The following is a 72089-nucleotide window of genomic DNA, read 5'->3' as shown; positions in this document are numbered from 1 at the left end:
GGTCCCGGAACAGTTGCATGAATGGCTCCCACGTTCTGTGGAAGCCGTCGTCCGACCCTCGGATGGCGAATTTGATTTTCCCATTTGGAGAGATTCCGAGAGGTCGGACAGCCAGTCTGCAGCTCTGGGCGGTGCTGCTGACCGCCAGCCAAACAGGATTCTACGGCGGGCGATCAGAGAGGCAAAGGCAAGGGCGTCCGCCCGCCTCCCCAGGAATAGATCTGGCTGGTCTGAAACCCCGAAGACCGCCACTATCGGGCATGGCTCCACCCTCACCCCCACCACTTTGGACATAGCCTCGAAGAAGGCTGTCCAGTACTCCACAAGTCTGGGGCAAGACCAGAACATGTGGGCGTGGTTGGCCGGGCCTCTTTGGCACCGTTCACATCTGTCCTCCACCTCCGGGAAGAACCTATTCATACGGTTTCTCGTTAAGTGGGCTCTATGTACCACTTTTAGTTGCGTCAGGCTGAGCCTTGCGCACGTGGAGGTGGAGTTGACCCTATGCAGTGCTTCGCTCCAGAGTCCCCACCCTATCTCCATCCCCAAGTCGTCCTCCCATTTCCTTCTTGTTGCGTCCAGTACGGTGTCGTCCCTTTCTACCAGTCGGTCATACATGTCGCTACAGTTCCCTTTCTCTAGGATACTTGCGTCCAGTAGGTCTTCCAGTAGTGTCTGTCGTGGCGGTTGTGGGTACGTCCTTGTCTCCTTTCGTAGGAAGTTTTTGAGCTGCAGGTACCGTAGCTCGTTCCCCCCAGCTAGCCGAAATTTCTCTGTCAGTTCGTCCAGTGTTGCGATCCTGTCGTCCGTGTATAGGTCCCTGACTGTCAGTGTCCCCCCGTCCTGCCTCCACCTTTTGAAGGTGGCGTCAGTCAGTGCTGGTTTGAACCTATGGTTGTTGCAGATGGGAGCCTTGTCCGACATTTTGTTCAGGCCAAATTGCTGCCGCAGTTGGTTCCAGGATTGGAGGGTGGCTGTCACCACTGGGCTGCTGGAGTGTTTTTTGGGTGGGGATGGGAGTGCTGCCGTGGCGAGGGCCCGGAGGGAGGTCCCCATGCAGGAGGCCTCCTCCGCAAGCACCCACTCGGCTTCTGGCTCCTGGATCCATCCCCTTACTCGCTCGGCTGTTGCCGCCCAGTGGTAGAATTGTAGATTCGGGAGGGCTAGCCCCCCCCTGGATTTTGTTTTCTGTAGGACCTTCTTTGGGATCCTAGCATTTTTACCCCCCCCCATACGAACGCCATGATAAGTTTGTCCAGCGCTTTGAAGAAGGCCTTGGGGATGTAGATCGGAATGGATCTAAACAGGAAGAGGAACCTGGGCAATACGTTCATTTTGATCGTCTGGACTCTCCCCGCGAGGGAGAGTGGGAGTGTGTTCCATCTTTGCAGGTCCTTTTTTACTTCCTCCGCCAGGCTGGTGAGGTTCCATTTGTGGATCCCTTTCCAGTCATGGGCTATTTGAATCTCCAGGTAGCGGAATTTATGTCGGGCTTGTTTGAACGGCAGCCCCTTTAGTGCTGCCCCACCCCCCCCACCCCCCCCCTTGCTGGTGTACTGGGAAGATCTCGCTTTTGCTCATGTTGAGTTTGTAGCCCGAGAAGGCTCCAAACTCTTTCAGGAGCGCAATGATTCCGTCCATGCTGCTCTGTGCGTCCAAGATGTAGAGGAGCAGATCATCTGCATAGAGTGAGACTCTGTGCTCTCTGCCTCCCCTTCGGATCCCCCTCCAATTTTTTGCTGCCCTGAGCGCAATTGCTAGCGGTTCGATTGCTAGTGCGAACAGCAGCGGGGACAGTGGGCATCCTTGTCTGGTGCCCCTGTGCAGCTGGAAGTATTGGGAGTTGGTATTGTTGGTCCGTACACTCGCCATGGGAGCGTTGTATAGGAGCTTTACCCAAGCGGTTAACCCTGTTCCAAGCACGAACCGCTCCAGTACCTCTATGAGGTATTTCCATTCGACTCTGTCGAAGGCCTTTTCTGCGTCCAGGGAGACGATCACCTCTTGTGTTCTCTCCCCGGAGGGGGTCATTATCACGTTCAGCAGGCGCCTGATGTTCGAGGTGAGCTGTCTACCTTTGACAAAGCCCGTCTGGTCCTCTGCGACCACTTCGGGTGCACAGTCTTCTAGCCTTTTTGCTAGGGTTTTGGCCAGTATTTTGGCGTCTGCGTTCAGCAGAGATATGGGTATGCATGACCCACATTCCGTTGGGTCTTTGTCTTTCTTAGGTATCAGCGAGATTGAGGCCTGTGCTAACGTGGGTGGCAGTGTGCCCCTAGCTAGCGAGTCTGTGAACATCTCCCGCAGGTGCGGGGCCAGCGCTGTCGCAAATTTTTTGTAGAAGTCCGCTGGGAATCCGTCCGGTCCCGGCGCCTTCCCCGTCTGCATGGAGCTGATACTGTCCATGATCTCTCCCAGTGCTAGTGGTGCTTCCAGGTCCCGTTTCCTGCCCTCTCCCACGACTGGTATGTCCAGTCCATCAAGGAACCGGTTCATCCCAGCCTTCCCCGTTGGGGTCACTGAGGTGTACAGCTCTTGGTAGAAGGCCTTGAAGGTTTTGTTAATCCTCTCTGGTTCTGTTTCCAACATGCCTCTGGTACCCCTGATTTGCGCAATTTTCAGTCGCCGCACTTGATGTTCAATCTAATTAGCCACAATGAATATACCACAACCTTTAAAAAAAATGATAAAATGTCCAATACTGGAAGTGGTTGACTTCAGTTTAGGTTTATTCACTGACTCGGATTAATAGTTACTGTACTGAGCTTGTAAATTGCCAAACTCTAATAACTATGTGTCAATGATGAACATAGGGCGAGATTCTCCGCACTCCCGACGGTGCGGAGAATAGCGTGGCTCGTAAAATTTTACGGCCACGCTGTTCTGACGCCCTCCCGCTATTCTCCCCCCCCCCCACGCCCAACTCCCGACACGAATCGCTGCCGCCGTTTTTTTATGGCCGGCAGCGATTCACAGCTGATAGATGGGCCGAGTTCCCAGCCCTTTACGGCTGTTTTTACGAACGGCAAACACACCTGGTCTGGCCGTTCGTAAAAACGGCCGCGAACACTCGCATTTTATAACCATGGCACAGATTGGCACGGCAGTACCACGGCCGTGCCAAGGGTGGCATGGGCCCGCGATCGGTGGGCACCGATCGCGGGCAGCGGGCCCGATGCCCGTGCACTATTTGTCCTTCCGCCGCCCCGCAGTATCCATTCGCGGGGCGGCTGAGGGGCATCCCGGCCCGCGCATGCGCGGGTTTCGCGCAAATACGCGATGACGTCATCCGCGCATGCGCGGGTTGGAGTCTTCCAATCCGCGCATGCGCGGCTGACGTCATATGACGTGTCAGCCGGCGCTAACTCCGGCAAGCGGGCTTAACGAAATTCGTTAAGCCCGTGATGCCGGAGCTTACGGCGTCGGGCTGCTAGCCCCGACCAGGGACCAGAATCGGTTCCCGGTCGGGAAGGGGGGGGCTGGCATCAAACCCGCCCGGGTTTGACGCCAGCCTTACGATTTCTCCCGGTTTGGGAGAATCGCGCCCATAAGATTTAGAATGGGATCATTCTTCCATCTTGTTTGCAGCGGTTAAGATCAATTAATAGCAGGGAACTTACAAAAATCATCACTGTTTTTTAATATGGGTGTAGAATAATTGTCATCTACAGTACGCTAATGACATACAAATATTAACACAACAGCTGATGAGTGGCTGTGAGGAGGTAATTTCATAGAGCATTAGGGCAAAGATCCTATTCAACATCTAGTGATACTTCTTATATTTTTAGTGTTAATTGTTTTTACTCCTGACAATTTCCTTGAAACCTCTCTATTTACATCCAGAGCTCTGGCAGAAGATGGACGGGAACCGTTTTAATGTGCATACTTAATGTGAAGTTGTTCATTAATTGAATTATTTATTAATACGGTCTCTGGACTTCTTGCCATTCCAGATTAACCTGGGCAAAAACATACCTGGGTCAACAAGGTTGGATTAAGAAATTAAATTTGGGAGCAATTAAAACTGCAAAATTATGTCCATGTTCCTTTATGGTCTGAGGACCTGTGCCTCAGAGGTTCAAATTGGGCTCAGCTAATTTGAAAGCTAACAAGGGTGATCAGATTAGAAAATTATGCAGAGTTCCATTATGCCTGATTTTTCCACCATTATTTTCAACAACTGCAAAAAGCTTCCATTCATTTTTGACAGCTGCAAGTTAATGATGCAAAATGATTTTATTATATCATAAGCCCAATTTTTCATCAGCTCCAGCTAATTTTCTCTAGTTTCTCTTAACTTTCTAGAAACCTTGTGACAATTTTATGTTAGTTTCTAGGAGATAACAGTCATAGAACATAGAACAGTACAGCACAGAACAGGCCCTTCGGCCCTCGATGTTGTGCCGAGCAATGATCACCCTACTTAAACCCACGTAACCTGTATCCCAACAATCCCCCCATTAACCTTACACTACGGGCAATTTAGCATGGCCAATCCACCTAACCCGCACATCTTTGGACTGTGGGAGGAAACCGGAGCACCCGGAGGAAACCCACGCACACACAGGGAGGACGTGCAGACTCCACACAGACGGTGACCCAGCCGGGAATCGAACCTGGGACCCTGGAGCTGTGAAGCATTGATGCTAACCACCATGCTACCGTGAGGCCCATCATCTGCTGTTATGACTAAAGGGACCCCTGTGTGGCAGCTCAGGCCATGAACTCAGCATTAGTCCAAACAAACACACCAATGGCATGTTGCAGATACACTCCATTTGGTGGCACCTTGCAACATAGATTGGCTCGGATCTCAATGATGTTGCCATTTAACAGCCTATAGCCCAGTGTTGCAGAGATCTCACTATGTGGGGCCTGAGTGGAAGTGGGGGGATTTGGGAGCAAAAGAAAAAGCCTCAAGTATGCGGGTCAGCTAATGTTTAATTTGAAATGAATCCTTTCTTTTCCATTTGGTATCTTGTATATATTTAGTGTCTTTTAAAATATGCTTCCTTTCAAAACTGGAATCCGAACTTTGTAAACCTTTACTTATAACATGACACGAGTAATCAACATCATGATACTACTTCTATCTACTGCTTTTATGCTTATATGATTTGAATTGATTGCATTACTCAAGATGCAACCTGACCAGAACACAGTATAGCTTCAGCATAATGTCCTAATGTTCCCGTACCAGCCTCCCCGGACTGGCGCCGGAATGTGGCGACTAGGGGCTTTTCACAGTAACTTCATTGAAGCCTACTCGTGACAATAAGCGATTTTCATTTCATTTCAATTTAACTTGCCATTCTGTTCAAGAAAGCTACATATTAGGCAACAATGTTTTCTAAAACAAGGATAGTTCTGTGTGCTAGATTTTCTTTACGCTAAGAAAGGCAAGGATTGTTGGTGTTAGGTAATGGAATACTTGTTTTACATTTTGTATGTGTGTCAACATCAAATCCAACAAAGTCAAATATAGATCATCATTTTCAGTGGCCTGCCTGAGGCAAGTTCTGGCTCAATTCTTCCTTCTTCAGACTACTCTGCCGTGTGCTTCTCTTTTCAATTTTCCACATGTTCTCTCATTCTTGATCATTCTCCTTTCATCCACCTTTCTAACATTTGTTTCAAGATTCCATCCACTCTCAATGCATGTACAATCCAATTAATTTGCCTTTTTCTGATCACATCAATCAAACTACTTTTTCTTGTGTCATTATCACCACCTCCACATTACTTTTCTTGTCTATCCACTATATTTTCTCTGTGTGTCTTCAAAACCACATCTCAACATTCGTATTCACATTTGCAGACAGGTTTGAGCATACTTTACTCCAGCAGCTGATTAGTACATTTGGAAGTAAGTTGTGACAGAAGACCCAATGGAACAAATACATATGAAGGCAAACTATTTCTTGTGGACTGGTTTCTTCCTGGCCTCTTCCTGTGCAAGTTTAAGAAAATGTTGGATAGTTGTTTCTGACAGTGGAGGGAATAATAGTCGAACCTAAACCAGCTCTCAACCAAGCATACTTTGCAGCAGAGGACACACAACTATAATCTATATTTGGATCCCTGACCGATTATTCCTCTCTATAACCATGAAATTACCAAAGGACAATTGTGGCACCCAAGATAACACTCCAGCTCACTCAGAAGGCATTTAAGATCAAGTCTGGTACTTTACAGGTCTGTTTGGATAATTATGCACCATGCACTAAAATAATCAATTATTATATCCAAACTACCAAAACATGTTGGGTCCAAAATTCATACCCGATTAGCATCCTCTGCGTTCATGTTGTGCATCCACCCACTTCTAATACATTTAATGCGGATGTTACCATCAAGCCAAAAACATGTTCTGCCCACCACACAAATTAATAATGTAGTGTATGAATTTTAGTGCCAGTGTGATGGCAGGTATGTAGGTGATATGTCTCAACAACTTGTGGATCGTATCAAACAGCATGTCCCTTCATCTGTTCACAACCGTCAAAGTACTGACTGTACCCAGTTAGCTATACCTGCAAAACTCAGAACATAATGTCCAAAATTAGATGTGGTGCCATGATTATACAATCCTTACTGTGCAATCCTGATTGTGTTAAGAATTACACTGACAACTGATTTAAGATTATCAGTCAGGTTCATAGTGTGGCTCACTTATTTGTGCTAGAAGTCACATATATTCACACACAAGGCCCTGTCCTTTGCAAATAGAAAGAACATGCTCATGGTTTTCGCCTTTTTGAACGAAACAAAAAATTCAAGGACAGCCATTCCCTAGTTCATTCCCCATGGCAAAGCCTTAATCAATTAGAGTCTGGCTTGAATTTAAACAAAAGCCTGCCAGTTAACTGTTCCCTGGTATTTTCCCCATTGCAATACATCTACCAATCAGAATCCACTTAGCACCCTCTTCTCATGTACTATAAATTGTTGCTCCATTTAAAATTTGGAAGTCTTGCAAATCTGGCCTGAGGAATGCAAGACAATTAGCTTCAATGGCATGTCTCTTTTTCAGCAATACTCAAGTTCTGTACTACCAAGCGTATATATTTATTTGTAGTAGAAAGGTTTGCCTTCATTAGAAGACAGGATGTGCAGAAGGGTGATAAGATTCAAGCCCATCCTTTCACCTCCTTTAAATTACTGTGTTGAGGATTAGCAGCAGGGAAATTATGACCGGGATTTCCCAGACATTTCCGCAGCCAATGGTGCCCCCGACCCCCCCCCCCCCCCCCCCCCATCCCGTGGGTTCACTGGTGCTGGAGGGTGAGAAAAATGGGAAATTCGTTGACAGCAGAAGGACATAAAATCCCGAGAGTGCAGAAGGAGGCCATTCGCCCATCGAGTCTTCACCAACCCTCCGAAAGAGCACTCTGACTAGGTCCACTCCCCTGTCCACCCCGCCTTATCCACATAACCCTATAACCTAACCTGCACAAATCTGGACACTAAGGGGCCATTAAGCTTGGCCAAAATCCACCTAGCCTGCACATCTTTGGACTGTGGGAGGAAACCGGAACACCTGGAGAAAACCCAAGCAGACATGTGGAGAACAGACAAACTGCACACAGGCAAGGCTGGAATCGAATCTGTGTCCCTGGCGCTGTGAGGCAGCAGTGCTAACCATTGTGTCACCATGCTACTCAGAAGATCTCACCATTAACTTATGGCTGGCTGCCTCCACGGCTTCTAAACATGCCATGTGGGGAGTGGAAAATCCGCCGGCTGAACTTTTAGAGAGGAATGTACTTCAAGTTTGTCTGATCATCATAATTACAATTATCTTTCTTAAGATGTGGAGGAATGACAATTGTTTGGAGAAATGCCTTTGTGCATGTAAATATTGTGAAGTACAGCATGGAAAAGAAAAGCAAGTACATCCAGCATGAGGAAAGCAGTGTTCTAACTAGAAGAAGCTGAATCACTTTGTAGGCAAGTGTTTTGTTGGAAGGAAGAAAAGCAAGCCTCTTACGATGAATCATTCTACACCCTAGTTCAGTTTGGCACCATCCAGTCCAAAAAAGTGATTTGTGACTGTTGCACTGATGACCGCAGCAGGAGAGCATCAAGTTAATGTGAAATGTCAGATTCATATAATGTGCAACATCATGAGCTTCTGAAAATTGTGTGAAGTTGCTGAAGATGGTGGCCAAAAAGTGAAGCCATTGAAGGTAAATTTGAGGCTATACGATGGAACAGTGCCCACCCCAAGAAGACAAACTAAGTTGAGAGCTCAATATAAGGCGAAGAGATCTATAGTTCCAGATAGAAGACACTCATCTCACCTCAGCTGAAACAAGTCTAAAGCTTGGATTGGAGATCTCCATTGTACCAGAAGAGGTTTGAAGTGCTTTGCACAGCACCAAGCCATTGACTGTTAAATAATCCTGACAAATGACAAATATGTTTCCTGGTGAATATAATCTTAAAATAGATGATAGTATGAGTCCAACTCTGCATCTTCTGAGGAAAGTTTCAGCTTCCCACAGGTCCAGCCTGAAAGACAAGATACAGGAGCTTGAAAAGGTGGGAGTAATCAGGAAAGTGACAACTCCGACATATTGGATGAGCAGGATGGTAGCAGTGAAAAAAACCCGGAAAGCTGAATGAATAGATCCAAATTAGCTCAGTAAACCTTTAAAGAGATTTCACTATCCCATGCTAACCATTGAAGACATTGTGCTGCAGTTGGCCGAGGCAAAGGTCTCTATCCCACTGCAAATACGAAGGATAAGTGAATTTGGATGAATGCAGCAGTTTTATAATTATGTTCTGGATGACATTTGGAAGGGTCAGATGGCTATGCATGCTGTTTGACATTGTTACTGCTCCAGACGATAATTAACAAAGACAACATGAGATAGTCAATGATTTTCAAAGAGTGGGAGCGATCCTGAGTGATCGACTATGGATGTGGAGATGGAAGAAGCTATCTTTGACCACGATCAGAATCTAGAAAGACTACTGGAGAGAACTCACCAGTTGACCGTAAAGTTGAATAATAAGAAATTGTAACTGAAGATTATTAATGTCAAGTATAGAAGGTTGTGTGATGCAGTGGTAATGTCCTACTTCTGGGCCAGAAGCACTGGGTTCAGGCCTCACTTCAAGACTTGATGGCCATGGAAGGTGCACGCACAATGTAGTCAAATGGTTTGATCATCAGCCTGTAAATCCTTTCAATACTCCTGATGGTGGGGATGTTTCCTGGTTAGCGATATTGCAGAAGGCAATAGCAAATCATTGCAGTACTTTGTCAAGCATAATCATGGACCAGTCCAATGAAGGCCCATGGTCGTCAATGTCCTCTTCGGAGAAAACACTGAGAGAGAAAGTAATTCGCCCTTATCCTGATAAGCTGAAAGCTGTAGCAAAGATGCAGCAAACAATAGATGTGAAGAAGCTGTAACAATTCTTTGGAATTGTTGAACCATCTAACAAAGCTCTTGCCCAATTTATCATCAGAGTGTGGACCTCTACACAAATTCACTGCAAAGGATATTCAATGGTATTGGGTCACAGAAACAAAAAGCTTCCGCTTGCAGCAAACAGCTTGAAACTGCGAGACTTTAGTGTCCACATGCATTAGTCACTGAAAGTAAGCACACAGGTACAGTCAGGAAAGAAGGTATGTTGGCCCTCATAGCGAGAGGATTTGACTATAAGAATAGAGATGTTTTACTGAAATTGTATAGGGCATTGGTGAGGTCATACCTGGTGTATTGTGTGCAGTTTTGGTGTTCTTATCTGAGGAAGGATGTTCTTGCTATGGAGGGAGTGCAGCGAAGGTTTACAAGGCTGATTCCTGGGATGGTGGGACTGTCACATTTAGGAGAGACTAAGTCGGTTAGGATTATATTCATTGGGGTTCAGAAGAGTGAGAGGAGATCAAAGAAATTTATAAAATTCAAACAGGATTAGGGAGGGAAGTTTCAGAAAGAATGTTCCCGATGGTGGGGAGTCCAGAACTAGGGGTCATAGTTTGAGGATAAGGGGTAAACCTTTTAGGACTGGGGTGAGGAGAAATTTCTTCGCCCAGATGGTGGTGAATCTGTGGAATTCACTACCACAGAAAGTAGTTGAGGCCAAAACTTTGTGTAATTTCAAGAAGGAATTAGATATAGCTCTTGGCGCTAAAGGGATCAAGGGATATGGGGGAAAGGTGGGATCAGGATATTGAACTTGATAATCAGCCATGATCAAAATGAGTGTCAGAGCAGGATCGAGGGGCAGAATGGCCTCTTCCTGCTTCTATTTTCTATGTTTCTATGTTTCTAGTGATGACAATGCCAGTGCTGGGGTATTATGATGTTAATAACAAAGTCATCTGCAGTATGATACCAGCGAAACTTGGAGCAACCTTCATGCAGCAAGGCCAACCAGTTGTGTTTGCATCCAGAATAATACAAATGTCACTGTGCACAAATTGAGAAAGTGTGTCTGGCTATTGTTTTTGCTTCTGAGATTTTAATCTGTAATTATTTGGGAGAGAGAAAGTGATGACTGTCAGGTTGGGCGTAGTTCAGTAAGTCTTATTAAAATACTTGTCGTCTTAGGTAGCTCAACAGTAAGTATTTGTTAACTAATAGAAACTATGTGCATAGGCACAGTAAAAGTACAAGCTTGGATCTGTTTCCATCTTTTTTTCTACACACGGCTCTGCCCTACACAACACTGACCCCTATGTGCAGGTCATGTGTTCTCTTACATCACTGTCTGTGGTACTGTACTCAGTCCCACATATGTCAAACACTTCAAAGCCTGTTTCTAAAATCACGTCTTTCTGTTCCAAATAATCTACAAAGAATGTTACTTCATTTGCCGAGGTATCATTTGGAAGTGAAGTAAAAGCACGAAAAGCAGATGTGCATCACCAACATTCTGTTGAGAGTCGCATTCACTTTGAAGGAAGTTGATGACGCTAGTACAGAGTGTGAAAACTTCCAGATTCAACAAGAAGCAACAGCACACCATGTTCTGGAAATCATCAACCCAGCAGAGACATCGAATCTGACAGGCAAGTGTATTGCTTAGATTAAGCAAACTACCCAACAAGATGCAACTCTTCAAATATTACAGGAAACTGTGCTAAAAGGATGGCCAAAAACCATCAAATCCACACCTGTTGCTACAAGAGAGTATTGAGCATACAGAGATGAAGTGATTGCCGAAGATGGCATCTTGTACAAAGAACTCGAGTCATCATCCCTAAGGAGATGAAAAAAGAGATGCTGAAGTGCATCCATCCAAGCCATCAAAGTCCAGTGTCATGGGTTCAAGAATGAGAACCTCAACTTGTTTCCAACTTTTTACTTTGGAAAACTGAGGAAATGTTACTCACCACAGGAGTGATAACACTGACGAGCAGACATCTTTTATGGTAAAACAAACTTTAATTTAAATACAGTTTTAAACAAATTAACAACAAAGAAATAGATTTACATTTAACAATTATAACATCTTACTTGCTTTCATACCATGACTCTATATATATTTATTTCTCCAATTAAGCAAACCAGCATATCATGAATACCACTCATGAATAATGTTAATAACAAGGATATCCACTTGCATATATTGGCACAAAGCCTTTGAGAGCGATTCCTTAAAGGGAAAACTGAACCATGGGCAGAATTCTCTGACCACTTGGATTCTCTTTTCATGATGGCAACCTACTCCTGCTTGTGCATCTCCCAGTGACGTGGGGTGGCTTTAATGGGAAATCTATTGACAAGCGGCGGGAAGAGAGAATCCTTCCCCCAGCGAATGGATCTCGCTGAGAAATACGTGGCTGGGGGAACCGGATTATTACCACCTTCAAGCCAAAAGCACACCACCTTCTTGGTGGCTGCATCAATCATTTCCTCCCTTTGTAATCAGAGCAAAAATACTAAATACAAACTTTAAAATGTGAACATTTCTCACAATCGTTATACTAGCCTGAGGAAGGTAAGAGAAGTTCTGTGCTGGCTAAACATGAGCGATGAGATGACAAGTGGCAGGAGTAGAGAATCATGCTGGCAGCAAATGGTGCGCCACGGAGAAACATGCGGCTGGAAGAACGGAGAATCCAGCCCGATATCTGATTGGGAAATTCTGCACAACGTATCATCTCCACGCTATCCCCAGTGGTTAGAATTGCTGGCTACGGCGCTGAGGACCCGAGTTCGATCCTGGCCCCGGGTCACTGTCTGTGTGGAGTTTGCACATTCTCGCCATGTCTGTGTGGGTCTCACCCCCACAACCCAAAGATGTACAGGATAGGTGGATTGGCCATGCTTAATTGCCTGTTAATTGAAACGAAAAAATAATTAGGTACTCTAAATTTATTTTTTTTAATCTCCACGCTATCCCCAGTCAAATGGTAAGGCTAAGGTAGTGGTGAAAATTGGCAAAGAGATTGTTAAAAAATCAAGTAGGTCAAGCACAAGGCATTGAAAATAGCCCAATCCAGCTACTAATATCACGTTACACCCAAACCACTCTTCCAATAGGTAAGAAACTACTGAAGCCAGAGGTAATAAGAGTGAGTGACAAAATCCAAGTCCAATGGCAGAAAGCCAAATTCCACTTTGCCAAATCATTGCCAAAGCTAAAGGTTGGAGAGCCGATCAGAGTGAAAACATTCAACATATTCAACAAAAGTCAGCCCACGTGGCAAATTGAACCTGTGTAAATCAGTCATTACTTTGATCGTACATGGAGAAAGTGAACAACCAAATATATTGTCGCATCCACAGGCATACACATGTAATCAGAGAACCTGCTCCTTCAAGGCAGACATCTGATGAGGAAGAGTTGATTTCTCCAACTGAACAAGAAATGAAACAACAATCAGTGGCAGAGATTAACTGCTCCTCAATGGATGTAATGGATCAGCAGTACACTCGTCAGGGCAACAACATTGCCTAAAGAGGCAACATCACCCGAGGAACTAGTAGGCACCAAACAAACAACAAAAAATGTTGTTAATATATGCAGACAATTAGCAGACCTGAATGTTTTAATGATTATCTTTGCAATGCCTATGTAGAGACAAATAAAAACAAGATTAAATGAATAGTTTTCTGTTAACGCTGGACGACTTTATTGATAGAACATGGGAGCGAATCTCCCGTTTCAACCCGAGTGGTTCCCACTGGTGCTAGGAGTGTCGCTAGGAGGTGGAATTCCCCCAACTTTAGTGTGCTAAAATATTCATAGTGGGTAACTTGCTGGCCTGTCTGTACTTAGCGATTTTGGGAAGCAGCCCCCAACCCCTCAGCCAGGACGTACACCCTCTCCCCACCATGAAAATAATAGGTCACCTCCACCCCCTGCCACATCACACAGGCATGAGGGTGACCCAACTACGCCCCCCTACTCAGCCCCTCCCTCCCCTCAGCCATTCCCCCACCCAACCCAACCTCAGCTCCCCTCAGGCCTTGCCCCTTGATATTTCCAATTGTGCACTGCTCTGGCACCTGAGCACTGACCTAGCAATGACACTTGGCCTGGTGCACTGGGCCTCGATGGGGGTCAAGGTGGTAAATCCATTGCCCATGTGCCCCTCTGCCACTATCAGGCTGCAGAACGATGTTCCACCTGGGGGCTAGGTGGGCTTGGGCTGAGGTTAAAGGGTTGACCTTTCAGTAGACTTTTGGCAAAGTCCCGCATGAGAGATAGTGTGTAAAATTAAAGTGCATGAGATTAGGGATATTGTATTGAGTTGGATAGAAAACTTGTTCGTTGACAGAAAGGAAATAAAGAGTAGGAATTAAAGGGTCTTTTTCAAATTGGCAGGCAGTGATTGGTGGGGTACCACAGGGATTGTTTGTAGGACCCCAGCTATTCACAATATATATTAATGATTTAGATGAAGGAACAAATATAATGGGCTGGATTCTCCGATTCTCAGGCTATGTCCTGACGGCGGCGTGCGAACGGTGGTCTTTTACGACCAATATTTTGGCATAAAACAGCCATCGATCCTCCACTTGGCTGAGGGCTAGCAGGAAGGCAGTGTAGAGCACCTGGCTCTAGCTGAGTGAGTGGGCAAATGAATGGCAGATGCAGTATAATTTGGAGACACGTGAGGCTATCCACTTTGGCAGCAAAAATGGCAAGGCAGACTATTATCTGAATGGCCATAAATTAAAAGAGGGGAGTGTGCAATGAGACCTGAGTGTTCTCATACATGAGCCACTGAAGGTAAGCATGGAGGTACAAATAGTGGTCAAGAAGGCAAATGGTATGTTGGCCTTCATAACGAGAGGATTCGAGTACAGGAGCAGGGATGTCTTGCTGCAATTATACAGGGACTTGGTGAGGCCACACCTAGAATATCGTGTGCAGTTTTGGCCTCCTTCTCTGAGGAAAGATGTTCTTGATCTGGAGGAAGTGCAGCAAAGGTTTACCAGACTGAATCCTGGGACCGATGGACTGACGTATGAGGAGAGATTGAATCGGTTAGGATTGTATGCACTGGAGTTCAGCAGAAGGAGGGTGGATCAAACAGAGACCTATAAAATTCTAACAGGACTGGACAACATAGATTCAGGAAGGATGTTCCAGATGGTGGGTGTCTCTATTAGCAGGGGTCACAGTCTGAGGACACAGGGTAGACCATTTAGGACAGAGATGAGAATAAATTTATTTACCTGGAGAGTGATCAGCCTGTGGAATTCATTTCACAGGAAGTAGTTGAGGCCAACATTTTCAAGACGCAGTTTTTTTTAAATTCATTTACGGGATTTGGGTGTCACTGGTTAGGCCAGCATTTATTATCCATCCCCAGTCAAGACCATAAGACATAGGAACAGAATTAAGCCATTGAGCCAATCGGGTCTGCTCAGCCATTCAAGCATGGCTAATATGTTTCTTACCCCATTCTCCTTCCTTCTCCTCATAACCCCTGATATCCATATTTATCATAAGAAGTCTTACAACACCAGGTTAAAGTCCAACAGGTTTGTTTCAAACACGAGCTTTCGGACCACTGCTCCTTCCTCATTCACCTGAGGATAGAACAGTGCTCCGAAAGCTCATGTTTGAAACAAACCTGTTGAACTTTAACCTGGTGGTGTAAGACTTCTTACTGTACCCACCCCAGTCCAACGCCGGCATCTGCACATCATGGCTTCCGTATTTATCAAGAACCTACCTATATCTGTCTTAAAGACATTCAGTGATTTGGCCTCCACAGTCCTCTGCGGCAAAGAGTTCCACAGATCCACCACCCTCTGGCTGAAGAAATTCCTCCTCATCTCTGTGGGGCTGGTTTAGCACAGTGGGCTAAACAGATGGCTTGTAATGCAGAACAAGGCAGCAGCGCAGGTTCAATTCCCGTATCGGCCTCCCGGAACAGGTGCCGGAATGTGGGGACTAGGGGCTTTTCACAGTAACTTCACTGAAGCCTACTTGTGACAGTAATTGATTATTATTATTATTTTAAAGGATCGTCCCTTCAGTCTGGCCCTCGGGTTCTAGTTTCTCCTACTGGTAGAAACATTCTCTCCACGTTCACTCTAACTAGGCCCCTCAGTATTCTGTAAGTTTCAGTGACATCCCCCCTCATCCTTCTGAACTCCATCGAGTACAGACCCAGAGTCCTCAACCGTTCCTCATATGACAAGCTGTTCATTCCAGGGATCATTCTTGTGAACCTCCTCTGGACCCTTCCCAAGGTCAGCACATCGTTCCTTAGATACGGGGCCCAAAACTGCTCACAATACTCCAAATGGGGGTCTGACCAGAGCCTTATACAACCTCAGAAGTACATCCCTGATCTTGTATTCTAGCCCTCTCGACATGAATGCTAACATTGCATTTGCCTTCCTAACTGCTAACTGAATCTGCATGTTAACATTAAGAGAATCCTGAACCAGGACTCCTAAGTCCCTTTGTGCTTCTCATTTCTAAAGCATTTTCCTATTCAGAAAATGGTCTGCGCCTCTATTCTTCCGATAAAAGTGCACAACCTCACACTTTTCCACATTGACCTTCCGAAGGTGGTAGTGAGCTGCCGCCTTGAATGCGGCAGTCTGTGAGGTGTAGGTACACCCACAGTGCTGTTAGGGAAGGAGTTCCAGGATTTTACCCCAGTGATAATGAAGGAACAACAATACATTTCCAAGTCGGGATAGTGAGTGACTTGGAGGGGAACATTCAGGTGGTGGTGTTCCCAGGTAATTGCTGCTCTTGTCCTTCTAGATGGTAGTGGTCGTGGATTTGGAAAATGCTGTCGAAGGAACCTTGGCGAGTTACTGCAGTACATCTTGTAGATTGTACACAAGGCTGCCACTGTTTGTTGGTGGTGGAGGGTTTGAATGTTTGTGGAAGGTAAGCAATCAAGCGGGCTGCTTTGTCGTGGATGGTGCTGAACCTTTTGAGTGTGGTTGGAGCTTCACTCATCCAGGCAAGTGGAGAGTATTCCATTACACTCCTGATTTATGCCTTGTAGATGGTAGACAGGCTTTGGGAGGTCAGGAGGTGAGTTACTCGCTGTAGGATTCATTGCCTTTGACCTGCTTTGGTAGCCACGGTATTAATATGGCTGGTCTAGTTCAGTTTCCGATCAATGGTAACGCCTATGATGATGGTTGTCATGGATTCAGTGTCAAGGGGAGATGGTTAGATCCTCTCTCGGAGGAGATGGCCATTATCTGGCACTTGTGGAATTGGACATGGACTGCTTCATTATCTGAGGAGTCATGACCTTATGACCTTATGATGGAAGTGAGGTCATTGATGAAGCAGCTGAACGTGGCTGCCCTCGGACACTATCCTGAGGAACTCCTGAAGTGATGTCCTGAAGCTGAGATGATTGATCTCCAACCACCATAACCATCTCATTTTGAGCCAGGTATGAGTCCAACGAGTGGAGAGCTTTCCCCCTGATTCCCACTGACTCCAGTTTAGCTAGGGCTCCTTGATGCCATGCTCAGTCAAATGCTGCCTTAATATCACTTCATCTCTGGCATTCAGCTCTTTGGTTCATGTTTGAACCAAGCCTGTAATGAGGTCAGGAGCTCAGTGACCCTGGCAGAACCCAAATTATGTGTCCATGCGCAGGTTATTGCTGAGTAAGTGCTGCTTGATAGCACTGTTGATGTCTCCTTTCATCACTTTGCTGATGATTGAGAGTAGACTGATCGGGCGGTAATTGGTTGGGTTGGACTTGTCCTGTTTCTTGTGTACAGGACAAACCTGGGCAATTTTCTTCATTGCTGGGTAGATGCCAGTGTTGTAGCTGTACTGGAACAGCTTGGCAAGGAGTGCGACAAGTTCTGGAGCACAAGCCGTCAGTACTATTGCTGGAATATTGTCAGGGCCTATATCCTTCGCAGCATCCAGTGCCTCCAGCCATTTCTTGATATCATGTGGAGTGAATTGGCTGAAAAGTGACATCTGTGATCATAGAATCATAGAATTTACAGTGCAGAAGGAGGCCATTCAGCCCATCAAGCCTGCACCGGCTCTTGGAAAGAGCACCCTACCCAAGGTCAACAACTCCACCCTATCCCCATAACCCAGTAACCCCACCCAACACTAAGGGCAATTTTGGACTCTAAGGGCAATTTATCATGGCCAATCCATCTAACCTGCACATCTTTGGACTGTGGGAGGAAACCAGAGCACCCGGAGGAAACCCACGCAGACATGGGGAGAACGTGCAGACTCCGCACAGACAGTGACCCAAGTAGGAATCGAACCTGGGACCATGCTGGGGACCTCTGGAGGAGACCCAGATGGATCATCCACTTGGCATTTCTGGCTGAAGATTGTTGCAAATGCCTTTGCCTTGTCTTTTGCACATATGTGCTGGGCCCCTCCATCATTGAGGATGGGGATATTTGTAGAGCCTCCTCCTCCAGTGAGTTGTTTAATTGTCCCCCACCATTCACAGCTGGTTGTGACAGGACTGCAGAGCTGAGATCTGATGCGTTTGTTGTGGAATCGCTTAATTCCATCTATTATTTTCTGCTTATGCTATTTGACATGCAAGTATCCCTGTGTTGTAGCTACACCAGGTTAACACCTCATTTTTTGGTATGACTGGTGTTGCTCCTGGCATGCTCTCCTGCACTCTTCATTGAACCAGGGTTGATCCCCTGGCTTGGTGGTAATGGTAGAGTTGGGGATATGCCGGGCCATGAGGTTGTAGATTGTTGTAGACTGCAATTCTGCTGCTGCTGATGGCCCACAGCACCTCATGGATGCACATTCTTGAGTTGCTTAATCTGTTTGAAGTCTAACCCATTTAGCACAGTGGTAGTGCTAGTTAAATAAAGCAGTTAGAGTGAAGGGTATCAAAGGATATGGGGGAAAGCGGGATTAGCCTTAATAAATGGCCAAGCAGGCTCAAGGGGCTGATGGTCCTATTTTCTATGTTTCTACCTCAGGACTTGCCCTGGGATGGGATCCCATGGCTGGACTGCCACTTTTAGCCCTGAGAAACCCGAAGATCTATTTTGGCATGGTAATTTCAGGCACGTCTCTGATCAAAATCTTTATCCTTGTCTGTACAATGTGAAAACTTGGAAGTGGCCTGCTCACTTTGAGCTGCTCTGGTTGATTGCTGATGACTAGGCCAAACTGTTAACTGTAGATACAAACCAGTAAGTCTCAAATACTTTCCCTTACTCCATAGCTGCTCACAAAGCTCCATTCCTTTAACACTGTAATTTTTGAAGCCTCTGAAACTGAGCCTTCCTAGAATGCTCACAACCTTTGAAAAGCTTTTTTGAAAAGCGGCACAGTAGCACGGTGGTTAGCACTGTTGCTTCACAGCTCCAGGGTCCCAGGTTTGATTCCTGGCTTGGGTCACTGTCTGTGCGGAGTCTGCACGTTCACCCTGTGTCTACATGAGTTTCATCCGGGTGCTCCGGTTTTCCCCCACAGTCCAAAGATATGCAGGTTAGGTGGAGTGGCCATGATAAATTGCCCCTTGGTGTCCAAAAGTTAGGTAGGGTTTAGCGGGATTGGGTGGATGTATGGGCTTAAGCGTCATCACCATTTTAAGTCAAGAGACATATACTCCAATGAGTTTAGTGAAAGATAAAGCGAAGAACATAGTGAACAACTTTCAGCAGGTGTGGAAGGGACAGAGTTGGTGATTGTCAAACAGTTGGCTGCAGCAGGGTGAACACAAGCAGACCGCAGATTCGAGTACTGCATTGTTCCAAAATCATGGGACCGACTATGAAACTGTGGATGATACATGACAGCAAATGCTTGCAACAGTTCCTTGTCTCCTTAGAAACCATGCTGACACCTGGTTTGCTGCAGTAAAAGTTTATCTGAATTAGTTATGCACTGTCATGAAACAAGAGCTGACTGGTTTTCAGCATTGCTAGCAAGAGTTGGGAAACCTCAGACATGCCTGCAGCAGGCACAGTTGGACTACTCCTCAAAAAAACTCTCATTTACAATGACTAGGTGTTGACTTCCACAAACTGCGGCATAATAACAGCCATCTTTAATGTCCTTGGATACAAGTATCTGGAGATCTATGAGAGAACACTATACCGAGGCTCGATAATGAAAAATTTATCTTATTCTCAGATCAACTGTTGTATATATGTAAATTAATCTCCTTGTCCTAATTAAACTTTTATATTACAACGTGGGAGATTAAAATAGTAAAGTGAGCACCTTGGGATGTTTTATTTTATTAAAGGAACTATATAAATTATATTTATTATTTTTGAAGGTGGATCCACACATGTTGAATTGTGCCAAAGGCACCTGAGCTCCAAAATCCTTGGGATTCACACCTGTCACAAGTGCAATCAAGCAGAACCCCACGACTTGTGATCGCATGCTTGAGACCCCACCTCAAATTCTCGGGATAAAGGGCACGATTCAGTGGAAACATTTCCAAGTGTCATTTTGGGTGCGTCTGGCGAGATCGTGGCCCGTATTCAACTATTGCTGACAATGAGCCATCATGAGCTTCTCATCATTACTGCCTGTCTTGCTGTATGATTCGCCAGACTTGTACCTCAACAGCTCACCGTTAACAAGGGGGGGCTGCTTATAAATGATCCCTCACCACTCACTCCCAGTCAACATAAAAGCATGGCAGTGCACAGAACTGTTCCCCGCTTAGCGGATACAGACCTGGACAGTCTTCTCAATGCTGTGAATGAGAAGCAGGATTGTGCGTTCTTCATTCCTGAGGCTAAATGCCGATGCCAACAGAGTATCTTTGACATTTCATGACGGGAAAATTGGTGCAAAACCCTCACCGATTCCAGTACTGGTGTAGGGCTTGCACCGACGTCCTGTGAAATACCTGTGGAACGTGCAGAAAACAGTTGAGGAATCGCTGGGTCCCATGCTGCACATGTGCAGGGCTGACAAGCTGCAGCCGCGCACACACCTACACCCCCCACACATACAGCGAGTGCGCCGGCAAAGATGGCGGCAGCTGTGCTGGACCACGTACCCGCCCTCTTCGACCCCACAGTCCACCTCCTAGCTACCCCCCCCCCCCCCCCTCACTCCCCTCAGCCCTGGCTAGCGGCACGAATCTCGGCCGAGTATGGCGGTGCTGGACACTGTCCACACGCCCTCTCTCTCTCCCTACAGCTGGCACACAAGGCTCCCAACCGCTGAGACCACACATGGCCCACCCATCAGGAACCTGGCCCATCGGAGGCGGAGCATCACAGGTGGGCCGGCCAAAGATATTCCAACGGGCAACTGCGTGTGGCGCACGGCCTGGTGATGCTGATTTGGAGGGGGCAGAGCATCACGACCCAACGACAAACCAGCACCTGCCAGATTCCGGCGTCGGGAGAAATTCTCTGCCCTATCACCGTTCCCAATTTCGACGTTGGGCAATGGCGAATCCCGTCCAGGCCTTCCTGCTCCCTGGAGGGAGCTGGAGAATGAGCAGCAGGGTCACCACTGCTACCTGGGAACCAGCGGCAGTCAGTGCAGGCAGGATGACCAGGAGGAACACCATCCAACATTGGAAGAAGACCAACGACCTCCACTGAGCTGCAAGGGTAGGTTACCACCTCTCTCCTGGCATCAATACCGCCTGCCACCCCTATAAATCCCAAATCTCCCCCTGCTCCATACATCACTGGCTGACACCTCGCACCCTCCCCACATCCGATCTTCATGCTTATTCCTCAGAACCCTCAACACCCACCAGCACAACCCCTTCATCTCCAGGTGAGGTGCACAGACATTTCGCCTGCTGGAGACCCCCCCCCCACCCCCCTCCCCGCCCCCCCCAACCCATCCCATATGCAGCTTACAATGCCCTCTCTTTGTTGCCGCAGGACAAGAAAGTCCATAATAAGCGGGAAAGGGCCGAGAGGAGAGGGTGGGATGCCAGAGATCCAAGTCCTCACCCCGATGTGGAATGGGCACAGGAGATCGCGGGGATGCCCGAGGAGAGATCAGTCACTGACAATGAGGTTGGCCAGTGCTGCAGAAATGAGGATCCACTGCCTCTCCACCCAGATGACCCAGATGTTCATGTCAGACAAAACTGACCACATAGCCAATCTCTTGCAGAATCTCCATCTGAAGAGGCCGGGGCACCGGGAGTCGTTCCCCCCTGCCACCCAAGAGACCACCTCAAAGGAAAGCCTGGAGGAGACCACAGAATCACAGCTGTCATCCCCACCTTCCACCAGTGCAGAGACACGCACCTCGGTGGGCGACATTAGTGGACAAACTTCTGGGGCGCAATCTGGTGAGCATCACACAGTTGCTGATGCACATCAGGTGGAGGTAGGAATATCCCGAAGTAAGTCAGCAGTTGGAGATCTGCTGGATCCCAGGACTAACTTTGGTCCCAGCCAGTTGCTGAGCCTCTGGACAAGATTCTCCCAGATCAGATGCAGATGCGAGGACATGGCCAAGAGATTCAGGAGGGGATGTCAGCCCATTCCAGTGACTGCAAGGCCGATTGGAGTTCTATTGCTGTATGAGAAACAGGCCCAGGGGATCAGGGGATTGTCTGAGGAGAGAGCAGTCACTGACTAATCATAGAAACCCGACAATGCAGAAGGAGGTCATCCGACTCATGGAGTCTGCATTGACCCTCCAAAATAACCCCACCCTACCCCCAAAAACCCAGTAACATCACCTAATCTTTTGGACACTAAGGGCCAATTTATTCTGGCCAATCTACCTAACTTGCACATCTTTGGACTGTGGGAGGAAATTGGTGCCCCTGGAGGAAACCCACTCAGACATGGGGAGAATGTACAAACTCCCCAAAGAGTATGACCCAAGGCTGGAATTGAACCCAGGTCCATGCCGCTGTGAGACAGCAATGCTAACTTCTGTGCCGCCATGCCCTCCCAAAGGTACAGGAGATGGTGCTGTCAATGTGTGGCACCGAGGCCAACACTGCTAGGGTGGTGACCACAATGGGAAGCCTGGAAGAACAGTCTGGGTCTTGAGTGGTGGTGCCCAAGGCTCAGTCGCTGAGGGACATGTCCCAGATGCAGGTGGACATTGCAGAGGCACTGAAGAACATGGCCCAGTGACTGATGACGATTGGTGAGGGCATTGACACCATGGTGTAGACAATGGGGAACCACCAGGACTGACAGAGCTAGATGACTCAGAGGCCTCTGAACCTCACTCCAGCTGCCCCTCCATCCCAGAGAGTCTCCCAGGGCTCCATGGGCACCATCAAGGGGGAGGAAATGTTGGACCCTACCATCCTCCAAATTCCCCCCTCCTGACATTGGCGCATCACAAGGGCAGCAGGCAAAACAGGGTGGCACTGTGATGCCTGTGACGCCAGTGAGTCAGCCGAGGCCCTTCCGCTTCAGACTCTCCAGAGGATGAGGACATCTACCAAGAGCATCAAAGGCCACAGGTTGCGGAAAACAGCAGTCTGTCTCCACCACTGATGTGCATCCTGGGGACACACCAAGATGTAACAGTAGACCATGAAAGATCAAGAAGAGTGAGGAGCACTGTGTGTGCACTGGGGAGATCATAAGCACAGCTAGGGGGAATGCAAATGTTATATGTTCACTATTAAAACATGTTGCACCTGAAGCATGTGAAGCCTTTGTTAGGTTAACCATCACAGCGAGCCTGCCTGCACCCCCACCACTTGTTGTCCTCTGCTCCCCCCAACCCCTCCAGCCCCCAGGCTTGGTGGTCCAAGATCGAATTGCCACAAGTAAGAAGCATTACAACACTAGGTTAAAGTCCAACAGGTTTGTTTGGCATCACTATCTTTCGGAGCGTAGCTCCTTCATCAGGTAACATGTGGGTATCCCTTGTCCCCCAACAGTCATCATTCACCTAATGAAGGAGCTGCGCTCTGAAAGCAAATAATAATAATAATCGTTATTGTCACAGTAGGTTTACATTAACACTGCAATTAAGTTACTGTGAAAAGCTCCTAGTCGCCACATTCCGGCACCTGTTCGGGTACACTGAGGGAGAATACAGAATGTCCAAATTACCTAACAGCACGTCTTTTGGGACTTGTGGGAGGAAACGGGAGCACCCGGAGGAAACCCACACAGACCCAAGGAGAATGTGCAGATTCCGCACAGACAGTGATCCAAGCTGTGAATCAAACCTGGGACCCTAGTGCTGTAAAGCCATAGTGCTAACTGTCATAATATCCACTCATGGATATAATGAGATGCAGACAGGCAGTGTTTTACACACAGGATAACCAATGAACACACACGACACAGAACAACCAATCACCAGACAAGACACCACCACTATAAAACACACGAGGCATTAAAACTCTGCCTCTTCTACCTGGATACAGCTGCAGAGATAGTTAGAGTGCACAAGGCCATGAGCACCTTCTCCATGTGCCAGAGAGCTAGTCTGGTCAAGCCAGTAGGAGGTTATCAGTTTAGATTAATAGAATGTCAACCCACAGCAGATTATGTACAGCAACAAGCAAGTTCAATAAAACAGTGTTGGACCATCTCCTGTATCGGAAGCCTGATTCGAGTCTCACTGCATCCAGTTGCAGTTGATGTTAGACCAACTCAGATAACAAATCATGGTACCAGAACTATTAACTCTAATGAACCTACCTCAAGTGACTCTGCAACGACCAGCAAGCAAACATCCAGCGGCATGGAAAAGATGCAGCCCCCTCCGCAACTCCGAATCTCCGGCAACCTTGGCGCCAACTGGAAGGTCTTCAAACAGAAGTCCCTCCTGTATATCGAGGCCTCCGACCTCGAGGCAGCATCAGGTGCCAGGAAGATTGCGCTGTTTCTGTTGACTGCGAGGGATCATGCCATCCACATCTTTAAAGACAAGATGAAGTTCAAGACAGTTCTACTGAAATTCGACAGCCACTGCGAAGTCGAGCTGAATGAGAGCTTTGAACGGTACATCTTCCAACAGAGGCTTTAGGGTAAGGATGAATCTGTTCAGTCCTTCTTGACCCATCTCCGCGTCATGACGTGTCCAAATTGTGGCTCCACCCATTTAAAGCGGCAATGTCCAGCCAAAGGCAGGCGATGTCTACAGTGTGGAAAGCCTGGCATTATGCGGCTCTCTGCAGGTCTGCTCCACTGAGCAACAGCCAGTGATCCCAGCTGCAGCACAGACGTGTCCGCTGCGTACAACAAGGCATGCAGGATTCTGATCCCGAAAGCCCAACAGACCCCGGTGTTGACTGCGTCGAGTCTCCGTATTGGATAGGCATCATCACCACACGCAAGCTGGTCTCCACCGCGCCTGCAAACCTCCTTTCAACCCTGAGTGTGGATCCTGACAACGACTGGTGTGCTGTCATCACGATCAACCAGTGTTGCATCGGATTCAAATTGGACACTGGCACGTCTGCAAATCTCACATCACAGTCAGACCTCGACAGTATCCAAAACCAACCTAGCATTCTTCCACCAGCCTGCCGGCTCCTTGACTACAATGGCAATGCCATAGCTGCCAGTGGATCATGCCAGTTCACTGTATCTCACAAGGCAATTAAGGCGACGTTAAGATTCAGTGTCTTCTGGCCTGACTAGGCATCCCTGCTCGGTGCTCGTGCATGCAAACTCCTAAATCTGGTCCAGCGAGTCCATGCCATGTCCTCCACACCTGCGACTGCCTCACCCAATGCGAACCTACAGGCTGAGATAGATGACATTCTCACGCAATACCACAATGTGTTTGATGGGATGGGGACGCTCCCATATCGCTACAAGATACTACTCAAGCTGAATGCCACCCCAGACATCCATGCACCACACCAGGTGCCAGCTCCTCTCAAGGATCGTCTGAAAACGCAGCTACAAGAACTCCAAGACCAGGGCATCATTTCAAAGGTCATGGAACCAACAGACTGGGTCAGCTCCATGGTCTGCATCAAGAAACCCTCTGGTGAACTCGGCATTTGCATTGATCCCAAAGACCTGAATCGCAACATCATGCGAGAGCACTACCCTATCCCGAAGCGAGAAAAATTAACCTGTGAGTTGGCTCATGCCAAATTTGTCATCAAGCTGGACGCCTCACGGGGTTTCTGGCAGATATAGCTGGATGAGTCCAGTAGGAAGCTGTCCACGTTAAACACTCCGTTCCACAGGTATTGCTACAACTGCATGTATTTTGGCATCATTTCAGCTTCCAAAGTCTTTCACCGAATAATGGAGCAAATGATGGAGGGCATCGAGGGGGTGCGGGTCTATGTGGACGACGTGGTCATCTGGTCCACGATGCCCGAGGATCACATCGCTCGCCTCAGACAGGTTTTCCAGAGGATCCACGGAAATGGCCTCCAGCTCAACAGGGCCAAATGCTCATTTGGTCAGTTTGCTATCAAGTTTCTGGGTGACCACATTTCACAGCACGGTGTGCAACCTGATCCTGACAAGGTGCTGGCAATCAATGTCATGAAGACCCCAGAGGACAAAAAGGCGGTCCTACGTTTCCTTGGGATTGTAAATTTTCTCAGAAAATTCATTCCTAACATGGCATCCCACACCACAGCCCTCCGGCATCTCGTAAAAAAGTCCACAGTGTTCCAGTGGTTTCCCGCACATTAAGCGGAGTAGCTTGAGCTGAAGGCGAAGCTCACCACAGCCCCAGTACTGACGTTCTTTGACCCAACCAAAGATACCAAGATATCCACAGATGCAAGCCAGGACGGAATTGGTGTGGTGCTCCTCCAGAGAGACGACTCCTCGTCCTGAGCTCCAGTGGCATGCGCCTCCAGGGCCATGACTCCGACCAAACAACTGTATGCCCAGATAAAAAAAGAATGCTTGGGTCTCCAGACAGGAATAGTCAAGTTTCATAACTATGTATACGGTCTGCCAAAGTTCACGGTGGAAACAGACCACAGGCCCTTAGTCCACATAATCCAGAAGGATTTAAATGATATGACACCTCGGCAGCAGCGAATTCTTCTTCGTCTCCTCCGATATGACTTCGAACTCATCTGCACACCGGGTAAGGAGCTGATCATCGCGGATGCCCTATCCCGATCCATCGCCACACCGGGTGAACAGGGCGACTTCATTCACCACATTGAGGCACAGATACAGTTGTGTGCCAGCAACCTCCCAGCCACTGATGAATGAGTTATCCAAATACGCGAAGAAACTGCCAAAGATCCTCTACTGCAGCGTGTGATGCAACACCTCGCCCATGGCTGGCAAAAGGGGCAGTGCCCCCAGTTCTTCACCGTTAAGGACGAGTTAACGGTTGTTGAAGGGATCCTTCTGAAACTGGATAGAATCGTCATTCCCCAAAGCATGCAAACCATGGTGCTCAGACAGATCTATGAGGGTCACCTTGGGGTCGAGAAATGTCGACGCAGAGCTTGGCAGGCAGTTTAGTGGCCTGGCATCAGCCAGGACATTGCCAACATGGTCCTCAACTGCACAACGTGCCAGAAATTCCAACCATCCCAGCCCTATGAAACACTGCAGCAGCACGAGTCATGACCTCTCCGTGACACTGGGAGAACGTGCAGACTCCGCACAGACAGTGACCCAAGCCCGGGAATCAAACCTGGGACCCTGGAGCTGTGAAGCAACTGTGCTAACTATTATGCTACTATGCTGCCCCAGTTAATATTCTAGCCTCTCCACGGCACCCTAAATACAGCCTTGAAGGTCCGGTATTTCTTCTACTAGGACTGCTCTTCCAGTAGGATCAGTCGACTGAATCCAGTCCCAAATCGCTGGTCTCTGTGCCAGACAGATGCTCCAGAATCACCCTCCCTGGCCAAGGGATTGTGGGGCTCATTTGTCCCAGCTGCTATTCATGTTTTCCAAAAGTATGACTGCAATAGCGCAGCAGGATAGTTAGTATTTTACTAATTCCCTATTTATATTAGAAAGAAAAGATGGGTTGCAGCTGCAAGTCAATAATCTTCAATAAAGCTTCAACTTGTGCGCTAATGGTATATCCTGTAGAGTTCCATTCCCTGCATGCAGGATTTCAAACATTAGATTAACTATTACTTTCTGACTTAAAACTGCTGGAAGATGGATTTTAACAATGTTTTTCAAACTTTTTTTTCACAGAATCCACTTTTGGCAATAAGCCAACCTTTGGGACCCACACAGCCAACCTTGGCGACACACGCCGACTGACCTGCGCAACACGCCACATTTGCTTACCTTTTAATGCGAAAAGGGAGCCTGCATTGTTCTCACGATCTCACTTGAATCTGGTTCAAAGGAGCAGAGGGCAATGTGCATATCAGGTGCAGACTTCAGCCAGTTTCTCTGTGCTGCCTTCATCTTTATGAAAACAGAAAATTCAACCTCACATATGTAGGTCATTGTCAAGGGCAATAGCAACAAAATGCATGTTTTACTCAGCACTGGATACTCCTTGGAGATGCCACACCAGAATGCTGACAGCCTCATGGGCTTTTGACATGTTTTTAATGTGGTATTACAGGTAAGCTGCAACAGTGTAGTCTTTTAATTTGGAGTCAGAGATGAAGATGTGAGTTAATAATTGACTATGATGTCAACTTGAAAAGGAATTTTTCACACACCATTTCTCTTTCAAATTCTGAAACCTCGCTCATTTGCCAGCACTTCCCTGCATTTAACACACAATGGCTTTGCCTCCTTGTTTGCATTGTCACAATTGACAAAACCATATCTCAAAAAATTATCCTCATGCTTCTTGTTCCGAGTTAACTTTATTTTTTGAGGTCACTTAACCAGAGGCCCTGCAGCTCTAACACTACCACTGCTCTGTCCTGCCCTGGACTCTCCTGTGCAGCTCTCTCCAGCAGATTCTGTTGTGAGATCCTGTCCAATAGGTTAACTGCTTATTTGAGTCTCTGACCATCTCTTACTTTTAGGAAAGCCATTGATCTTCACAGTTCATTTGCCATGCTTGCCAGCAGCTGCAAATTCGAAACAACTCTACTCTCAGCTTTGGCACCAAAAGCATGTAACTGGATGGCGCTTCATTTCAATACTACGTGGCCTGACCTGCTCTCTACTGCCACTTCTGGCCGGAAGACTCCACACAGCCCAATGTGTCTCCGTTTAAAATGCAGCAGCAGCCATAATTCATGATGTAAAAGCCAATAACGGCTGTTGGTCATTTCTCCCATGATCGGGACCACCGCGGGAATGGAGGGAATGAACACTCCGCGACCCTACCGATACACGCACATCACCCACAAATGGGTCGCAACCCTGACTTTGAAAAACCCTGGACGGGATTCTCTGTTTGGCAACACTGATTTTGTCATTGGCGATCGGGCGGAGAATCCCTTTTGACATCCGGATCGGGGGCTCCACCTCCTCCAAGTTGGCGTCACCGTGGAGTACGCTGCATATCGTTGGGACACCCTCAGGATGTTACCTGAAGAATGCTCTGCCCCTCCAATTAGTCAAGTTGCAACTGCGTGGGGTAAATTTGGTTTTAGTGGACGGGAACCCGGGGGGGCGGATGGCGGCTGTGGACTGTGTCCAACGTCGCTGCAGTCGGGTGGGAGCCATGCTGCCGGCCGGGGGGGGGGGGGGGGGGGGGGGGGGGGGGGGGGTGGGGGGGGGGGGGGGTGGGCTTCGGCGGGGGTTGGGGGGACTGGTGGGTGTGGCCCGGGGGTGACGAGGTGGGTCCAGGGAGGTACTCCCTGGCAGGTTGTGTCCGGGTGCGATCGGCGCCATGTTGAACGGCGTGGCCGCTGCAAGTCATCGCCATGCGCATTCGTGGCCACAGACCCGGCAATTCTCCAGGCGTTTGTATCGGGAAGGTTGTGTGTTTTACATGGCGTGGCTGCTAGCCCCACACCGGTCAGAGGATCAATACTGGGACATCGCCGATGTTTCCCACATAAATTGCCGCGGATCCTCCAGATAAAGCCCAAACATCGGAGAACCCAGCACCCTTGATTTGACTATAGCAGATTTCTGAGTCTCTGGTTGACACCAGAGTATTATTGGTCCAAATCATCCTGTACTCCATCTTCTATCAAGGTCAAAACATGAGACACATGCTCTTGTTATAATTGCTTTTGGGACTTTCCTACCGTACACAACAAAATAATGTTAATATTTATCTTAAAAGCATCAATTCTAGCATGATTTAGAAATAAAGTGTTTGGAATAAATTAACTGTTACTGTAAATTTAATGATTAAAAATTACATTTTGTGAGACTTAGATAACTGATCAGTGGCCTTGCAGTCCGGTGATGGTTTGTTAAGTATTGCCTGACCAGTTAATAAAAGCTATATTTTTTTCATTGTCATAAGGGCGCAATCTCTTACTGTCCTACACTCCTCTACACTCACAAATAACCAACAAACCCTTCATCAGTCACCAGAAATCAATAAGTGGTGAAATTATCCCTCATTCATTGATGCAGAATAATTAGTATGTTCAGAATAATCAGCGCTCAAATGATGCACATTCCCAGATGCTGTGACTACTGCTGTACATAACAATAGTTTATCACAATATGAAAACAACAGAGATGAGCAAACTGGGCTTGTTATGAATATTTGCTTTAGTCTATTGATGAATACTTCATGTTTTCCTGAACTGAACCATAAATATTAACAAATCAACTTTTTGGATTACAACAGTTAGTAAAACTTAAGGGGTATGTGTGAGAAGAGAGAGAAAAAATGCATTAGTCTTATTAGCAACAGTGTTGTTATAGTTTCAACCAACAGGTGGGAATCTGATAGCTTTCCAGTCAAATCAGGAGTCAGGCAGAGCTGCCCTCTCTCGCCTGTTCCTTGTGTATATGTTAGAGTCCTTTACTGAGTCCATCAGGAAGTATTTGGGAATAAGAGGGGTGATAATCTCAGGCACTGGAACCACTCAGGTCAAAGCCCCCCCTTGCACATGCGTGAAGCCACCATCTGTCAGTACACAGACTGATTAAAATCTGTGTGAACGGGTCTCAGGAACCAAGGCTAAATCATAGCAAGAGTGAGGCCATGTTCTTTGGGAACTGTGCTCACCGATCCTTTGCCCCATTCACCGTCAGGTCAGACTGCCTGAATATGCTGGGGATACAGTTCGGAGGGACCAGGGCATGCGTTAAAAACTGGAAGGAGCGAGTGGCAAGAGAGAAATAAAACTAGGCATGTGGGAGCAACGCTTCCTTTCCATTACAGATAAGAACCTAGCTGTGGTAAACCACCGTTGCACCTCTATTAGAGGATGTATGGTAGGACCTGTACTACAGGTACGTTGGTAGTCCCTGCCTGCTGACTCCGCCCAGTAGGCGGAGTATAAATATGTGTGTCCTCCATGCTGCAGCCATTTCGCCAGCTGCTGTAGGAAGCCATACATCTTAGAGCAATAAAGCCTCAGTTGTATCCAACTCAAGTCTTTGTGCAATTGATCATGCATCAATTTATTGCTCTAAGATTTTCAAAAGATGGACCTCCGTATCAAACCGGATCTCCTGCAGCTGGATCTGCATTCAAGCGACGCCAAAAAGGACTTTTAACACTGGCTAGCTTGTTTCGAGGCGTACATCAACTCGGCGCCCAGCCCTGTCTTGGAGGCTCAGAAGATACAGATCCTGTACTCAAGGTTGAGCTCCAGCATCTTTCCGCTAATCCAGGGCGCGCCAAACTACGCCGAAGCCATGACGCTTCTCAAAGAGAATTGTGCTCAGAAGACGAACATGCTCTTTGCCAGGCACGCACTCGCCACTTGCTCTCAACTCCCTGGTGAGTCCATAGAAGACTTCTGGTGGGCCCTAATCCCACTCGTCCGGGACTGTGAATGTCAGGCCGTTACGGCCACTGAACATTCAAACCTCCTCATGCGGGACGCGGAGATTGGGTCGGACCTCATACGCCAGCAACTGTGAGAAGGGGCCACGCTCGACCGAGCAGAGACAGATAAACTAGTGCTCTCTATGACAGTCGCCTCGTGCAACGTCCAGGCCTACACCCCCAGCCATGCGGCCCACCCCCACCCCATATGCATCCTGGACCCCACAGGCGGCCGCCCCAGCGGGGACCTTACGCAGCCAGTATGCCTGCGCCACGTGCCAGCCAGCGAACCCCGGGGGTCCCCGATGTTACTTTTGCGGCCAGCAGAAACACCCCCGCCAATGCTGCCCAGCCCGCGCTGCCCTTTGTAAGGCTTGCGGCAAGAAGGGGCACTTCGCCACGGTGTGACAGGCCCGCGCAGTCGCCGCTTTCGCCCCCAACCCCCTCGTTTACAGACAATGGGTGCCGTCATTTTCACCTCCCCGGACCACGCACGGACAGTGGGCACCGCCATCTTCTCCCACTCAAACCAAGCGCGGCCAGCGGGCACCACCATCTTCCCCTCTGAGCAACACATGCGGCCCATGGGCGCCGCCATCTTGTTCAACCCTCACCATGTGCGGCCCATGGGCACCGCCGATTTGGCCTCCTCAAGATCTTCATGCGCCGCCATCTTATCCCCCCCATGGCACACGGGCACCGCCAGCATTCCAGGACCTGTGCCCCCCGGGTTCTCCATCATCCGACACCAGCGACGACCGACCACGACTCGCCACAGTGACCATCGACCAGTCTCGTCCGCACAACCTGGCCACCGCATTGACCAGTGTGAAAATCAACGGACATGTGACCTCTTGCCTGCTGGACTCCGGGAGCACCGAAAGCTTCATCCAGCCGGATACGGTAAGGCGCTGCTCCCTCGCGGTACACCCCACCAACCAAAAAATCTCCCTGGCCTCCGGATCCCATTCCGTGGCGATCCGGGGGTACTGTCAGGTCACACTCACGGTCCAGGGCGTAGAGTTCAGCGACTTCCACCTCTACGCCCTCCCTAACCTCTGCGCTGCCCTACTACTCGGCCTGGACTTCCAGTGCAACCTCCAGAGCCTAACCCTGAAATTCGGCAGGCCCCTAGCACGCCTCAAAGTGTGCGGCCTCGCGACCTTAAAGGTCGATCCGCCTTCCCTCTTTGCAAATCTAACCTTGGATTGCATACCCATCGCCACCAAGAGCAGACGGTACAGCGCCCAGGACAGGACCTTCATCAGGTCCGAATTCCAGTGGCTGCTTCGAGAAGGCATCACCGAGGCCAGCAACAGCCCCTGGATAGCCCAATTGGTGGTGGTTAAAACTGGGGAGAAACACAGAATCGTCGTGGACTACAGCCAGGCCATCAATCCGTATACGCAGCTCGATGCGTACCCCCTCCCACGCATATCTGATATGGTCAATCAGATTGCACAGTACCGGGTCTTCTCAACGGTAGACTTCAAATCCGCCTACCACCAGCTCCCCATTTGTAAATCGGACCGTCCATACACTGCCTTGGAGGCAGACGGCAGCCTCTATCACTTCCTCAGGGTTCCCTTGGGCATCACCAAAGGGAGATGGACCGAATGGTCGAACAGCACGGTTTGAGGGCCATCTTTCCGTACCTAGACAATGTCACCATCTGCGGCCATGATCAGCAGGACCACGACGCCAACCTTGCCAAATTTCTCCATACCGCCACTCTCCTAAACCAAAGCTACAACAAGGCGGAGTGCGTGTTTAGCACAACCCGCTTAGCCATCCTCAGCCCAGAACGCAGTCTGGGGCCCGATACCAACCACATGCGCCCCCTCATGGAGCACCCCCCCCCCCCCCCCCCCCACTGTCCCAAACGCTGCCTGGGTTCTTTTCGTACTACGCTCAGTGGGTCCCAAACTATGCGGACAAGGCCCGCCCACTCATACAGTCAACCCATATTCCCCTGACGGCCGAGGCACAACAGGCCTTCGCCCGTATAAGAGACGACATCCCCAAGGCCGGGATGCACGCAGTAGACGAGACACTGCCCTTTCAAGTAGAGAGTGATGCATCAGACGTCGCCCTAGCCGCCACCCTCAATCAGGTAGGCAGACCCGTGGCATTCTTTTCCCGCACCCTACATGCCTCAGAAATTCAGCACTCATCCGTCGAAAAATAGGCCCAAGCTATCGTTGAAGCTGTGTGGCACTGGAGGCATTACCTGGCCGGAAGGAGATTCACTCTCCTCAATGACCAACGGTTGGTAGCTTTCATGTTCAATAACACACAGTGGGGCAAGATCTAGAATGATAAGATCTTGAGGTGGGGGATCGAGCTCTCCACCAACAATTACGAGATTTTGTATTGCCCCAGTAAGCTCAACGAGCTCCCAGACGCCCTATCCTGATGTACATGTGCCAGCGCACAAGTAGACCGACTCCGGACCCTGCATGACAGCCTTTGTCACCTGGGAGTCACACGGTTGTACCATTTCATAAAGGCCCGCAATCTGCCCTACTCTGTCGAGGAAGTACGGACAATCACCAGAAACTGCCAGGTCTGTGCGGAGTGCAAACCGCACTTCTACCAGCCAGACCGTGCGCGCCTGGTGAAGGCCTCCCGCCCCTTTGAGCGCCTCAACATGGATTTCATAGGGCCCCTCCCCGCCACCGACCGTAATACGTATTTTCTCAGTGTGGTCGATGAGTACTCCAGATTCCCCTTCACCATCCCATGCCCCGATATGACATCTGCCACAGTCATCAAAGCCCTCAACACGATCTTCGCTCTGTTCGGTTTCCCCGCCTACATCCACAGTGACAGGGGATCCTCCTTCATGAGTGATGAGCTGTGTCAGTTCCTGCTCAGCAGGGCTATCGCCTCCAGTTGAACGACAAGCTACAACCTCCAGGGAAAGGGGCAGGTAGAGAGGGAGAATGGGACGGTATGGAGGGCCGTCCAGCTGGCCCTAGAGTCCAGAAACCTCCCAGCCACCCGCTGGCAGGAGGTCCTCCATGATGCACTACACTCCATTCGGTCACTACTGTGCACCGCCACTAACAATACACCCCATGAACGTCTTTTTGCCTTCACCAGGAAGTCCATATCCGGGGTGTTGCTCCTGACTTGGCTCTCAGCTCCAGGACCCGTCCTGCTCCGTAGGCACGTCCGACTCCACAAGGCGGACCCGTTGGTGGAGAGGGTGCAATTGCTCCATGCCAACCCCCGGTATGCCTACTTGGCATACCCCGACGGCCGCCAGGATACTGTCTCCCTTAGGGACCTGGCACCAGCAGGTTCCACACACACACACTCCCCCGGCCCGGCGCAACACTCCCCTCCTCCGGCGCTCCCAGCAGCAACCCCCCCAGGACCATCCGTCCTCCCCCTGCCCACGCCCAAGGCTGAAGAGGATTTTGGCATGCTCCCGGAGTCCCCGGACATCAGACCAGCATCAGCATCGCCGCCACCACTACGTCGCTCCCAGCAGAACATCAAGGCCCCGGACCGGTTCAAACCTTAACTGGTCCACTGGACTTCAAAAGACATTTTTTTTCTCTCTATCGAATATTGTAAATGAAAAAACCATTGGTTGTATATAGTTCTCCACCACCTCCTCCGGACTCAATTTTAACAGTGGATGAATGTGGTAAACCACAGTTGCACCTCTATTAGAGAATGTATGGTACGACCTGTTCTGCAGGTACATTAGTAGTCCCTGCCTGCTTGCTCCACCCAGAAGGCAGAGGATGAATATGTGTGTACTCCATGCTGCAACCATTTCACCAGCTGCTGTGGGTGGCCACATATCTTAGAGCAATAAAGCCTCAGTTGTATCTAACCCAAGTCTTTGTGCAATTGATCGTGCATCACTAGTTATCCGGTATTAGACAGTCTGGGTGTTGCACAGGTCTGGCTCATTCCTCACTCCTGCGCCGTGGAGATCACTCGAGCCATCTTCCACTTTCACTGCAGGTTGAAAATGTATCATATTCACAGGGACAGAATGTCCAAACCTCAAGAGTAAAAGTGTCCAGCATTGTTCTCATCCAAATGGCCAGTTTTGTGTGTGGCTGCATTAAGCTGAGCGTATACACTTGACATATAAACATCAAGGGTGGAAATTCCTATGCCCCCCCCCAACGTGTTTCGCAGCGATGAAGATGGCCCTCCATTGACTGGCTGTGGGACCTTTTGATCCCACCATTGTAAATGGGGTTTCCTGTTCTATGCACCCCCCCCCCCCCCCCCCCCCCCCACCCGCCCCCACTGCTGGGAAACCTGTGGCGGGAGTTCAGCATCAGCGGGACCGGAAGATACCACCAGTGCCAACTGATGGAAAATTCCAGCCAAAGTGTAACTATGTACGAAGGCTCTACCTGCCCCCGACATTGCAAAGGATGGATCTGGTCACGCTGCTGCAGAACACGGCAAGCTGTTGGACTGCGCCGTACCACCTGCCCATCGTGGAAAAAGTTATGCAGAGAAACACATTTGAACAGAAGTCCATCAGCCAGTGGTCAGCACGGAACACCCTAGAGGCCTTGTGGGTGAAGGAGATGGTGAATCCTATCGGATGGTTCCTTGAGAAGACTGTCAGAGTCATTTGGCAGAAGGCCTCATTGCCAGAATTTTCAAACAAGTATCAGGACATTGTTTGGCTGGTGGTAAGAAAGGCCTCCCCATCAGATCCTTCCTGCACCCCTGGAGTCTCATTCCATCTGCAAGTTGACCTTGAGGTGACTGTGGTGGAGAAGACACCATTATCTACCTCTTTGTAGGATGTTCCTTTGCAAAGAAAGTCTTGAAAGGTGCTGTGGTTTTCGTCGAAGTTCATCCTGAGCAGTTCTGTGAGGCATGATTGTCCCCATGGACATACCCCAAGACCAATGTCAACTGTAGCTGAAGGGTCATTAACTTGGTGAAGACACTTACTGGTCTGCTTGAAACTTGTTGGACTTCCAATTCAAAGAGTTATCCTCGCCCGAGTGTTTCAGACTGGTACATTCCGAAGCCCAGGACTACAGCCTGAGGGATGTACTAAAACTTTGGGCAGCCGCCACAGAGGTGCAATAAGGAAAGGTTGCTGTCTAAGACCTTTCAACCATAGTGCACGAAGAGCTGGGAAATGTACTGACCCCTTTGGACTGTATGACTTACACTGAATGTATGCAGTGAATATTATGTGAACACAATTTTATTGGAGCACCTTTGAGTGCAACAGCATCTATGTGGAGAACTTGAATACCATTGCAACTTTTGTAATGAACATCTTAAAATGTCTATCATGTTATTTTGATTGTATTGAAGCACCTCAGAGCACAAAATTATGTATGTAGAAAACGTGAATATTATTGCACTTTCTGTGATGGCCATTTTGAAATGTTTGTAACGTTCTTTCAGATATTTTATGAATAACGTATATTTTTGCAAAAGGAAATCAGCAACACATACATTGTGAAATTGATATTAACCCCAAGTGAGTGTGGAGGTGCAGGACAAGCATAGTGCATGCACAGTCACAAAAAAACTGCTGAGAGCTACCTGGGAGGTAAATCATCAGGTGGTAAATAAAATGTGCTATTTACGTTCTATTTTTCCTTGTTTACAAAACTATTAAAGGTAGGAAAAGAAGAGTATGTTTCACTGACAGTGAAGAATCATCCAGTCAGACAATGTTGTGCCTGTTTCCTTTCAAATTAGCATGCGGGCAGCGTGAGATTTGATATGCCATGTGCCCAGTGGTCGAACTTGGGAGCATTTCAATACAGGAAGGTCTGTGATGAAATCCCCTAGAATACATCCAACCAGAGTTGAGAATCTTATGATTGGGGGTTACGAGGTTAGTGGGAAGGATAAGGGGCCATGTTGGGAGTACTCCTACTTCTTCCAGCTATACATTCAGGTTTTGTAGGAGGCAGTTCCGAGTCTTACAGCATGTAGTTGGGATGGTGTTGGTAACTCAAGACAATTATAAAGTGGGGACAGCACACAATCTTAGGAGGGCCTAATACTAGTTTGAGGTGTGGGCCCTGGATGCATTTTTCTCCTGTACTAATAATGGCAAACCAGCCCTCCTCCAGTGAGAAATGCGCACACAGTTTCCGCCCAGCCGTTTAGCACCTGAAAAATAGGTACTTCACAGCTGAACTAACAGGCATACTATGACAGACACCCCTGAGAATCATAGAATCCCTATAGTGCAGATGGAGGCCATTCAACTCATTGAGTTTACACCGACTCTTTGAACAAGCAGTCTACCCATATCCACTCAGCCCACCCTAACCCCATAACCCCGGAACGTAACGTGCACATCCTTGGACACTAAGGGGCAATTTAGCATGGCCAATCCACCTAACACATCCACCTTTGGAATGTGGGAAGAAACCGGAGCACCGGAGGAAATCCACGCAGACACAGGGAGAAAGTACAAGTTTTACACAGATAGTGACCCAAGGCCAAAATTGAACCCGGGTCCCAGGTGCTGTAAGTCAACAGTGCTAATCATTGTGCTACCATGTCACCCCCTTGCTAAGGCCTTGGAAATAGATACTCACCTATCAAATTGGAGTGAGGTATTCAGCAATTCCTGAAAATGACTAATAAATGGCTTACTATTACAACCTATAGCGAGAAGGTATGTTGAAATCCATAAGTTGCAGGATGAGTGGGAAGCACGCGAAAGGTATTGTCTGCCCTTTGGGTTTAAAAGTATATATTTTTTGAGATAGTCCCTAACCAAGGTTACTGCCAGTAAATTTGTGAGATCTATTTTTGTTATATCAGCTCATTAAAGTAGAATTCATTGTTTCTTTTTAATAAAATGTGCCTTAAAGTTCATGTTTAATTTATGTGGACTTTGGTTTGATTGTTAATGTAAAAGTTATAAAAAATGAAGTTTTGTTCTTCACTTTCTTCTGCTAGGGTTGGAAATTATGGTTTGTTTAGTTTATTAATCCCCACAGGAATCGTAACTAGAGCATCAACAATGGTTCATTAGAGGGCAGCATGGCGGCGCAGCGGCTAGCACTGCGACCTCAAGACGCCAAGGTCCCAGGTTTGATCCCGGCTTTGGGTCATTGTCCATGTGGGTTTTGCATATGCTCCCTGTGTCTGCGCGGGTTTCACCCCCACCACCCAAAGATGTGCAGGCTAGGTGGATGGGCCACGCTAAATTGCCCCTTATGAATTGGGTACTCTAAATTTATTTTAAGAAATAATGGTTCATTCGCATCTTAACTATCTAATGTTGTGAGACACTTTTTAAAAACTTGAATGTAACAGACTCTAAAATATACAATATGCAATATCCAAATATATTTCTTTTTTCACAATACTTTTCTATTGAAAAATGGTTATATGATGCCAAAATAGGACAGTGGCATTGGCAAATCTCAGCAACATACATTGAAAAGTTTTGTCCTGAGTGCAGCATTGCAGTTTCCAAATAATGAGCTGTGGCGGTTAAACTACTGAAGCATTGAGGATTGGAAATTCCACTCAGTCCCATTTTTAGTGCACTTGTCATGCATATTTAAAATAATTTTTGTATGTTATTTCAACAAAGTTTATTTACCAGTTTAAAATAAATGGAGTAATGACTTTTAGGAATTTTACATGAGCAATCACACAAGTGTACTAAATAGGAGTTCAGTGAAATTCTTCTATTTTGGAACTTTAAAAGCCACACACATAACTATTTACTTTCAGAGATTATCCATCACATCAATGTGTGAGTTTGCTACTCAGATCAGATCCTGTACTCTTAATTAAGACAGTCTTCTGAGTAAAACATTTGCTCGAGATCTTTCCCTGCTTACATGGTTGTAAGTGTCTTCCAGTCGCAAAATGATGGAAGCTGTTGTCCAGGAATAGGTGGGCATATTTTGGCTATGGAGAACTCTTGGGCACATTTTCTGTCATTATTGCCAAAGCAACGGCAGAAATAAGAAACACCTATACAGAACAGGTTTCTGATATCGCGATGGAAGTGAATATTTTAGATTCGCAGACCATATAACGAATCAATTTCTGTACAATGATGAATCTGCAAGTATTTCTTCCATTTAATTAATCACAGCAATTTGTTTCATCATCCAGGGTGCCCCTGAGGAAGATGCAATTAAATACAAGAAAATATTAGAAAACTTGCAGATTCTGCAGTTAAGCAGCAAATAAACCTTTGCAAAGATAAATGTGATGCATTTGGAATAAAAAACAGAAACATTAGGCTGGGTTCTCCACTGTCGGGATTCTCCTTTGCGCCGGCAGCCCAGGATTTCCCGAAGGCGTGGGGCTGTCCACAATGGCCGCCTGGGGAGAAGGAGAATCCCGGGCATGGGCCACACCAGGGCCGGGATTCTCTGAACACACGCCGGGTTGGAGAATCAGCGGTGACATAGGAAATTCCTGCCACGCTGCTCCGATGCCGGGAAGCTGTTCGACACGGCGCGGCAATTCTCCACGGTTGACCGGCCGAATTCCCGCCGAGTTTCGCCGGTGCGATTCCAAGCTGGTACCACCCGGCGGGAGCTCGGACCCGCAGCCGCGATGGCCATCTTGGGGGGGGGGGAAGGGGGATCAGACTCCGGGGGGGGGTCTCTACGGCGTCCAGGCCTGCGATCGGGGGCAACCGATCGGGGGCAACCGCGAACTGGAGGGGGCCTACCTCCCGTGCTGGGACCACTGTTGTTTGTGATATACATAAATGATCTGGAGAAAGGTATAGGTAGTCTGATTAGCAAGCTTGCAGATGACACTAAGCTTAGTGGAGTAGCAGATAGTGAAGCGGACTGTCAGAGAATACAGCAGAATATAGATAGATTGGAGAGTTGGGTGGAGAAATGGCAGATGGAGTTCAATCCGGACAAATGCGAGGTGATGCATTTTGGAAGATCCAATTCAAGAGCGAACTATACGGTAAGTGAAAAAGCCCTGGGGAAAATTGATGTACAGAGAGATCTGGGTGTTCAGGTCCATTGTACCCTGAAGGTGGCTGCGCAGGTCGATAGAGTGGTCAAGAAGGCACACGGCATGCTTTCCTTCATTGGAAGGGGTATTGAGTACAAGAGTTGGCAGGTCATGTTACAGTTGTATAAGACTTTGGTTTGGCCACATTTGGAATTCTGCGTAGAGTTCTGGTCGCCACATTACCAAAAGGATGTGGATGCTTTGGAGAAGGTGCAGAGGAGGCTCACCAGGAGGTTGCCTGGTATGGAGGGCGCTAGCTATGAAGAGAGGTTGTGTAGATTAGGATTATTTTCATTCGAAAGACGGAGGTTGGGGGGACCTCATTGAGGTCTACAAAATCATGAGAGGTATGGACAGGGTGGATAGCAAGAAGCTTTTTCCCAGAGTGGGGGACTCAATTACTAGGGGTCACGAGTTCAAGGTGAGAGGGGAAAAGTTTAAGGGAGATATGCGTGGAAAGTTCTTTATGCAGAGGGTGGTGGGTGCCTGGAACACATTGCCAGCGGAGGTGGTAGAGGCAAGCATGATAGCGTCATTTAAGATGTATCTAGACAGATACATGAATGGGTAGGGAGCAGAGGGTAGGGAACAGATCCTTATAAAATAGACAACAGTTTGAGATCGAGGATCTGGATCGGCGCAGGCTTGGAGTGTCGAGGGGCCTGTTCCTGTGCTGTAATTTTTCTTTGTTCTCTTTGTTCTTTGTTCTCCTACCGCGTGGGCCCGCTGTAGGGCTCCGCCATGTTGTGCGGCGCCAGCGCGGAGACGGCCACCATGTGCATGCGTCGGCACAGAGACGGCCACCACGCACATGTGGTGCTGGAGCTGTGTGGAGCACTCCGGCACCATGCTGGCCCCCTGAGGGCCTCGGAATCTCAAATGTAGTGAACCTACGTAAAACTGGATAGGAGTCTGATCATGCTGCATTCAGGGTACACGGCACAGGTCTGCTCAGCATTCTATACCAAAAAACACAGAAGCACTGGATGAAGATTGATTGCGGCTATCAGAAAAGATTGACCAAGTTGGGGTTTGCTTCAATTATGTCCTGACAGAGTTTTCAAAATTATGAATGAGTTTGAAAGGATAATTAATGAGAGAATGTTTCCACTTGTGAGAGAATCCAAAACTAAGAGCCACAAATACAAGTTAGGTATTAATAAATCTAATTGGGAATTAAGAAGAAGTTTCTTCAATCGGAGTGGAATTTGCTGTCACAGGAAGTAGCTAAGGCAAGAAGTTTCACTGCTCTCAAAAAGTGGGGTTGCTGGGTTACAGTGAAAAAGTGGAGGTGTGGGCTTGGGCAGAGTGCTCTTTCCAAAGGCTGGTGCAGACTCAATGGGCCGAAGGGACTCCTTCTGCACTGTAAATTCTATGATTTCTGTGAATTCTATGAAACTAAGTACATTAGAGTAGAGGGAATGGAGATATGTTCTGAAAAGCTGAGATGAGGTAGATGGAATAGGAGGAGACCCGTGTGGAATATAAAGAACATCATAGATTAATTGGACTGAAAATCCTCATTCTAATGCAGCAGGCACCTGGCCCCTGTAGAACTGGAAACTGGCTTTTAGTCATCTAACAGTGACAGTAATAGGGATGGGAATAAATAGTAGGTGTTCACAAGACAAACCTGCACCCTCAGCCCCGGGGGCACAAAACGAGTTACGCTCCGTCTTAGGGCAAGTCAAGTATTGCGGGAAGTTTATTCCAAACTTGACAACACTGCTCAGCCCGCTCGACCAATTATTGAGAAAGAGGCTCCCTTGGGAGTGGGCCCCTCCACAACAGAAGACATTCACAGAGGTGAAGCAGAAACTGTCCTCTGAGGAACCACTCACCCACTTCGACCCTGCCAAACCACTTCTGTTTATTTGCGATGCTTCCCCTTATGGGACAGGGGCTGTCCTTGCACACCCCATGCACGATGGATTCGAATGACCCACTGTATCCGTATCCTGAACACTCGCCAATGTGGAGTTCCATTGTGTACAAATTGAGAGAGGAGGCCTGGCTGTCGTTTTTGGGATTTGCAAGTTCTGCCAGTATGTCTACAGCAACAAATTTCCAGTCACAAGCCACTGCTTGAGTTGTTTAAAGAGCATCAAGTGATTCCCCCTATCATGTCTAACAGTGGGCTCTGCTCTTAGCCATTTTTGAATAAACCTTGGTATATCGCCCTGGCACACAGTCCCCAGATGCCGATGTGTTGAGCCACTTCCCCCTCTCCACAGTCCACCGATACCCGCATTGGTCAAGGAAGTCGTCAGCGCTCTACACTTTATGGACTCTGCTGGTCATGGCAGCTCCCATCAAGGAATGGACCCAAATGGAGCCACAGTTATCCAAGGCCCACCATATTGTCCTACATGGAACGCAACAGCGAGTTTTGCCTACACAACAAGACTCCCGGAGTTCAATGGCGAGGACGGCGCCTTACTGTGGGGGTCACGGGTGGTCGTCCCAGAATGTGGACGCACCCTGCTGCTGCAGAACCTCAACAACGTAGCTATGTCTGGTGGCCTGGAATTGATTCCAATGGAGAAAAGGTAGCTCAGCGTTGTGGCCCATATCAAGAGCACCAAAAAGCTCCACCGGCAGCACCAGTGCACCCATAAGAATGGCCCGGACATATAGTGTCTTTGCCGTCCCATTTCAGGGGGTAATGTTCCTGATCATTGCGGACTTCCACTCCAAGTGGCTTGAAGCCCACAGGATGCAGGCCATAACCACGAGGGTAACTATGGACCATTATGGCTCCTATTTCGCACCCACGGCATTCCCGAAGTGCTAGTATCTGACAATAGCGCTGCTTTTACCAGCGGGGAATTTAGGATATTCATGGCTTCAAATGGCAACTGCCAAGCTCCATACCACCCAGCCTCGAACTTTCTGGCTGAGCAGGCAGTCCAAATTTTCAAGCGCAGGATGAAGAAACTAATCACTGGATCGTGGGACACCCGGTTGGCCCGATTCCTAATCAACTACGGAATCACTGCACACACCTCCACAAGGGTGGGGCAGGTGGACCTATCAATGGGAAGACAGTTCAGGACATGCTTAAGCCTGTTATCCCAGACATCGAGGAAAGGGTCCACCACGGGAAGGACAGGTTAGAGGCAGACATGGGCCGGCGCACGCCACTGCGCTGTTTCGAGTTCGGTGATGCCGTCTACGTAGAAAATTTCAGGCACTTTGCCCAACAGGACCAGTCTCGTACTCAGTCCGCTCGCAGGAAAAGGAGGCAAGCCGCCATGTGCATCACATCCACTGCCGCACCCAGGAGCCACCAGAACCTGTCCATGACGCTCCAATCCTGCTCCTCCCACAGCCTCCATTCTCATCCCTTCCACCGTCTTCTCCAACCGTCAATGTCCCAGAGGCCAGAATGCCAACCGGCGACCCTATGAATGTGGATTTTGATTCCGACTTGGATAGTTGTCACCAAGGAACGTTGTGACACCGTCACCTGCCCCTGATCGTGCATCGACCCAGCCTCGCGATACATGCACAAACATCAGTTGCCAGTGTGATATACGCCCCTCGGCCCTGCTCCATTGACGTCGGAATGCCACTCCCTCTGCAAACGGACTCGCAATCTCCTCCACAACCAATGGACATAGACTCTCTGGACTTGTGGGGGACTAGTGTTAACCCTCTCGGAGGTCACGGGTCATGCGCCATCCGGTTCCCTGTGACCATCACGGAGTATGAACTCTCTCGGTTTCCCCTTGACAAGGGGGAATCTCATTGTATTTGAACCCCAACCTGGGTGCATGTCGGGGAGGTGACCCTTCGGGGCAAGGAGAGTTAGTAGTGTATATCATTTTACATCCGTGCATTCCTGTGTGTCTCTTTGTTGAATTCTACAATATCCATGTACAAAACAACTTCTATATGGAGCTTCCTGTTGAGCTTTTCCAGTATTTTCTGATTTTTGTTCCATACAAATTAATGCTAAATAAATATTGCTGGAATGGAACTAAAGTGACGTCAGATGTATACTGAATCAACATACATTTAATGAGATAATAACTTGTGAAGGCTGCTGGTGTGAGATGCAAGCCTCAAATTACAGGACCTGCAGATGAATCTATTATCTTCACAAAGAAAATGGGCAGCCTCAAAGTTAAAAATAGTTGCTGTTTTCTTTTTAACCTGGAACCATGGAGATTTGTATGGTTTTTTTTAAAACTACGGATCCGAGAAGACAGAACACATGGGGAAAGGTTATAACAATAGATGCATGATTTTTTTTCTCTGTCTGAACATGCCCTCTGATCTCCTTTAATGCATTGCAGTGCTGTTCCGATCACTCACATCTCTCCATTTGTGGGTGGCTCGAGACAGCACTGTCTCGAAGGAAAAAAAGATTCCCTCAACCAATTTAATAAAATTATAATCTGCTATAATGCTTGTTCCATTGATTGTGATCTACTTTGGTGCAATATTTGGTAGCACCAAACAATATATGTCGATATGGCTCGTTTTATGGACAAATATATTAGAAAACAGATATTCATTAGTGATTAAAGTATGCACAAATCAATGGGTGAATAAATAAGAGAGGAAGTTATATGCATTTCTTAATATATATGAAATTATGAGTGAGCTGAAGTATTTGACAAGGCAAAGCAGATCAAGAACTAGAATTGACATTATAGACTGAGAGAGAAATTCAAGTAGTTTACCAGTGTCACCAGTTCTCCCTATCCATTGCTGCCTTGCAATACATTTCAGTACGTGTTATTCTGCAGAGATTGGAGTACAGGGAAGTTTTATTCAATTTTTTGAAGATAGTTTTTGTCAGTATATTATGATACAGCTTTCAAAGAGATTAAGACTTTATTGTTGCAGAGCATACAATGGCACGTACAAAGGCAAGCAAAAGCCCCGATATTTATAAAAGTGAGGGCAGAATTCTAATCAGGGAAGCTGAAGGCCATACCTGTATCATCCCAGGGTAGCAACAACCCAAGGTGATTCTTTAATGTAACAGACACCCATTACTCATATGCCAGTTTGTTGCCTTGCCCTCTGAACCTGAATATTTTGGTGAGGGCAATGATTGGGGGGCACCAGTAAAGGGTTTGCCACTCTAAGTACCACAGTCACATATATTGTGCATGGAATTGTATACCTTTTAAAAGTAATCACAGGGTGGGACTATATCTGGATCCCAAACCCACATACGCTGGCAATGTGGCCACTGGTAACCTTTCTGGACGATGGCCTCCAAATTTTCTGCCTCCACATCTGCCATCCAATTCAGAGCAATGGATGGATTCCTGAGACTCAATCATAGGACCTGCTTCCTTGCAAGGATGGCAACTTACCAAGAGAGATGGGTGCTGTACCTCCACAAGATGGCCCGCATTAAAGCCGTGGCCCATTTATTCCTGTAACTCTGATGGAGGGTTAAATAATGGAGCCGGCAGACATCTACGAGCAGGCCACTCCCAGGCACCAGCCAGACTTTGACCTCAATATCTCCAATCTACCAACATTTGAGCATTTAATTATTCAAATTGTCTATTCACGGCTGCCAGGTGGGTAGCCTCTGACTTTGATTACCCACCTCTGACAAGATGGCTTAAAGAGCCAAATGCATAAGATGGCTGACCCTACATTTTAATGTCAGAAATCTCTCCCAGTCGCTCCTTCAAGCCCAACTCTGCAGCACCGGAAATATTTTTCCGTGCAGGAGCTAAACGTAGCAGTCTCTTTTGAAGAATAACAATGATATATTATTCAAATGGTTCCTTAGAGAATGTGACAAGGGTGCTAAAAGCAATTTTAAACAGTCACAAATTTGTAATTGAAATCTTCATCTATTCACCCGGGTTCTGCTAGAAGAAAGCAAGTAGTGGCATTAGCCATTAGTCAGACAATTCTTGCATGTTTAGGTGTTTTAACTTTTTTGTATGTATAAGCTGATAACATCGCACTGAAGGAAACCAGACAACTAAGATCTGACTGAACAAGGAAAACAATGGTGTAACACTTGAGCAATTAAACTGATAAGGACTAAGAAGGAAATATAAATCAAAGTGGTGAGTTCAGTGTAAAAGACAAATGGAGCGAGGGACAGGTAGATTAGATCAAAAGAGAAAGGGTTAAAGGATCAGAAAGAAAAGAAAACATTTGGGGGATTTACCGAGCAATTAGCGGCGGAGGATTTTCTGGTCCCACCGGGATTTCCCGTTGACTGCACCCCTCATGGCCAGGCAACCTGTGTTCTGCTGGTGGAACTGGAATATCCTGCCGGTGAATGGCCGGTAAATTCCACCCATGTAATTTCTACATTTTATATGATATATTCTTAAAACCTCCAATATTAATTACATTTTTCAAAAATGAAGCTCTGCTTTTTTAACAACAAGTTTTCAGTGCCAGAGAGTGTGATTAGCAGTAATCATACGGATCACAATGTTAAACAAAAAGTAGGGGACTGAGGAGTGCAGTGACAGCCCACCCAAATATTTCAATAGAAACACAGCAAAGCAGCAACAGGGAAATTTAAATGTCATGGGAGCAAAACAAAAACTGCGAAGTGCCGACAGAACAAAGGATGGGTGGCAGGGTTAAGTTTGCAGGTAAACATTTAAGTTAACCCTTTATTTATTATTTCAAATTAGTTTTAAAAACAAAACTGAAGCTAGAGTGTTTACATCAGAAACTTAAATTAAATAAATAAGCCAAAGTTATCTAGAATTGGCTGTGCAGGTGAAGTGCTGCAAGCGAAATATGTGGAAATTTGTGTGGACTTCATGATCCTGGACTAGGCACATCGGCCTCTTGAGGAACTTCAATTCAGAGCTATTAAAATGGAATCTGAACCACAGACATTTGTGCGGAGGGGGAGAGTTACTTGGGCACTTTGATGCAGGAGACAGTCATTCCACAGGCAAGGATGAGGTACAAGTTTGGTTCGTAGTGAGGGACAGGAGGGTATGATTGCAAGTCAGGTAAATAAGGGGCACCAGGTACAGTGCTGGAGGGGCCTAGGCATTTTCCTTTTTTGACAGGTATGAAGTTCTTGTTGCCTATGCGGATGAGGACATGGTGTGCAGTATGAGTGAACAAACTGTCCATGGCACCATGATACAGAAGGCCATTCAAAAGAATAGTTCCAGGAAAAAGTACAGTCAGGCAGAGATACATTGTTCCCTGAAGCTGTGATCAGGTGTTGCCTGCCTGGTGTTAAGGTTAAATACATCTTCTCACATCTTGAAAATAATTTTGAGTGGGAGGGGGAGAATCAAATTGTCATGATTTATGTAGAATCCGATGATATAGAGAGAACTGCAAATGAGAGGTGACTGAGAGAGTTTGAGGAGTTAGGGACAAAACTAAAATGCAGAATTTACCATGGACATTAATTTCTGGGTTGGTTCCAAAACAACATGCAAATTGTTATAGGGACAAGCAGATTAGAAAGTTAAATGTGTGGCTGAAAGAGTAGTGTGGGAGGCAGGAGTTTTAATTTAAGGGGCACTGGATACAGTGCTGGAGAAAGAGGGAGCTATTTCATTGGAGTAATAGTATGGAGAATTAATTCATGAATTACATTCAAGATAATTTTCTAGTTCAATATGCAAAGGAACAAGGGAACAGATTATTTTAGATCTAGTTTTGTGCAAAGAGACAGGGCTAATTAATAACCTTGTTGTAAAGGTCGCTCTGGGGATGAATGACCATAATATGGTAAAATTTTATATTGAGTTTGAGGGCGATTTAATTAAGTCTTAATCAAGAGTTTAGAACTGATCAAAACGATCTAAGTCTGAGGGGTGAGGTCGCAACTGCAGGAAGCTAGATTTGAAAAGCATTATGGTAGATTAGTAATGGCGAACATTGAAATAACTGATTCACAATTTGCAATAATTGGATTATACATTCCACTAAGGAATTGAAAAAATCCCTTAACAAAAATGCTCTACCTGTGGCTAACAATGTTATATATTAAGACGAGACTTATAATGCTGCCAAAAAGAATATTAAGTGAAAGGATGTGGGAGGATTAAAAAAATCAACACATGCTGAAATAAACTGATAAAAAAGTAAAAAGGACGTGAGAGTATATGAGCTATAACATAAAAAATGATTCTAAAAGTTTCTGAAGTTTCATTCCAAAAAATACAGATCAGCAAGAGTGAATATGAGTATTCGTGTCAGAGACAGGAGAATTGACAATGGGGAATACGGAAATGGCAGAAATCTAGTGAAAAACAGGGGCCGGGGTTCTCCCCTACCCGGCGGGATGAGGGGTCCAGACGTGATGGAGTGGCGTGAACCACTCCGGTGTCGGGCCGCACCTTTAGGGGCCAAGCCCTCACATTGAGGGGCTAGGCTCGCGCCGGAGTGGTTGGTGCTCCACCGGCTGGCGTGAACGGCCTTTTGTGCAACGCCAGCCGGGGCCGAAAGGACTTCACCGGCCGGCATAAGTCCGCGCATGTGCCGGAGCGTCAGCGGCTGCTGACGTCATCCCGGCGCATGCGCAGGGGAGGGGGTCTCTTCCGCCTCCGCCATGATGAAGACCATGGCGAAGGGGGAAGAAAAAGAGTGTCCTCACAGCACAGGCCCGCCCGCCGATCGATGGGCCCTGATCGCGGGCCAGGCCACCATGGGAGCAACCCCCGGCGTCAGATCGCCACGTGCCCCACCAGGACCCCGGCGCCCGCCGCGCCGCCAATCCCGTCGGTCAGTGAGGTGTTTTGATTCCCGCCGGCGGGAGATGCTGACAGTGGCAGGACCGAAGAATCGCCGGGGGGGGGGGAGCGATTCCCGCCCCCGCCGAATTTTCGGTGGCGGAGAATTCGGGACACGGCGGGGGCGGGATTGACGCCGGCCCCCGGCGATTCTCCGACCCAGCAGGGGGTCGGAGAATCCTGCCCAGGGAGTTCATGATATGAGAACTAATAAATAAATAGCACTGGAGAAATTAATGTAATGAAAAATTAACTATTTTCCATTAACCTGATGGTCTACACTCTCGGGTTTATAAAGAGGTGGCTATGGAGATAGTGGATGTATTGCTTTTGATCTTCCACAATTCCTTAGATTACCGAACAAACAGGGAAGTGGCAAACATAATCTCCTTATTTAAAAAAGGGGGAGGTGAGAGAACTGGGAAATATATGTCAGTTAGCCGAACGTCAGTGAGGAAAAAAATGTAAAAACTTATTATGAGGGAATTATAATATGATTAAGCACCCATTTTCTGGTGCAACGCTCTCCTGACGGCAGCAGGATTCTCCGACCCGGCAGCCGGCCAATGGGGTTTCCTATTGTGCGCACCTCCACGCCGTCGGGAAATCCGCAGGTGTGAGTGCGCTGCTGGTGGAACGGAGGTCCCATCGACGCATAATACAGGCCCATGAATTTATGAAGGAAAAATCGTGTTTGGCAAATCTGTTAGTTCTTTGAGGGTGTACCTAGCGGGATGATCAAGGGGAACCAATGGATGTTGTGTATGGAAATGGATGCAAATACTCAGCAGGTCTGGCAGCATCTGTGGAGAAAAAAACAGAATTATCTTTTCAGCTCTGTGACATTTTAGGAAAGCGAATGAAAGGTCATAGACCCATAACCTTCACCAAGGTAGAAGATTATTGAACAGCAGAACAGGCTCCAAAGGCCAAATAGCTCATTGCTGCTCCTATTACTTAGATTATGTTCTTCGGGGGCCTATACTCGAAATGACTTGACTTAACTTTATGTGGTGAGTTTAGTTCCTCTCGATAGCACAAATACGATTTCACCTCATTCAACACATTTCAGTGGTCTGACAGCCGCAAGGTGTTTTTCTTTCTGACGATAATGCCAGAACAACGCTACTTGAATATTGACTTCTGGATTTTTGCGTTTAACTGCACATCTGCCGCTCACCTGAATTTGCTGTACAATGTGCAAATAAATAGCGGTCAGCAGCCTTAGCCTCACTGGGTGTTATTTAACGGAGGCAACAGGGGTCTTGCTCATCTCCTTTGGGGAGTCGGGCACTTATATGAGCAGTGGAGGACTCTCCTTGGCATCAAGCACCTCTGGGAGGAAAAATGCTGCTCTTTGAGAGCTTTCAGCAATCAGAGGCCAGCAGCTCTTCACTGAAAGGCAACGCCAGAAGGGAGATGGTGACTGCTGCCAATTTTAAGCCCATTGTTATAACTCCCATGGGGGCCACGGGGAAACAATCATTCATCTCCCTGGTTGACTCATGGAATATGAACTCCCTTGGTAGATGGCGGAGGCCAACCACCCAGGGCTCATTAAGGCAGGGGATAAAAGCAGGCCCAACTCAGGGCCTGATCAAATCTATCCTCCCAACAAGTTCTGCCCTGGGAGTGAGATGCTGTACTAAGTCAGTAATTGTAAATATTCAAATAAATTCACCTTCATTCACAGCAGTTTCTTTATGAGTTATTATATTAGCGACGAGGATCTACAGAAGCACCAAACTTGTCGATTTGCCTATCTGTCGGAAGTTCGTATTGAGTTTCATACGTTATATCGTTTAACATGCCATTGTTTGGTAAATTTGATGGCTTTGATGTGGGGCTGGAAGATTGGATCCAGTGTGCAGAGCGCATGTGGTATTCCTTTCAAGCAAATGTTATATTGGGGGAAGACCAATAAAGGTTCTTCTTCGATTGCCTTCAGGGCCCAGACATTTGGAATCATCAAATGTTTGACCTACCTGGCTGCACCAGATTCCAGGTCATTCGATTGGCTCTTGGCAATGATTTTGGACCGCTATGACCTCAAATTGTGATAATATAAAGGTACTGATTTAACATGGAAATATGCTTCCCTGTCGAATCGGTTACAGACGTTTTAACTTGTTTGCAACGCTTGGATGAGCATTGCGAGTTCAGGCTGCCCCTCTCAAAAATGACACGGGACTGATTTGTGTGTGGTATCAATAATTTGGCGACTCAATGGAAGCAGTTAGCAGAAACATCGGATTTAAAGTGTGCCATTGAACATTGCCTCTCTTGTGAACATGCGGAGAATGGTGTACAGGAACTATAAAGGTCCGTTGATTATGGTGTTCTTAGCTTGGGATGGTGCTGATCCGGTTAAAAGTCCTCCAGCGGAGCGGCCTCCATGGCAGGATGTGGGCACTGCCACAACCTGGTAGGATACGTTACCTGAGGAGGAGGGTGAAAGCCGGTCCCCGTGCCGCTATTGTGGTCACAGGTCCTGTGAGAGTCAGGGCGAAGAATGCACCGCCTGCGACAACAGCAGAGATCCCCCCAGATGAAGTCTTTGCACATGGACATCCAGGACGACGACGACTGCTTGATGCAGTTGCATTGTGTATTGTCTACAAAGGTCGTAACAATTCGGATTACTTTGCAGGTTAATGGACATGCAAAAGCAATGGAGATAGATACAGGGCTGCCATCTCCATTGTGGACCTCTGCACTTTCCAACAGTTGTTTATGGGAATCATACCACTGACCTTAAATATTAGCAAAAGATATACCTGTTCTACAGTTATACAAACTGACAAGACCAGTCATCGTGCCTGAACTGAAGCATGTTAATTGGAAGTCAAAGTTTACTTTGATGTTAGAATGAGTTATGACATTTAATCAAATATGGCTGCTATTGCAGACTGTTGTAACTGATATGATTAATACATTGATATCAAATTAACATTACATGTGCAGAGATTGAAGAAATAACATTTGATGTATAAAAAGTGTTCATAGACTGGTGATATTACGCTCTTATTTATCCTAATTTTTGTACTCGGTTTAATATTAAACAACTTGAACTTTGCTAAAATGTAGACAAAATATAAGTATTTCTAGCTGTGATGTTTTATGGAGCATGCTCTGTTTCTGAGTGGGTGGTAGGAATTTCCTTACTTTAGCTTTTTGGAAGGTTTATCTAGTTTTAATTACATCCCTGAAGAATTTGGGATTGGGGTAGGCGGAATTCATAACACTGTACAAAACAAATTGGAGAGTTCTGGCATGATGGAGCAAATGGCCATTTCCACTTCTGTAAAGCCACTGTGGTAACATGTAAATCAAACCAGATAACAAGGGATAGGACTGTAAGGTACTGACTATTTATGGGACAATGTGTTGTTGCAATGTAAATGACGCACAATGTAATCAAGATTACTAATGAACAGTAGGACCATTAGGTGCTGGCTATTTTTAAGACATCCCACACAATGTGTAGGAGAATGTAAGTGATTCATTGAATAAATGTGTGATTTATTGGCTGCAGGACTGATTCAACACTTCACTGCAGTCATGCATAGTACTGCTGTGGTTATAGGAGCTGTATAAAAGCTGCTGATTTACAGTGAGGTACAAAACTACAGATACTAATACCGCACATTCTAGAGGCTTTGGTGAATTGTTCATTGGTCAGCAATTTGATCGGAATAGGTTTTGGGTGCTTGTGTCAGGAGGACCTTCTGGTCTCCTATGGTTACAGGTCATTTCTCCTACTGTCCACCTCCTCTAATAATGCCCGCACTGCAGTATCCAAAATCCATGGGGTTTTCTTTTTCTGACATTGTGCCATTCTGTTTCCAGGGTCAGAATCAGTTCCCGCATAACTGCCACTATTGTCTTGTTATAATGAAATAATACCTTGGGCTTATTTATGTTACACGACACAAGGTACCTGTTACTCATAAGGGATTGATTAAACGTGCTGTGGGTTCATTATTAAGACTCAGCACATGAAAACATTTATACATCGATGTAAAGTTTGAAGATATCAGAGACTATGTGTTTGTGCCCTGCTCAAAGCAAAAGTAAAACTAAGACTGGATCACACGGCAAATTTCCCACTTTTAAAAAATGTCATGCTAATTGCCTTTAAAGACATATTACAACAGTCGGCACCTGCTCCAGTCATTATGCACCCATGTCCCCTTTAAGTGGTGCCAGCAAGTTACAATGCTGGGACCCCTACTGATACATGTGATCAATGAACTGGATGGGGTTAACAGTAGTTGCATACAACTGGCAAGAAAATGTGCCAACAGCATGAACTTGACATGTTGTCTGCAGTACTTCAAACAAGTACAGGTTAATCATACATTGTAACCCGCACACTTGTATTTGGGGTAAATGCAATTTAGATCCCAGTGGCTGCTTTCACGTGTCAGGTGATGATTCAAACTTTATCTCCACCATATCTCAATCCTATTTCTGCTTTCTTGGTTAGATTGAAGCCAAAATCTTTGACCTCCACTACAAACTCTGTTCTCTTGCCAGTCCTTCCGAAGTGGCCTTCAGCCACTGCCTCAGGTTGAACGAATCAATTTGCAACATTGGCATCCTATTTGATACAGAGCTGTGGTTCCAACTGCTGATCTTCTCCTTCACTCAGAATACTTAAAATCATCTCTGAAACATCACTGGCGTCCATTTCGCATCATCTCATCCCCTGCTGAAAGCCTCATTGAATCATAGAATGATACAGCAGAGGAGGTGGTTATTCATCCCATTATGCCTCTATGGTTGTTTGAAAGACCTATTCAATTAGTCCAACTACCCTTGTTTCTCCCTCAAGCCCTGCAAATTTTAACCTTCCCTTTTGAAAGCTATAATTAAACTTGCTTCAACTCCCCCCCCCCCCCCCCCCCCCCCCCCCCCTCCCTCGCCTTTTCTGGCAATGCGCTCCACATTCAAGCAACCCATTGCGTAACATTTCTTCCTAATTTCACCTCCGTTTCAATTTCCAATTCTATTTATGTTCCCTGGTTATTGGCCTTCTACCACAGGAAACAATTGCCCCTTAGTTACTCTATTAAAACCTTTCATGCCTTTGTCATCTATTGACCCAATTAGTCTAATGTTCTCCAAGCCAATTTCTCATCCTCCACCCTCCATGAATCTCAATTACCAAAGCACTATGATGCATATTGTATCCTTCTAAAGGTCCATTCATTCGTGATCAAGTGTTCACTGGCATACATTGACCCTGATCCCTTAATGCCTCAAATTTAAAATGTTAATTTTAATGCTCGAATCCCTTCATAAGCTTACCCCTTCCTACCTCTTTAACCACCTCTATGTTTACATCCCTACCACAACTCTACATTCCTTCAATTCGGACTTAAACATTTTGAAGTTGTCTTGCCTCACCATTGGAGAACATGCCTACAGCTGTATAATCGCTGAAGTGTAGAATTCTCTCCCAAAATCTTTCCATCCCACCACCTTCAATCTCCTTCTTTAAGACCATCCATCAACCTTCATATCTGACCAAACTTTTAGACACCTGCCCTAATAACCTTCTCTTTGGCAAGGTGTTGATTTTTGTCTGATTTGTCTTTTGTAAAGTGGTTAAGAATATTTGCTATGTTAAAGGTGTTGTACAAATGCAAATTATTGTTGTTTTGTTTGTCCATGGTGCACTTAGCACTTTAAGAATAATGCAAATTTGCACAGAATCACAAAGTCTCTAGATTAATTCCTGAGTTCCAACTCATCCATCACTTGCCAAAGCACAATATCACCACTTTTCTTTTTGGCAGTTCATTATTCCAATTAGGTTTAATGATAAAACGAGACAAATGCACTAAATGCACTATTTAGGTTAAATAAACAGCATACAGGTACTCTTTAATTAGCCATTGTCCTGGCCAATATTTATCCCTCAATGAATATTGCTTAAAACCAAATGTCTTGGTCTTTCTACCCTTGTGGATTGTGGAAGCTATGTGGAAATTGTCTGGTTTGTTTCCTAGATGACAACAGTGACCAGTGCCAGGTTTCTCGCCTACCCGGCGGGGCGGGGGGTCCCAGCGCGATGGAGTGGCGTGAACCACTCCTGCGTCGGGCCGCCCCAAAGGTGCGATTTCTCTGCACCTTTAGGGGCCAAGTCCTAACCTTGACGGGCTAGGCCCGCGCCGGAGTGGTTGGCATTCCGCCGGCCAGCGGGAAAGGACTTTGCCGCCACGCCAACGGGGGCCGAAGGGACTTTGCCGGCCGGCGGAAGTCTGCACAAGCGCTGGAGCGTCAGCGGCTGCTGACAACATCCCCGCACATGCGCAGGGGAGGGGGTCACTTCTGTGTCCGCCATCGTGAAGACTCTGGCGAACGTGGAAGCAAAAGAGTGCCCCCACGGCACAGGCTCAGTCGCCGATCGGTGGGCCCCGATCGTGGACCAGGCCACCGTGGGGGCACCCCCCCCCCCCCCCCCCCCCCGTGGCTAGATCGGGCCCCCCAGAACCCCAGAGCCCGCCCGCGCCGCCTGGTCCCGCCGGTAAGGTAGGTGGTTTGATTCCCACTGGCAGGACCAGCATGACAGCGGCGGGACTTTGGTCCATTGCGGGCCAGAGAATCGCCGGGGGGGGGGGGGGGGGGCGACAGGCGCGGCACGATTCCTGCCCCCACCAAATCTCTGGTGCCGGAGACTTCGGGAGAGGGCGGGGGCGGGTGGGCGGAGAATCCTGCCCCAGATTTCAAAACTATTCCATTCGCTGTAATATGCTTTGGAACATGTTGAGGTTGTGACGAGTATGACATAAATGAAAGTCTTTCTTCCTTTTGAAAATGTTACCATTACTTTTTGACTGAATTCAACTGTAGCAAATACTTTTTTTATTCTTTCACAGGATATGGGCGTTGGAGGCTATGCCAGCATTGGATTGGATTGGATTTTGTTTATTGTCAAGTTCAAGGTCAACAGATCATTAAGTACTTGAAAATAAAATAAAATAAAAGTAAATACATAATAAAAGAAAATACATAATAGGGCAACACAAGGTACACAATGTAACTACATAGCACCGGCATCGGGTGAAGCATACAGGGGTGTAGTGTTAATGAGGTCAGTCCATAAGAGGGTTTAGGAGTCTGGTAACAGTGGGAAATAAGCTGTTTTGAGCCTGTTCCTGAGTGTTCTCAGACTTTTGTATCTCCTGCCCGATGTAAGAAGTTGGAAGAGTGAGTAAGCCGGGTGGGAGGGATCTTTGATTATGCTGCCTGCTTTCCCCAGACAGCGGGAAGTGTAGATGGAGTCAATGGATGGGAGGCAGGTTCGTATGATGGACTGGGCTGTGTTCACGACTCTCTGAAGTTTCTTGCGGACTTGGGCCGAGCAGTTGCCATACCAGGCTGTGATGCAGCCAGATAGGATGCTTTCTATGGTGCATCTGTGAAGATTGGTAAGAGTTAATGTGGACATGTCGAATTTCCTTAGTTTCCTGAGGAACATAGGCACTGTTGTGCTTTCTAGATGGTAGCGTCGATGTGGGTGGACCAGGACAGATTTTTGGAGATGTATACCCCAAGGAATTTGAAACTGCTAACCATCTCCACCTCGGCCCCGTTGATGCTGACAGGAGTGTGTACTGTACTTTGCTTTCTAAAGTCAATGACCAGCTCGTTAGTTTTGCTGGCATTGAGGGATAGATTGTTGTCGCTGCACCACTCCACTAGGTTCTCTATCTCCCTCCTGTATTCTGACTCGTCGTTACTCGAGATCCGGCCCACTATGGCCGTTTCGTCAGCAAACTTGTCCCTAATTTCCTTTGAGAAGGTGGTGGTGAGCCGCCCGTCTTGAACTTCTGCAAACCATGTGGTGTAAGTACACCCATAGTGCTGTTTGGAAGAGAGGTCAAGGAATTTTACCTAGCGACAGTGAAAGAAAGATAATTGGCAGTATAAATTTGTAAGTTATTCTCACATATATTCCACCAGTATGTACATGACCAGTGTCAGCATGATTACTTTTCCTGTTATAGATATTTGGATACTTAAATGCACTATTGCTTCTTCTTTTACCATCCAAATGTTAAAATGCAATTTTTACATCCAGCTTTTTTACTGGCCAAACGTTAAACCATTCCCTGAAACAATAAACTGCAATAATCGAAATTAAACACTTTAACAACCGGAAATTTCTCAACTGACTTGTGCCAACGAGCTGATTTATTTTCTATTGGTGGGAGCTGAAGCAAAATGATTAACCAAGCCCTATAAATATGTAAACATAATTTCAGAAAGCATTTTTCACACTATCGTCAACATGTCCAGAAACAGGAGAGTACCCACTTCTCGGGTGGTTGAAATTATCACCTTCACTTTCTTCTTACTTGTATATGTCTTCCCTCCATAATGCACAACTCCACACTAGATAGACTGAGGAAATTTGGTCCCATTGTTTTTGCATCAGATATTACACAACCTGCATTGATTTATCCACAAGGCTGTAAGTATTTCAGATTTGAGGTTGTGTGAATGAACTGCCATTCTTTGACAAACTATCTGAACTCTGCATTTTCCAACTGTGGCTCTTTACGGCTGAAGAATTCAATAGGTATTTCATGCCTGGAGAAAATGTTTTTATTGCATTTTAGCACTATTTTGCTTGTGGCATTGTGTATTGTTCATAGGCTCTGTAAGCATCAAGTAGTCATTCCCCTCCCACATGAATAAATCATGGCATGCCTGTTGTGCTACAGGGTGGATCTTTGATGATCTACCATCGATACGGTTAATATTTCATGTAGGATGAACAATTTGTTGCCAATGTGTCTTTATATGACTGATAATGGAGCCCAGTCGTAGCACTGGAACTTACAACACATCATGAGTTGGTTGAGCTTGCTTCCTATTGACATAATACTAAAGAAACATAGTGCGGATGCTGGAAATCTGAAGTAAAAACAAAATTTGCTGGAAATACTCAGCAGGTCAGGTAGCACCAGTGGAGAGGAATAAATTTGACATTTCACATTCTTGAACTTTCATCAGAACAGGAGGAAGGTAGAAATCTAAGTGTTTTGAGCTCGGAGAAGTGGGGGAGGGAGAGGCTGAATGAAAGTGAATGTCTATGATAGGGTGGAGGAGAGATTAATTAACAAAAGATTTAATGATGCAAAAGCCAAGGAGAGCAATAATGAGTGAGAATGGTTCTATAGCAGCCACCTGAATGTGATATAAAGGGATAAAAAAGGAAACAAGCCAGCAAAAAAAAAAAACACAAGTTGGAAGCTAAAGTTATTATCCCAAGTTATTGAACTCAATATTGAATCCAGAAAGCTGTAGCATTCTGAGACAAAAGATCAGGTGCTGATCCTTGAGCTTGCATTGAATTTCATTGGAAAATTATAGCAAGTCATGGATAGAAAGGTCATGGTGTGAGCAAGGTGGAGAATTAAAGTGACAAGTGACAGGATGTTTGCAGACCGAATGGAGATGTTTCTCAAAGCAGTGACCCGTTCGAGGTTTGGTCTCCAGAGTACAGAGGAGACCACGTCATGAACATCGAATACAGTACAATAAATTGAAAGAAGTAGAAGTAAATCATTGTTTGAAACAGCTGGGATGCTGGCTAAAAAATATTTGAACTCATTGAGTCAGAGCAGTGAAAACCACGGGCAATGAGGTGGCCATCTGTGGGTGCATTGGGAGTTTATTAGTCAAGGTAAATATTAAAGCTTCAGCCTGGGATGTGCAAGCCACAGAGCAGGAACTCTGGCAAATGCCATTATATCGAATGTTGTAGCATTAAAAAGATGTATATACTTCCTACGTTATCAGTGTGGTTATAATAAAGCAATAACCAAGTCAGTATTAAGTGAGCAATTACTGTACACAAATAAAACAATTAGTGGTTTCTGCTGCACTTAATGGTGTAACAACATATAAACTGTTTGAACTTTTCATTACAAACAATAAGCTTATTAGCTTCTCAATTTGTGCCTATTTTGCTTCCGTACACTAAATGAATGGGATTATAGTATTGTAGGATCTGCTCTTGACTGAACAGTCTTTTTATGTTTTTGTGATGCAGTACCCTTTTAAGGGGGCAAGTTCCCAGAGAGTCATGTGATCCGCTCGGTTAATGGGGTAGGAGCATGCGATGGGAGCAGAGCACTGTTTTCCCAGTCAGTTTGGAGTTTGGTGGCGACGATGTGCTGAGCAGATGCACATCAGGTGGCTTTCCTCCCAATCGGACCCAACATAGTCAATTTATCGGGAACTTCAGCCTAAAAAGCCCACCAAAATGCACCCAAATACGAAGGATGCAAGAGAGGAACATGCCTGGCAATAGCAAATCTAGGGGACGACGAGATACTAGGAGCAGCAGTAAAGGAAAGGGACAGGAGCCGCAGGCATGCAGACAAGCAGCCATACGAGGCGAGGTGGAGATTCAAGCGAACAAGAAGGGGGAAAGGCTGATGAACCGAACAGCGGAGCAGGAATAGGACGTGGCACCTCCCATACACCTCCCGCACAGGGGGCAAATGGAGAAATGTGCTGAAAAAGGAGCTGATGAAGGAGGCGATCAAGATGGAGCTCCACATGATGGTGAAGGATGTGATGTCGGAGTCGATAAACACAATGCCGCGTACTATAGAAGGTCTGGAAAGGAAGGTGTAGGTACAGGAAAAAACAATCATGGAGCTGGAGAAACAATTTTAGAGTGATGGCAGATGGATCCAAAGTGTGCAAAATGTTGAGAAAAAAAATCCCACATCATAGCGAATAGAGAAGATTGCTCACTATATTCACCTTAGGATACTTTCATAATAGAAGCTATTACTAGGATCGATTTACTGGATCAAGAAGAAAGACAGTAATAGCACTCTCAAAGATAATAAAGGAGTGGACTGTCTCACTTGAAATAAGTGGAGAATTAATTCCATTCAAAATTGATACAGGAGCACACGCAAATATTATCACGTACCGATCTTCAAAGCAAACAATCAAAAAGCCTCCAATAAAGCAGTCCACCTATAAACTCACAGATTACAATAGTAAAACGATAGCTATAAAGGATTCATGCTGTCACGTTGTGAAGAATGGGAAAATTGAAATACCCATCGACTACGAGGTGTAGAGGGTGAGAAATCATCATTGATTGGAGTTGATGCTTGTGAGAAGCTGAACCTGGTGAAATGCAGTTTCACGGCTGACAGTGTGCTAGAGGCACTCCAGGGTGACATAGAACAACTCTTGGACGAGTGTGATCATGTCTTTTTGGGAATGAACACCTTACCGTTCACCTATTTGATTAAGGTAAAGAAGGATGCCAAGCCAGTAATACTTGCACCATGGCGAGTTCTGGCTCTGTTACTAGAGAGGCTTAAAGCTGAGCTTGAGCGCATGTAGAAACAGAATGTAATCTCCAAGGTCACGCAGCCGACGGACTGGGTCAGTTCAATGGTCTGTGTATGAAGACCAATGGAGACCTTTGGATATGCTTTGATCCGAAGGCCCTTAATGCCGACAGAATGAGAGAGCAGTACCAGATCCCTATGAGGGACGAGATTAAGGCGGAAATAGCAGATGCTAGCTATTCACGAAGCTGGATGCAACCAGGGCTTTTGGCAGCTCAAGTTGGATGGTCCAAGTCGCAAGCTCTGCACATTTAACACGCCCTTTGGGTGATATTGTTTTAATCGCCTTCCGTTTGGCATCCCATCGGCCTCAGAGATATTCCATTGAGCCATGGAGAATGTCATAGAGGGGGTTCCAGGGGTGAGTCTATGTGGATGTTATTATCACCTGGTCCAGCACCCCAGAACAGCACATTAACAGGCTCAGACAGATGTTTGACAGGTTTCAACGCTACAGTCTCATACCCAATCGGGACAAATGCCAGGTTGAAGTTTTTGGATGACATCATCTCATGAGAAGGTATTCGACCAGACCAAGACGAAATCAAGGCCATTGGGGAATCACCAAAACTAGAGGTCAAAAAGGCGATTATGCAAATGCTTGGAGTGGTGAACTTCATGGGAAAGCTCATTCTTAATCTCTCAAGCTGAACGCAGGCTCTTAGGAACCACATTGAGAAAAATGTTGCATTCGAATGGATGTGTGTTCATGCGGCAGAATGGTAGGACATGAAGGAAGTCCTGACCACAGCTCCACTATAGGCATTCTATGATCCCAAAAGAGACATAAAAATCTCCACTGACGCCAGCAAGCAGGGCATTGGAGCAGTTCTCCTAGAAAAGGACGACCACGAGAGGTGGAAACCAATTGCATTTGTGTTGTGATCCATGACTCCCATGGAGCAGAGATACGTACAGATTGAGAAAGAGTGCCTTGGCCTCGTCATTGGCATGACAAAATTCTACAACTAAGTCTATGGCCTACTGCATTTTACTGTTGAGACGGACCACAGGCCATTGGTGAACATCACCAGAAAGGACTTGAACGAGATGTCCCCATGGTTGCAACACATGATGAAGAAGCTCAGAAGATAGGACTTTTACCTGGTATATACTCTTGGCAAGAAACTAGTTGTGGCGGATACACTATCCACGGCAACCACTGATGCTGAAACATCAGAACCCGAGTTATTCCGAATAGTGGAATCGCAAGCTCGTTTAATTTCTGAGATACGACCAGTACCTTTTTTTTTTATAAATTTAGATTAGCCAATTATTTTTTCCAATTAAGTGGCAATTTAGCATGGCCAATCCACCTACTCTGCACATTTTTGGGTTGTGGGGGCGAAACCCACGCAGACACGGGGAGAACGTGCAAACTCCACACGGACAGTGACCCAGAGCCGGGATCGAACCTGGGACCTCAGCGCCGTGAGGCAGTTGTGCTAACCACTAGGCCACCGTGCTGCCCCCGACCAGTACCTGATCACAAACTACAGACCATAAAAGCAGAAACTGAAAAGGACTTGATGCTCAGACGGTAACACAATACCTCAGAGAAGGATTGCCTGCTGGCTGCAAATCACCCTTTCAAGATATAAGAAATGATATGACTACAGTTGATGGTGTCTTGCTAAAGGGAGACAGGATAGGGATTCTGCAGCAGATTCACGAGGGTCATTAAGGCATCGAAATGTGATTTAGGCGAGCCAGACAATCGGTGTATTGGCCGGGGATAAACAGAGATATCGATTAGTATGTTCAAGCGTGTCCAATTTGTCAGATGCATCAGCCAGAGCAAAGAAACCATGCAACAGATGGAAATCGTTACCAGTCCATGGAGCAAAGTGGGCAGGGACCTATTTCATTTTCAGGGTCATGGCTACTTGATAGTCATGGACTATTACTCCAACTTTCCAGAGTTGATGTTGCTGAAAGATTCGACTACCAGATCAGTGATAAAGGCAACAAAATCAATTTTTGCATGCACCTCTTAACGTTGTCTCTGACAATAGTCCATGTTTCTTGAGTTGGGAGTGGGCACAGTTTACAGAGCAATACAATTTGAATCATGTGACACCTCGCCCATGTTATCCTCAGTCTAACGGGAAAGCAGAGAAAGGAGTAGGGATAATTAAGAAGTTATCCCGCAAAGCGAGTGAAGATGGCCAAGGCGTGTCATTAGCGTTGTCAGCATACCGAGCAACATCATTATCGATGGGTCTCTCCCCTGCTCAAATGTTGATGGGGAGAAGACTATGAACCACTTTACCACAGATTATCAGTCCAGAAACCGATAATAAGAAAATACGTGAAAGAATCATGACCACAAAAAAACCAACAAGTGGTCTCCAATAGACATACCAAGCCTCTAGCTGAGCTTCAAGAAGGTGACTTTGTGAGAATTCAGAATCCAGAAGGTGGTTGTCAAAATCTTGCGACGGTTCTGAAACAGGTAGTACCCAGGTCTTCCTTAGTACAAAGAGAACAGGGATCGCTGTTCAGGAGAAACAGAGAAGCATTGCTATGAATCAGGCACAAGGTTAAATCACAACACGAAAAAGTTGTACCATGTGATGACACATTCAAGGGCATTGCCTTTCCAGATCCATGTTTGGCACAGACACAGCTAGAAGATGTGCCTGAATAATCCAACACCTTGAACATTCCACTGAGACGTTCTACCAGAAGGAGACAACCTCCAGAGCGATTGAATCTGTGATTGTAAAATGAACCTATACTCATTAAGAAATACTGTATCGTGTGACCATAAGATAGTGACAGTTACTAGTTATCTAGACAACAATACGCCAATAAGGTCAGTGTTAGAGAAAATATCACAGCCACTGCCACAATATTTTCTTTTACAAAGGGGGGGTGTTGTATTATCATAACTATCAGCATTACAATGGTTAATGTAGTGTCAGGAGTAGCCACAAGAGGGAGCTGCAGATACAACTATATAAAGCAGTGATGCTAGACCTTCGGGGAGGAGTATAGGGGAATCTATACTATAGGGAGTATAGTAGAGGAGTATATACAGGAGAAAGCCAGTGAAGGTCGTAAGAGCAGTTAGTGTGATGTTAGGTTATAGTTTATACCAATAGTGAGATTAGCAGCAGATGAGTGTAGTTAGATGTTATTGATCAATTCTAGTGTTCTAAAGGACTAAGTGTCGAACCCCAGTTGATTAGTGTAACTAAAATCAGAGCTTTGTTCAAGTAAACGCCACACTGTTGTCTTTGAGAACACTAAGCCAACCATCCCAAATAACCAACACAAAGAACACCACAGTGCAGTCTGTGTGGGGAGTGATCATGCAGGTGTCTGGAGAAGGGTCGTGCAGACTGTCTGGGGAGGGATAGTGCAGACTGTCTGGTGAGGGATAGTGCAGACTGTCTGGGGAGGGATAGTGCAGACTATCTGGGGAGGGACAGTGCAGATTGTATGGGGAAGGATTGTGTAGGATGTCCGGTGACGGACAGTGCAGACTGTCTGGGGAGGGACAGTGCAGACTGTCTGGGGAGGCACAGTGCAGATTGTCTGGGGAGGGATAGTGCAGACTGTCTGGGGAGGGATAGTGCAGACAGTCTGGGGACAGATAGTGCAGACTGTCTGGGGAGGGATAGTGCAGACTGTCTGGGGACAGATAGTGCAGACTGTCTGCGGAGGGAGAGTGCAGACTGTCTGGGGAGGGATAGTGCAGACTGTCTGAGGAGGGATAGTGCAGACTGTCTGAGGAGGGGTAGTGCAGATTGTCTGGGGAGGGATAGTGCAGATTGTCTGGGGAGGGATAGTGCAGATTGTCTGGGAAGGGATAGGGCAGACTGTCTGGGGAGGGATAGTGGAGACTGTCTGGGGAAAGATAGTGCAGACTGTCTGAGGAGGGATAGTGCAGACTGTCTGGGGAGAGATAGTGCAGACTGTTTGAGGAGGGATAGTGCAGACTGTCTGGGGAGGGATAGTGCAGACTGTCTGGGGAAGGATAGTGCAGACTGTCTGGGGCGGGATAGTGCAGATTGTTGGGGAGGGATAGGGCAGACTCTTTGGGGAGGGATAGTGCAGACTGTCTGGGAAGGGATAGTGCAGACTGTCTGGGAAGGGATAGTGCAGACTGTCTGGGAAGGGATAGTGCAGACTGTCTGGGGAAGGATAGTGCAGACTGTCTGGGGCGGGATAGTGCAGATTGTTGGGGAGGGATAGGGCAGACTCTTTGGGGAGGGATAGTGCAGACTGTCTGGGGAGGGATAGTGCAGACTGTCTGGGGGGAGATTGCGCAGACTGTCTGTGGAGGGATAGTGCAGACTGTCTGGGGAGAGATTGTGTAGACTGTCTGAGGAGGGATAGTGCAGACTGTCTGGGAAGAGATTGTGTAGACTGTCTGGGGAGGGATAGTGCAGACAGTCAAGGGAGGGATAGGGCAGACTGTCTGGGGAGGGATAGCGCAGACTGTCTGAGGAGGGATAGTGCAGAGTCACCAGGGAGCGATAGTGCCGACGGTCTGGGGAGGGATAGTGCAGACTGTCTGAGGAGGGATAGTGCAGACTGTCTGGGGAGGGATTGTGCAGACTGTCTGGGAAGGGATAGTGCAGACTGTCTGGGGAGGGATTGTGCAGACTGTCTGGGAAGGGATAGTGCAGACTGTCTGAGGAGGGTTAATGCAGAATGTCTGGGGAGGGATAGTGCAGACTGTCTAGAGAATGATGGTGCAGTCTGTCTGGGGAGGGATAGTGCAGACTGTCTGGGAAGAGATTGTGCAGACTGTCTGGGGAGGGATAGTGCTGACTGTCTGGGAAGGGATAGTGCAGTCTGTCTGTGGAGGGATAGTGCAGACTGTCTGGGGATGGGATTGTGCAGACTGTCTGGGGAAGGGATAGTGCAGACTGTCTGGGGAGGGATAGTGCAGACTGTCTGGGGATGGGATTGTGCAGACTGTCTGGGGATGGGATTGTGCAGAATGTCTGGGGAAGGGATAGTGCCGACTGTCTGGGGAGGGATGGTGCAGACTGTCTGGGGAGGGACAGTGAGACTGTCTGAGGAGGGATAGTGCAGACTGTCAGGGGAGGGATAGTGCAGACTGCCTGGGGAGGGATAGTGCAGACTGTCTGGGGAGGGATAGTGCAGAATGTCTGGGGAGGGACAGTGAGACTGTCTGGGGAGGGATAGTGCAGACTGTCTGAGGAGGGATCGTGCCGACTGTCTGGGGAGGGATAGTAAAGACTGTCTGGGGATGGATAGTGCAGACTGTCTGGGGAGGGATAGTGCAGACTGTCTGAGGAGGGATTGTGCAGTCTGTCTGGGGAAGGATAGTGCAGACTGTCTGAGGAGGGATAGAGCAGACTGTCTGGGGATGGATTGGGCAGAATGTCCAGGGAGGGATAGTGCAGACTGTCTGGGGAGGGATTGTGCAGACTGTCTGGGGAGGGATGGTGCAGACTGTCAGGGGAGGGATAGTGCAGACTGTCTGGGGAGGGATAGTGGAGACTGTCTTGCGAGGGATAGTGCAGACTGTCTGGGGAGGGATAGTGCAGGCTGTCTGGGGAGGGATAGTGCAGACTGTCTGGGGAGGGATAGTGCAGACTGTATGGGGATGGGATAGTGCAGACTGTCTTGGGCGGGATTGTGCAGACTGTCTGGGGAAGGGATAGTGCAGACTGTCTGGGGAGAGATAGTGCAGACTGTCTGGGGCTGGATAGTGCAGACTGTCTTGGGTGGGATACTGCAGACAGTCTGGGGAGGGATAGTGCAGTCTGTCTGGGGAGGGATAGTGCAGACTGTCTGGGGAGGGATCGTACAGGATGTCCGGGGAAAGATTGTGCAGACTGTCTGGGGAGGGACAGTGAGACTGTCTGGGGAGGGATAGTGCAGACTGTCTGAGGAGGAATAGTGCAGAAGGTCTGGGGAGGGATAATGCAGACTGTCTGAGGAGGGATAGTGCAGACTGTCTAGGGAGGGATAGTGCAGACTGTCTAGGGAGGCATAATGCAGACTGTCTGAGGAGGGATAGTGCAGACTGTCTAGAGAGGGATAGTGCAGACTGTTGTGGAGGGATAGTGCAGACTGTCTAGGGTGGGATAGTGCAGACTGTTGTGGAGGGATAGTGCAGAATGTCTGAGGAGGGATAGTGCAGACTGTCTAGGGAGGGATAGTGCCGACTGTCTGGGGAGGGATAGTAAAGACTGTCTGGAGAGGGATAGTGCAGACTGTCTGTGGAGGGATAGTGCAGACTGTCTGGGAAGGGATAGTGCAGACTGTCTGGGGAGGGATAGTGCAGACTGTTGTGGAGGGATAGTGCAGACTGTCTGAGGAGGGATTGTGCAGACTGTCTGGGGAGGGATCATGCAGACTGTCTGGGGAGGGATAGTGCAGACTGTCAGGGGACGGATAGTGCAGACTGTCTGCGGAGGGATAGTGCCGACTGTCTGGGGAGGGATAGTGCAGACTGTCTGGGGAGGGATAGTGCAGACTGTCTGGGGAGGGATTGTGCAGACTGTCTGGGGAGGGACAGTGCAGAATGTCTGGGGACGGATAGTGCAGACTGTCTGGGGAGGGATAGTGCAGACTGTCTGGGGAGGGATAATGCAAACTGTCTGGGGATGGATAGTGCAGACTGTCTGAAGAGAGATGGTGCAGACTGTCTGGGGAGGGATAAAGCAGACTGTCTGGGGAGGGATAGTGCAGACTGTCTGAGGAGAGATGGTGCAGACTGTCTGGGGAGGGATAGTGCAGACTGTCTGGAGAGGGATAGTGCAGACTTTCTGGAGAGGGATAGTGCAGATTGTCTGGGGATGGGATAGTGCAGACTGTCTGGGAAGGGATAGTGCAGACGGTCTGGGAAGGGATAGTGCAGACTGTCTGGGGAGTGATAGTGCAGACTGTCTGGGGAGGGATAGTGCAGACTGTCTAGGAAGGGATAGTGCAGACTGTCTGGGGAGGGATAGTGCAGACTGTCTGGGGAGTGATAGTGCAGACTGTCTGGGGAGGGATAGTGCAGACTGTCTGGGAAGGGATAGTGCAGACGGTCTGGGAAGGGATAGTGCAGACTGTCTGGGGAGTGATAGTGCAGACTGTCTGGGGAGGGATAGTGCAGACTGTCTGGGGAGGGATAGTGCAGACTGTCTGGGGAGTGATAGTGCAGACTGTCTGGGGAGGGATAGTGCAGACTGTCTGGGAAGGGACAGTGCAGGCTGTCTGGGGAGGGATAGTGCTGACGGTCTGGGAAGGGATAGCGCAGACTGTCTGGGGAGTGATAGTGCAGACTGTCTGGGGAGGGATAGTGCTGACTGTCTAGGGAAGGGATAGTGCAGACTTTCTGGGAGGGATAGTGCAGACTGTCTGGGGAGGGATAGTGCAGACTGTCTTGGGAGGGATAGTGCAGACTGTCTGGGGATGGATAGTGCAGAATGTCTGGGAAGGGATAGTGCAGACGGTCTGGGAAGGGATAGTGCAGACTGTCTGGGGAGTGATAGTGCAGACTGTCTGGGGAGGGATAGTGCAGAATGTCTGGGAAGGGATAGTGCAGACGGTCTGGGAAGGGATAGTTGCAGACTGTCTGGGGAGTGATAGTGGCAGACTGTCTGGGAGGGATAGTGCAGACTGTCTGGGAAGGGACAGTGCAGGCTGTCTGGGACGGTTAGTGCTGACGGTCTGGGACGGATAGTGCAGATTGTCTGGGGAGTGATTGCGCAGACTCTCTGGGGAGGGATAGTGCAGACTGTCTGGGGAGGGATAGTGCAGACTGTCTGGGGAGTGATAGTGCCGACTGTCTGGGGAGGGATAGTGCAGACTGTCTGGGGAGTGATAGTGCAGACTGTCTGGGGAGGGATAGTGCAGACTGTCTGGGAAGGGACAGTGCAGGCTGTCTGGGGACGGTTAGTGCTGACGGTCTGGGACGGATAGTGCAGATTGTCTGGGGAGTGATTGCGCAGACTGTCTGGGGAGGGATAGTGCAGACTATCTGGGGAGGAATAGTGCAGAAGGTCTGGGAAGGGATAATGCAGACTTTCTGAGGAGGGATAGTGCAGACTGTCTAGGGAGGGATAGTGCCGACTGTCTGGGGAGGGATAGTGCAGACTGTCTGAGGAGGGATTGTGCAGACTGTCTGGGGAGGGATAGTGCAGACTGTCTGAGGAGGGATTGTGCAGGCTGTCCAGGGAGGGAGCGTGCAGACTGTCTGGGGAGGGATAGTGCAGACTGTCTGGGGCGGGATAGTGCAGACTGTCTGGTGATGGATAGTGCAGACTGTCTGGGGAGGGATAGTGCAGACTGTCTGGGGATGGGATAGTGCAGACTGTCTGGAGAGGGATAGTGCAGACTGTCTGGAGAGGGATAGTGCAGATTGTCTGGGGATGGGATAGTGCAGACTGTCTGGGAAGGGATAGTGCAGACGGTCTGGGAAGGGATAGTGCAGACTGTCTGAGGAGGGATAGTGCCGACTGTCTGGGGAGGGATAGTGCAGACTGTCTGGGGAGGGATAGTGCCGACTGTCTGTGGAGGGATAGTGCAGACTGTCTGAGGAGGGATAGTGCAGACTGTCTGGGGAGGGATAGTGCAGACTGTCTGGGGAGGGATAGTGCAGACTGTCTGGGGAGGGATAGTGCCGACTGTCTGTGGAGGGATAGTGCAGACTGTCTGAGGAGGGATAGTGCAGACTGTCTGGGGAGGGATAGTGCAGACTGTCTGGGGAGGGATAGTGCAGACTGTCTGGGGAGGGATAGTGCAGATTGTCTGGGGAGGGATAGTGCAGACTGTCTGGGTAGGGATAGTGCAGACTGTCTGGGAAGGGATAGTGCAGACTGTCTGGGCAGGGATATTGCAGACTGTCTGGGGAGGGATAGTGCAGACTGTCTGGGGAGGGATTGTGCGGACTGTCTGGGAAGGGATAGTGCAGACTGTCTGGGGAGGGATTGTGCAGACTGTCTGGGAAGGGATAGTGCAGACTGTCTGGGGAGGGATAGTGCAGACTGTCTGGGGAGGGATAGTGCAGACTGTCTGGGGAGGGTTAATGCAGACTGTCTGGGGAGGGATAGTGCAGACTGTCTGGGGAGGGTTAATGCAGACTGTCTGGGGAGGGATTGTGCAGGCTGTCCAGGGAGGGAGCGTGCAGACTGTCTGGGGAGGGATAGTGCAGACTGTCTGAGGCGGGATAGTGCAGACTGTCTGGTGAGGGATAGTGCAGACGGTCTGGGAAGGGATAGTGCAGACTGTCTGGGGAGGGATAGTGCAGACTGTCTGGGTAGGGATTGGGCTGACTGTCCAGGGAGGGATAGTGCAGACTGTCTGGGGAGGGATAATGCAGACTGTCTGGGGCGGGATAGTGCAGACTGTCTGGTGAGGGATAGTGCAGACGGTCTGGGAAGGGATAGTGCAGACTGTCTGGGGAGGGATAGTGCAGACTGTCTGGGAAGGGATAGTGCAGACTGTCTGGGGAGGGATAGTGCAGACTGTCTGGGGAGGGATTGTGCAGACTGTCTGGGGAGGGATAGTGCAGACTGTCTGGGGAGGGATAGTGCAGACTGTCTGGGGAGGGATTGTGCAGACTGTCTAGGAAGGGATAGTGCAGACGGTCTGGGAAGGGATAGTGCAGACTGTCTGGGGAGGGATAGTGCCGACTGTCTGGGGAGGGATAGTGCAGACTGTCTGGGGAGGGATAGTGCTGACTGTCTGTGGAGGGATAGTGCAGACTGTCTGAGGAGGGATAGTGCAGACTGTCTGGGGAGGGATAGTGCAGTCTGTCTGGCTGAGAGGTTGTGCAGACTGTCTGGGGAGGGATAGTGCAGACTGTCTGGGGAGGGGTTGGGCTGACTGTCCAGGGAGGGATAGTGCAGACTGTCTGGGGAGGGATAGTGCAGACTGTCTGGCTGAGAGGTTGTGCAGACTGTCTGGGAAGGGATAGTGCAGACGGTCTGGCTGAGAGGTTGTGCAGACTGTCTGGGGAGGGATAGTGCCGACTGTCTGGGGAGGGATAGTGCAGACTGTCTGGGGATGGATAGTGCAGACTGTCTGGGAAGGGATAGTGCAGACTGTCTGGGAAGGGATAGTGCAGACTGTCTGGGGAAGGGATAGTGCAGACTGTCTGGGGCGGGATAGTGCAGATTGTTGGGGAGGGATAGGGCAGACGTCTTGGGGAGGGATAGTGCAGACTGTCTGGGGAGGGATAGTGCAGACTGTCTGGGGGGAGATTGCGCAGACTGTCTGTGGAGGGATAGTGCAGACTGTCTGGGGAGAGATTGTGTAGACTGTCTGAGGAGGGATAGTGCAGACTGTCTGGGAAGAGATTGTGTAGACTGTCTGGGGAGGGATAGTGCAGACAGTCAAGGGAGGGATAGGGCAGACTGTCTGGGGAGGGATAGCGCAGACTGTCTGAGGAGGGATAGTGCAGAGTCACCAGGGAGCGATAGTGCCGACGGTCTGGGGAGGGATAGTGCAGACCTGTCTGAGGAGGATAGTGCAGACTGTCGGGGGGAGGGATTGTGCAGACTGTCTGGGAAGGGATAGTGCAGACTGTCTGAGGAGGGTTATGCAGAATGTCTGGGGAGGGATAGTGCAGACTCTCTAGAGATGATGGTGCAGTCTGTCTGGGGAGGGATAGTGCAGACTGTCTGGGAAGAGATTGTGCAGACTGTCTGGGGAGGGATAGTGCTGACTGTCTGGGAAGGGATAGTGCAGTCTGTCTGTGGAGGGATAGTGCAGACTGTCTGGGGATGGATTGTGCAGACTGTCCTGGGAAGGGATAGTGCAGACTGTCTGGGGAGGGATAGTGCAGACTGTCTGGGGATGGGATTGTGCAGACTGTCTGGGGATGGGATTGTGCAGACTGTCTGGGGAAGGGATAGTGCCGACTGTCTGGGGAGGGATAGTGCAGACTGTCTGGGGAGGGATAGTGCAGACTGTCTGAGGAGGGATAGTGCAGACTGTCTGGGGAGGGATAGTGCAGACTGTCTGGGGAGGGATAGTGCAGACTGTCTGGGGAGGGATAGTGCAGACTGTCTGGGGAGGGATAGTGCAGACTGTCTGGGAGGGATAGTGCAGACTGTCTGAGGAGGGATAGTGCAGACTGTCTGGGGAGGGATAGTGCAGACTGTCTGGGGAGGGATAGTGCAGACTGTCTGGGAGGGATAGTGCAGACTGTCTGAGGAGGGATTAGTGCAGACTGTCTGGGGAGGGATAGTGCAGACTGTCTGGGGAGGGATAGTGCAGACTGTCTGGGGAGGGATAGTGCAGACTGTCTGGGAGGGATAGTGCAGACTGTCTGGGGAGGGATAGTGCAGACTGTCTGGGGAGGGATAGTGCAGACTGTCTGGGGAGGGATAGTGCAGACTGTCTGGGGAGGGATAGTGCAGACTGTCTGGGGAGGGATAGTGCAGACTGTCTGGGGAGGGATAGTGCAGGCTGTCTGGGGAGGGATAGTGCAGACTGTCTGGGGAGGGATAGTGCAGACTGTCTGGGGAGTGATAGTGCAGACTGTCTTGGGCGGGATTGTGCAGACTGTCTGGGGAGGGATAGTGCAGACTGTCTGGGGAGAGATAGTGCAGACTGTCTGGGGCTGGATAGTGCAGACTGTCTTGGGTGGGATACTGCAGACAGTCTGGGGAGGGATAGTGCAGTCTGTCTGGGGAGGGATAGTGCAGACTGTCTGGGGAGGGATCGTACAGGATGTCCGGGGAAAGATTGTGCAGACTGTCTGGGGAGGGATAGTGCAGACTGTCTGGGGAGGGATAGTGCAGACTGTCTGAGGAGGAATAGTGCAGAAGGTCTGGGGAGGGATAATGCAGACTGTCTGAGGAGGGATAGTGCAGACTGT

Source organism: Scyliorhinus canicula, chromosome 7 (assembly GCF_902713615.1).
Source record: "Scyliorhinus canicula chromosome 7, sScyCan1.1, whole genome shotgun sequence".
NCBI lineage: Eukaryota > Metazoa > Chordata > Chondrichthyes > Carcharhiniformes > Scyliorhinidae > Scyliorhinus > Scyliorhinus canicula.
This window is presented reverse-complemented; position numbering follows the sequence as displayed.